We start from the raw sequence: 72,089 nt of genomic DNA, 5'->3' as shown, positions 1-72,089 counted from the left end.
TGTTTCCCCGGAACCCTGTCATTTATTCACAACATGCAACAATTATGTAATCGGGCAGATATTGTCACTGAATGCTGGCCCTTAGATTTTCACCTGAGAGCGAAATAAAATAATTAGGCTGAGTTCTTATAAGGTTTGTAGTTTTCTCGGAAATCGTTATGTGGTAGAGATTAAAGACACCATTAACAGAACAGCCCACACTTCTAATTTGAAGTCTGCAATTACTTCACTCAATTTTAAGTATAAAATACTGGTCAAATATCTACTAAAGCCTTTAGATATTCAGTCCCATGTGCACTAAATAAAAAAATCATCCTGTATGCGTCTCAGTGATTCTGTTCGGCAATTTCACCTCTGTTCTGACCACGTCTTATTTATCTAAGGGTTTATGGCTGCATATGAATTTTGTATTAAGGCATTAAAAACAGAGAAGCGTTTGATATGTTTTTTTAGGTTTTGCTCAAGAGGAGGTCAGCCTCCGTATCGAAGTGATGTAACTGGAGCACCTTGCTTCCAGTAAAGGCAGCGGCTGTCTATAAAATATTTACACTCATATTATTCAAATGTGGTTTTTGTGTGTGAGGAACCAGAGGATGAGAGAACAGAGTTCGTGATTCTGACTGAGCAATGGAAAAACAGCTTTTGTTCTTTGTATTATAATCTCACAGCAGAGCAAGCAGAAAACATTTACATACAGCAATGCAATATGGAGAGTAGGTTAAAAGCGTGTTATTTAGAAATGCCTTCTTCAGTATCAGCCACAGAAGCACACGTGGAAGAGGTGGTCCGAAACTGGATACAATTCATTTGTGACCCATGCTGCGATCATGCGGAGCAGTTTATTATATTAATAATTTCATGTGGCACGTTCTGCATGGTGCATGGTAGAAATAAGGACACCAGCAGTTGTGCAATGTTTTGAATGGGACCATCAACATACTGAATAATGTATCGCTTATTCAGTGAACACCTTGAAAATGCATTTAGCATTTTCACATAATATAAAATGCTTTAGCACATAATGTAATAACGTCCATCTTGTTACACAAAAAAGGTTATATAGCACAACATAACAAGCACATATAGATATTGCTCCACCATTTGCTCTGAAAGGACAAAATGTGTATTAGCTTTCTTGATGGTGCAGGGTTCAGGTTTTTTTGTAATGGACTTTGTTAAGCAAGAAAGTTGGCAAAGGTATTGATCTAGTTCGAGAGATCTATCCCAGCGATTGGGTTTCATTGTCACACCCCACCCACACAAAATACATTTCCATTGTATCACGATGGCAGACCAGTAATTCAGCAGATAGCTTTGTTGACCGAATGTAGAAATAATACAGAACATCTGCCCTGTCACTACACCTTTAAACACTACTTCCCTTTGATGAAGTTGACTTTCCATGTCTCTTAAGAGCAGAAAACTAAAACATTCACTGATATTAGTAGGGCGTGGCAGTTTTGAACAGTGAGCTCCTACAGTATACCTGTGTCAATACAGTAGAAATGTACCCATTATCATCACTCAGTGAAATTCTGCTTGAACATTTGCACACCAGGACTTCAGCTGCCGGTCATGTCACACTCCAGAATGTCACAGGTAAACACTGCGCTTATCAGGAGACTACAAGCTCTTAATCTCCTGGTTAATAAATCACAGCCATCCCTGAACCAGCTCTCACTAGCAAGGCAAAGCTCACTGGGAACGCTCTGCGTGACTTTCCATTTCCAACAGTAACAACGAAACGAATACGATTTTTTTGTGATTTTTCAAGTGATATATGTACACAATCTAAAACAAATAGCTGCAGTGTTATACGTCAGAAGTGATTCTGGGTACTTCCAGGGAGGTACTTTCGGGGAGGTGCTGGGATAGAAGGCGCTTTCTTGAAGGGTGGACATGACCACAGAAACTTTTACACTTTCTAATCATGGTCAGATCACACAGGTGCAGAAAGGCCTGATAACAGGAGCAAGTGACTCGAGTTTAAATGTTATTTCAACGTTCCCGTGCTAATTCCTGACGAACACTAGCCTGAGTTCAGTGGCCCTGCGGATCCTGGGGTGCACTTACACAGATCCCCCCTGCCACCGGCCCCTGTGTGTGTCTTGAGCCAGAGCGTTTGCTCAGTGCCTGACACAGCAAGCGGCCTGCCGGGAGTTCGCCCACAGAGGGGGCAGCTAGTTCAGGGCAGGGCGCAGCCTCAGGGAACAGGCAGGCCGCGGGGACTCACTCCAGCCTGCAGCCACCGACCGCCTCTCTCCCCAGCCGAGACTGGCACAGTAGCTGCACCAACTTTTACACTCAGCCAACTACAATTCTTCCTTAAGGAGCACCGTCAGAGATCAAGAAAGTGCTCCGGCTCGGCTTTGATTTTACCGCTAACCAAAGATATAAGTTGTACTGAATTCAGACTCTCTCGTTTTCTTAGGCTTTTAAACTAAGGAGCTAAGCTGACAGAAAGTAAGTGCGATGAGCTCTAAGAGAAGTGCCGTGCAAGCACAGAGCAGGGGCAGTCTTGACAATGACCCCAGACAGGCCCCTCCGTCCCTCGTGCAGCCGGGTGCTCCGAGACAGAGCCGGAGCTGCGCCGATGAGCCGCGCGGACACTTCCCATCCGCAGCTCCCAGGACCGCAGCACAGGCAGGGCCGAGCTCCGGCTGACTCTGCAGAAAGGTTGGAAAGGAAATTCGAAAAAAAAAGGAGCAGAGATTTGATGCCTGCAGAGTCAGCACTCTTGCGAACACGTGGGAGAGAGCTGTTTCGCGAGGGCACTCGGCACCTCTGGGGAAGAGCCATCACCATCACACGCTCCCAACTCCTAAAGTGCGGCGCAGGATTAAGACAGCAGATTCGAGCCGGGGAGAGTACGTTCGGCACATCTTGTTCCTTTCCCCTGTGAGCCCTTCATTCGCTAACGCGTGTTAATCCCCGATGCATCTTTGTTTCATTGAAAGGGAAAGAGAGGCTATATTAAAAAAAAGCTTTGAGTGTTGCATGACAGCCTTGTTAGTTCAGGGTGTATCCTTTCAGTGAAGAATAATTCCTGTAGTAAATCAGCCCAGAGCACAAGGTACGTGATTAATATGCACTGTTCACATGGGGCTGAAATGCGTGAATCACTTGGCCAAGTGTACAGCATATCAATGCTAGCTGAATAAGGAGCTCATATTTGGAAAAACTGTTTTCTTCCAGCTCAAACCATTACACAGCAGAGCACACAGTGACAACGAGCCCGTTCTTCACCTTTCTGGTGAGCGTGGTACAAATGCTAGAGCAGGACAGTAGAGGAGGGTAGTTGTCCCATTCTGTGATCTGAAAAAAAAGTCACATCAAGTCAAGTAAGACTTTGCCAGATTTCGAAAAGAGAACATGTGTTTTCCAAACCGAACTCTGCCTCTTCCTCCCGGCCGTTAGCTTAGTTTACGAAAGCCAAGGAGGATTGTGAAACCTATCCTGGAGGTTGCGTCAGCTCACATTTTACATGGCTGGAAACACCAGATAACACACAGATGAAGACTGCATTACAGCGCTGTCCCTGCTTCCCCTCTTTCTGTGAATGTTTATCCTAAGTATAATCATTTTCTGTGATTACCGAGAATTGTAATGATGCCACGGGTACACACAGCTACACACAGGCCGGAGACAACACTTCGACGTTGAGCATTGTTTAGTAAGGAGAGAAACCACATGCCTCCCACGAGAGACCAGGGCCCCCTGGAAAATGAGAAAGAAGCAGCCAGTTGCACCTAGTGTCCTGTACAGAGGACGCAGGACGAGAGCTGTGTCAGAATGCCCCAGAACAGCCTGCTAGGATGTCACACAGCATAGCTGCCTCCAAGTTCTTGTTAACATTGTGTACACAGCTATCTAATTACAACAGCACTGGATGACAGGGCATCTAGTATCACACAATGATTATCTCACAGGCATGGTAAACAAACTCTGTTGACAATGTTTATTCAGAGTCAACATGCGATGAATTGATCGGCACCCGATAGTAAAAGTGATACTGAGGAACAGCTTGCCTGTGCTAGAGAAGATTATTGCATGCCCTGCTCAGAAACAGTATAATGTTCTGAATATCTATAACAAATACTGCACATAGTGAGGGTTGCGGAGAGAGAGGGTCTAGGAGTCAAAAAATACAAGATTTTCCTTTTTCAAAGAGGAACATAATCAGGAAAAAACTAGCAGGCCAGAGCAGTTAACTGGTAACTGGCTTAAACAGTCCAAGCTTGTTATTATTTATGAGTGAATTCTGACAGAGAGATACATACTGTAAGCCTAAAATTATTTTGGTTTTGTTGCTTTTCTGCTTCTTCTGTTCAATATGTACCTACTGTATCTGTGCAGCTCTTCAAACCTGAAATGCGATGGGAGTTATATTTTTTGTTTTGTTTTTTTCATGTGCATTCTATTAAGATTCTATTGTCCATAAATACAAGCTGGGGTTCTCAGTGAGCCCCATTTCTACAAGCCTTCATCCTCCTGCGCACAATTTGTATGTCTGAACAGCAAGCGTTTTTAGAGTCTACACCACAAGATGAATAAGCAGGGCACCCGCACCTCAACCGTCAATATTGGAAACCCATCCATGCACAAGAATGAAGACATTGCTGTGCTGAGTGAGATGACACGTCCCTCCTGTATTCTCAGAATGGTTTATGGAAATCCACAGACTTTCGGGAACACCAGCCCTCAGGATTCCAGATTTGCGGAGTATCAGAAGTGACTCCAGTTTGGATTGGGCTGGGCTGCCTCAGCTTGTGTGTGGCTGTGGTGTTGAGCTGAGTCCACTGTGGGAACCACTGGGAGCCACAGATGGCAAAGGTCCTGCATTAAAGTGTAATTTGTTTCCATGAAATAAAAGAATAAAATTCTTTTACATATTGCATCTGAAAAACACTTTTCACAAAGTTATTGAAGCAGTACCATACTAGATTTGCCAAAATCCAACAGTAAACTACAGGCTTTTTTCTGTCATTAAAAAAGTGTGGAGCTAATCAAACTTTAAGCAAACGTCTTTAATGAATGTGTTCAGAAGATTAGGTTTTCTTAAAGAACTTGACATGCAAGAACAACAGAGTGAACACACTCAAAGATATTAATTTCACAGTCATTTACTGGTAGTTAAAGAATCTAAACAGCATGCAGAATGGAGCCTCTGAAATTCAGGTACAATTACGGAAAACCTAAAAAAAATATATTGCACAAATCTAAAAAATGGTATTGCACAAAAATATATAAACTTCATACTTCATAGTTGCTAATACACCTATGGATATAACTATCTGTCTTAATTTTCTTTTCATTTCATTCGCTTGTGTTCTGTGTTTCTATAAGGCTTAATAGTCTAATCAGCAGGCTGAGAGCTCCATACCTGGGTTATCATAATGTGCATCAGGATGATCAGGGATCACTTTTCAATTCTCTCCCTGTTTTCCCTTCAGGGGTTAGTTAATCCCCTGTCACTAGGGATGGAATCCAGAACTGAAAGCTGCATGATCCTGTTCAGGGTCACAGCATCTCAGAGCCAATGCCCATCCTGAAAGGACAGGGCACAAGGAAGGAAGAAGGAAGGACTCCACCCGGCACAGAGCACCTTTCTGTTGCAGGACACACGCCACCTGGCCTCGCCAGGCCAGGAATGGAGGAGAAAGTCAGGGAGCGCTGGATGGAACATGCAAGCTCCACACAGACAGCTGCCCAGTCCAGAATCTATCCCAGGACCCAAGAGCTAGAGGGGGCAACGCCAGAATTCCAGCTTCCACAGGGATTCTACTACAGATAAGGATCATGTTCCTATACCGACGTCGAAAAAAACTGAAATGCAAACTCGACAAAGCGTTTCAAAAGGCAGTGTAAGGAGAATGTCTGCTTATGTTTTTACAGCAGTACCTGCAGCCCTGGACAAGCAAAAGCAAAACGCTTCTGATCTCAGGCAGCGGCACAGTTTTGCTCTGTGTTTAGTTCAATTTAAACTACAGCGGGGTTTTTTTGGCAAATGCGTTTAATAGAAAATAGAGCTAAAGAAACAAAGCTATAGCAGTGGCAGGGCTGCACAACAGCCGCTCTGACAGGGTGACAGAAAGCTCTTCCCACAGAGCAGCGCGCTGCGATTTCAGCCGGAGCTCCACTGCGCTCCACACCTCCACCACTGAACGTGGGTGTAAAGGTAACACAAGCCACAAAGCCAGCAATCTCCAAAAAATGTCAAAAGCTTATAAACAAAAAAAACTCCACTCATAAGGCAATACGAGCTGAATCAGCCTTATGCTGACCTAAAGACAAATGCTAAAGGCAGATGATGGCAGCAGTTATCAGCACAAGCGATATCAGGGCCCGTTTACTCAGATGGGCTTCTGCGGTTTTCCCGACTTCTTATCTTTCAAGTCGCAGTACAGTCTGGGTAGAAAACACTCCCGTAATTATGACGTGTAGGGCTCACCGAAGAAAAGTCACGTGTGTAATTAACTTGGGGGCAATGCGATAAACAACAAGAACAGCAGTTTTATTTATTTGATGGAAGTGCAATGAGAAACGGAGGGTGGAGAAATATTGTTCATTGAACCTCATTTTTTACATCGGCTCACGAGAAATGCACACAAATAATCTGGCTACCCCGGCTGCGTTTCCTGCCTGAGCTCTTCCTCATCGCCAGAAACAGAAAACCTGTTTAACAATGATGAAAACTACAACCATCATCATCATCATCCATAAACCTGAATCACCAACTCTGTTACCCAGGAAGTTAACTTTTACAAATGGCTTGAGTAACCGTGAATTAATAAACTATCATTTCCAAAAATGGATCTCGTACACTTATTGAAACAAACACAAGTCCAATTACAATCCTGTTACACTGTAGATTATAGGATTTAAAGGCTGAACACATGTCCTTACCTATTTACAGTGTAGTTTATTTATCTCGCTAATTAGATACATTCTGGTAATGGGAAAACTAATTGAAATGATTGAAGTAACACAGTGGCATGATTGTTAAATGATTATTAATTACTTTTCTTGATGCAAAACTATATAAATGTCTTGGTTGCGGGTGGACTGAATTATTAGTTAAGAAAACAGGTGGTGAGAAACACATAAACCTATTGTTAGCTCACTGTTTAATTTTTTAATATCTGCACAACCGCACACTGTTTCGTCCTTATCGACCAGCAGCTCGATATCAGCTCATTAGCTCAGACCTGAAAACAGGGCAATAGCAGTTTCCTAAGGCGGAGGGGAAAAGAGACAAACTGAGCATCCAGAGAAGCTAGGAATTATTCCATAATTACAAATGTTATACTTAGGATGACTGAAAGAGTTTATATTAAAAACTTTTAAATTATCCTTATTAGAATATTAAAATGAAAACTAATTATAAAAAATGAATTATAATAAATATTTAGAATGAAGTTTTTTTGGAATTACTCAGATTCATTTTTAAGTCAGCTTAAAGTGTAAAAAAGTAAACAATATCACACGACATAGGTAATCAGAAAGTCAGGAGAATAAAAATGTTAAAAAATAGACAAAGCATATAACCACATATACGAGTGCATAAAAACATTTTGCAATGACCACACAAGTATTAGCAGCAGTGCTCATATTCAATATTAGACAGGGTAAGTTATGACTTTGCTCACTTAATTATTTTATATTGCTGCTGTTTAATGCTTTTACTCATTGAGGATAATGAGTAGTCTCTAAATCCCGGTGGACTGCAGCCCTCCGGGATCAGGAGTGTGGATCACTGATGTCGTAGGTGCTGTATTTGTCTGGCTAGGGGTCAAGGGTGGGCAATTCTGGTCCGGGAGGGTTTTCCTGCTAACTGAGCTCTTAACAAGCTACACCAACCCATTACCTGTTTAAGGGGACCAAGTAAACCAGTTGTCCCAGCTCTTCAGGTGCCAGTGCTTGAGAGAGTCTGAGACGACCGGCAGACACGCGGGCCATCCTGTGCAGTAGAACAACTGTGCTCTCAGAATTCACTTCAGTGTGCGCAAAGCACAGAAACACTGACCAACTGAAAGGACATACTGGTAACATGAAAGTGTCTTACACAGAGAAGGCTGCCTTTACCCAATTGATTGAGCCTGTAGTCTTGGATCACACTCTCATGTCACAGAAATCATGAGTGCAGTCACAAAGTGCTTCCATGTCTCCACTAGCCCCAGTAAATAACCATTCCTGCAAGCACGTTTTATTGAAGCAGGTGCTGCTACTATCATCAGATCAGAACACACAGGCAATTCCTACCTTCCTAATGAGACCCTCAGGTCAATCAGCTACTACCAAACCAAACAACTACTGCAGAGGGGCAAAATGGGTTCCTCTCATTGGCCACTGTTCTCATGCCTTGGAAAGGTCAAAAGTAAACTCATTAAACTCATCCATTAGGAGGGGCAATTATGTGATTATGCTAAAAATCCCACAGTGCCAAGCATAACACCGGGTTTGAGGGAAACAAGAATAAACACAGAATGTCTTTTGTTGCAGCTGTGATTCAGAGAGTGTTTGGTCTTTCACCTTCCCGGCCTGAGAAATAAACATACCGTACACTCTCCCCACCGACGCAGGAGGAGCTACACCAGCTGACCGCAAAAACAACACGTGGAAGAGAGAGAGACGAGGCACAGGAAGCTGACCGGGTCCTGCTGCGGCTCCAGAAAGCATGAATCACCAGAGTGAGTGGCCTGCGTTAATCACTCTGCCTTTGGCTACATGGTCAGAGCTGGATCATAATATCAGAGCGGTGACTTCTTTACACATGCACAGCTCAGCGCCCGTTAGAGCGCGCTGCGCTTTTTATATATCACTGAGGTCGCGGGCGAAAGCACAAGCTGTTCAGGGGGAGGGGAGACAGAAGGGTAGTGTTTGGGATGGACTTCCTTTACTTCCTCACTTAGAGTCTTCCAGGAAGTCTTCATAGTTACTATAGGTAACTACAGTAAACTTATTCATGTTTCACTGAACCTGCGTCTGTGAAATATATTGGTTGAAAGTGTACAGACTTCACTGTAATTTTAATTTCCCCCATTTAGAAAAATACTGATACATGAAATATTGTTTAACAGTATCTGTACCCTGCCATGAAAGCCTCCAAACTAGTGCCGACACACTGCAGTCACAGCACAGGCTGTCACGTTGAACTGGGTTCACAAACCCAGTGTGTCCGGCGATGATCAGATTTCTCCTTACTCCTTTCCCATTCCTCAATCACAGCTTCAAAGTGGGCCAGATCTATTTCTTACTAACTGAACTTCGTATCCTCAGATGTATGCGGCCGAGATGTGCATCGTGACCATACAGCTCCACTTCTACACCACTTGTTACTCCATCGTCTTGAAAAAAAAATAAAGACGAGAACAAAACTGCATGCTGAAACCTTTCTTAATTTGCTTGTCGAAATATTCGTTCTAGAAACTCATTTGGGGTTCTATTGTGTGACACAAAATTACACTCAGTAAATAAAACACTTCCTGTTTTTCTCCTGTGGGAAGCTTTCCACTCCATGGATAATTAATGAGGTGTTCTGCTCACCCACAGCTGGAAAACTGGGCCATGAAATCTCCTTAGGAACATGCTTTCCATTGTACAGGATCCCACCTGAGACGGCGACACAGGGAAGAGGTGTAGCCGAGTTCTGCTACAGTATGTGCGCTGTGGCGATCGGGCAGGACTCATCCATCAGCTCATCCAGGCTGAGCACAGCTGAGGGGCTCCCACAGTCCCACAGGAGACACCCACTGTAAACAGCAGCGCCTCCGGAAGGCCACTGTGACACTCACTGGGCCGGAGGGATGTCCCTTATCCTGTGTGTCCTGTCTGCTAGCGTGGGCCGAGGAGCTGGCCGCTGGACAACACAGCGTGGCTCTCATCAGCACCGTTCAGGAAAATGTAATGAGGGATGTGCAGACTTAAAGTGGAATTAAAAGCATTGTCAAACAAAGAATTTGAGTCTGACTTTCCACTGGGTAAGCTCTAGTCTTAGGTTTGTATGTGATGCTGCATATTTAATTTCTGCCATTATTTCTAATTAATATAGCATTTCCTTCACATGCATTGCCATTCATCTCTTTTCTTGCAAAGACAAGATACGTTCTCGAGCAAAGGTAAGGAATTACAAGTTAAGCACAATCTAAGCATATATTTAATAAAGGCATTACATGTAATTACACAGGCATTTGTTTCTTAATTAAATTTGAACCTGCGCAATAATTGGATGCACAAAGAAAAGCGCTAATGAGTGGGATTTTCTAAACAAACAACAAAGGAGAAAAAGGAGTCCCACTTTAAGTAATCACAGATGCTATTAAAACTGCAAATCAAATGTCTAGCCTTATGTCATTTCTGCTTCAGTGCCAAATACATTACTTATTAAATACAGATTTCTCTGAGAGAATATTTGTCAATTTGCTATTCCGTGTGTCTAAATAGCAGCATTGCCTCATGCACAATTGTTCGTGCTTGGCTAAATCCCACAGTAAGGAAGAAATGTAATACTCCAATTAAGGCTGATAAGAGACTAAAATGGCCAATTACCCACCTGTTTATCTATGTCTCTTCTTTTCTCTGAGCATACACGCAGACTGAGCTCTCACACTTTTCAGAATGTGGACGATCTGCTGCAGCACTGAAGAAGACATCACGTATCTCTCTATCTCTCCTTCACAGTGGCTGCCGCTTTTTGGGAAACAGCATGACCAAAGTTCTTAGGCCAGAGACTGTCAGGTGTTCAAGAAGCATTTTATTTATGTGTTTGCCTGATTCTGCTAAGCAGAGCTCTACTCACAGACCTCAGGTTTTTACACTGCCTACCCCTCCAACCTCAGGGGCCTCACACCCACTTCCTGGAGAGCCTGCTCTCTTCTGGTTGTCTTTTCAATCTGTGTAGCCAATTAAACAATTAATCTAATTAATTTCTTATTCAAAAATATATGATTTTTCATTAGGTTAAAATTGATTACACAAGACATTCACTCCATTAACAGAACAGATACGTACAAAGCACTTTAGATCCTGGTTACAGTCATTACAATTAGACAGTTAATTGAGTAATTAGACTGGCTGTGTACCTGAGAACACAGGTGGAATAAATACCAGAAGGCACTACGTCTTCCTGGAAGTGAGTTTGAGACCCCTGTCCAACATCACCATCAGGTAGATTTAACATTCCAAAAGCCAATAAACATCTTGAAACATCATATATCTTTTCAAGCGTCCTCTGGAAAATGACTGACAGAAACAAGTTGCGAGACTTTAGCTGAGACTTCAGTTTCTGATAATACTGCTGTGCAGGTCCCAGCTTATGGACCATCTTGAGTTGCACCTCCATCTATTACCAATAGAGGGCGTCGTTATCTGCAATCCCTTTGCCCATCACACAACTCTTGACAGCACTGTAACAAGGTTGACTAAGGCAGACAAGAAGTGATTGCATTCGTACATGCACCCTTCAGAACACGAATGTTTTTATTCAAAATTAGAATCATTTATTTGTTTGTCTGACCTGACTCATCTATCCCAAGTGATTTGTCAGGGTTACAATCACCTTTGTTTTTATACAGTTACATTTGTTGAAGCAATCTGGGTCTGGTGCTTTCTCAAGATTACCACAGTGATGTCCCCATGTGGGATGTGAGACTATAGCACCCCTCTGTCAAGAGTCAAGAGCCCAGAGCCCTAAGCACCACCGGTCCACAAATGCACAGAGACCTGTCACATTAAAATCACGCCTCCCCATAAAACAATGAACAAACGATGAACACTCTTATCTGACCAGCATTCCACACCTGCAGTTTATAAGCCAGCCGTCTGTGTGACAGTCTGCGTCAGGCCAGGCTCCCGGACATGGACGAACCCCTTTCCTTTCTGCTGCTGGCCTTATTTGTGATACATTACCTCTGTGTCAAGGCTGCTCATTTTGAGTGGTTTTGAGTCCCCATCACCCCCACATTCTCACAGAGCAGAGTTCAGAAGACAGCGCAAGACCCTGGCCTATGGATTAGTGTACAAGCAAGACAGGGTCCTGCAGGCCAAACAAATGCAATCCATACTGCCCACTATCTCCTGAGCTAGGCATTGTAGCACTGTACATCAATCCACACCTGCTTCTCATCACCCTCCCCCGTGCGCTGCATCACAGCCAGCTGTTTGTAATGAGCAACCCCCTGTTATCACTCCTATCTGGGTCTGAAACATCCAGACAAGATCTGTTTCTTCAGCGTCCTTTCATATCACTGGCTTGTCAGGGGGAGATAACACTCAGGCAGTGTAATCATTGAGGTGTCTGATGGCATTCAAAAAATAAAAAGGTCACTCAAGCCGGGTCAACTCAGGTCCCCAGGGGAGGTAATCAGCTTGAAAGTTATGACTTTAAACCATTAATAGCTTTTAATTCTTTCTGAAACAGCTAGATAATGGCTGCTAGGATATGAAGCGCCTGTGTCGGCTCTCATGAAGCAGGATCTGTATTGCTGGCAATGGTCAAGCTGTGCCCCTGTCCGCTGAGCGGCAGAGCCCTCAGTTCCAGCTGTAAGTGTTGGCTGGTAACCTGCAGGAAAAAGCACAAGCTGCCCGAAAGGAAGGGCTCATCCTGCAGCACCAAAAGTCTCCCCAGGTGGCACGATGAAAACTAAAACCTTCGAAGCGCCGCACACAGGGCGTCCGGCGCGGGCAGTGGGCACGGGCTCCAGCTGCTTCCTCCGATTCCTTAAATCATCGCGGCATCATTTCTGAACGAGCAGGGGCTGTTCCCCGTGACCCAGAGGCTCCTTCATCGACAGCTCAAGCACCCTAAAAGTCCTCTGAGCAGTGAGGCTGAGTGGGTTTCTTATTGCTATCTCGGATCAGCTCGGTTTCACAGCCTGGCATCACATTTCAGCCTCATTCAATAAACAGGACGGCATCAACAAAATCACTGGCTTTGCAGAGGAAACCTGGGGAGACGGTAAGTATCCCAGTGAGACAGCAGAGCGTTTGCAAAGGAAACCCAGCTCTTTGCAGATCTCTGATACATTTACTATCCAGACTTAATAACTCATTGGGACCGGCCCATCCAGAGAGTTATCCCATCTAGGCCCTTGTGCTATCTGATGGGATCCTGGTGGACAGCTCTCACCAGCTATCACCAGCAGTGCTCTGATAATGAATGGATGGGTGGGTAGAGCTCTTTTAGTTGTGCAATAACCTCACACACAATGCAGATAAGAGGGAATGAAATTTTTATAATATGCCTTCAGATTCCGAGGCACATTTGCACTCCTTGCTCATTCAGCACGGATAAAGCTCACCAGCAGAGCCGTAAAGTGAAGTCTTGTGGATAATTTAACCATGGCCAATAAACTTGCTGTCCTCTTAAAAATTAAAATAAATATGTGCGTGCATTAATCATTCACTAATTGCTTAGGCAAAATCACTTCCATCGGACGGGGAGACGAGCTGTGTGAATAACTGCCACCGCAGCCACATACTGCACAACAGGGCTTCAGTGTTTTTGTCTCTGAAGCTGGACGGAGCACAAAAAGATGGAGGAGCTTCCGCGGACGAACAGGTAACGAATCGGTATCATCGTCAGGGCTGGAACTGCGATCCTGGAGGCAACAAGCCCTGTGTTTTATGTGCCTGATCGCCTACTGTAGCCATACAGTACAAAGGAATATGGGTGAATTTTGAAATTAAATCAGAACAGTTAACACAAAGTTCACTACATGCTGAAAACAAGGTGCAGAGACCATTCAATTCTAGCTCAAAGATAACTAGAGAAATATTGTGTCTTGACACGACAAATAACCGAGGAACCTCTATCTCTTTCATCTAACACCAGAGCGACCCCCTCACTGGAAAGTCAACTTTTTTCTGGTCCTAAGTGTAATTCAGTAATTCAACACACTGTGTTGCAGGATACCGCTGTTTAATGAAGAGCTTGCTTCAAAGCCAGGGCTGTGATTGCTTGAAGTCACAACAGCAAAGGCTGCTGGGGTGTCACGTCATGGGCGAAGATTCAGCCTTCACTTGATTTTGCAAAACCTGAAGACTCAGCCCTAACAAACACTGACAGACGAATGGCAGACAAACACGCCGGAGCTCTTCATTATGGCACTGAACCAAACACAAATTCAATCACATATGTGTGAAAAGCACAGATTACAAAGCGACTTCCAGGTCAATCGCAGGATGAGAAATCACCTTGTTAGTGCAGCTTCCTTCCACACTAGCAGCTTGGATACACAGCTTTTATGCACAGCAAGAAGCCAGAACCGTTAATAAAGAGAGTGGGGTGGAATTAGTGGTGCAAGCGTCAGATTTTATTTACCACTTTGCACCTACAAATGCTGAAAAACAATTTAATTTAACGGCTCTATAAACCTATTTTTCTTAATCATAGGCTTACCTGCGATGTCTGTCATCCTTGGAAAAGAGAATATTGTATATTTTTTTATTTCAGTAAACTTTTACTAAAGAAAGAAAGTTATTTTTTTAAACCAAATGATTTTTGCATGTCAGAACAGTCATGCAGTTTTTGCCCAGTGTGAGACCCTTGGCAGACCCTACTGTTCAACCACCATGCAGAATATGTGCATTATCCTTGGGCTTCAGTCATGTACAGTGAAATCCTGACTCAGCGGCAATTATTTCAGTCATTTTCCATTACGAAAGCTTGCTTTTAATGAATCGTTTACTCCCGTTTGAAACTGTAATTGCAATTAACCACGATCTTTGTAACCAGAAAAATTGGGAAAGCAGCAGGGGCACAGTACATATTACTGGGCCAGTTACCCAAACCGCGTCCAGCAAGAATAAAAACACACTGGGCAGCATTTTAGCTACCAGCTAAATCTTCACCTCTTACTGGCTGTGAAGCAAATAGAAGTGCAGAGAAAAATATAAGAGCACCACTGATATCCGTCAGGAAAGCATGTTTCTATTATTATTGTTTCTTTAATATAACAGACATGTAGTGAGCAGATTACAATACAAACAATGCTGACAATATAATGTTCTGCAGTCCACAGCAGGTGTACATGCCCACTTTATCCCACAGTGCTCTCTCAAATACATGATAAAATATTAAAAAATGTATAAACTGTATACTTTTTTGCTGTCAACTATTCCCAAAAAAGGGCAGCCAAAACACACCACACATTGATCTTCAAGGAAGTATCTCCATTACAAACAATGAAAGCGCTGGCTGAACCCTGGTCAAAGTCCGTGGTGCCTCAGTGTTAGTTACACACTCACTGAGGAAAATACTCGGAGGTCCAGTGAAACGAGCGGCCTGTCTGAGTGCCTGGAAGAACAGGAGACAGACTTCTGTCATCCTCCCAGGCCAGAACAGCCCCAGATCCCTGGCGAGACTGCTGGCCGAGCAGAGCGGTTCTGTGGGCACCGTTCTCACTCCCCTGCCGGGCTGACAGACTGCGCCAGATCCACCTGGACACCCGTACCTGGCGTTTCAAGGCTCATCAAGCCTCCTGTTTCAAACCATCATTAGCCTTTAATATCCTAAGCTCTGCAATTATCTTTAAAATAGTTCATCATAATACAAATTTCAAAGCTTCTGAATGATGAGCATAACACCCCCGACTGAAGAGTAAAGAAAGTTCATTTGACAGAAGCTTGCTGTGCCAAAGCTTGCAAAGTAATTGCTTTTGAACTGCTACAATAAAATGAGGAAAAACTGTTAATTTCTTTCTTGGAAAAAAAACCCTACAGCACCGAGTATCGAAACAATTGCAAATATGATTTCATTCCGTAGCACAACAGTCTTCTAAATTTAAAAAAAAAGATTTCAGAGAGTAAACATTAATGTGAAGAAATCTCAGATTTGCTTTAAGTATTGGGCTCTGCAGAATTGCAGGATATAGTATTTACTGCAGGTATAAGGCATTCTTGAAGAGTCCTTTTAGGTTACTAATTAGTACACTCTCCTCATATTTATCTATAGGTTCTATCTTTAAGCAAACGTCTCGGCCAAACCGCCCTGCTCCTGAGATCTGAAGGTGCTGTACCTTCACAGTGGCATGCAAGAGCATCAGGACCACGGCCAGCTGTCGTGCTATCAGCCCAGGACAATGCAGAAGAAGTCCTTTATGATAACTACATTCCTTTCCACTGTCACTGATTAAAATTCACAATACGGACAAAGCCCTGCGAACACGCAGTGCGAAAAAGGAAAAGAGCCTGAATAACAGCATTCAATAAAGCACCGGTACAATATGTCACAGCAGGACAGAGTAACATTGTGCAATACACAGTGTGACATTCTGTCAGTGTGAAGAGTGCAAATGTAGTTTAATTCCCAGCTATTTAAGCATTCCTGAAGTGTAAGGCAGGGAGCGATACAGCCCAAGACATGTATCTGCCTTTCAGCTGCCCAGAAATGTGCAGTCCAGATTTCTGCTGTGGTCACATTCTCTGACAAGACCAGCCAGACTCAGGATTGTACCTCTCTGTGCTAATGAGAGGATTTACTGCAAACGAGCCTGTTCCCTTCCTCCGCTCCTCTCCGTTTTCCTGGGCCTCTGGTCATGGAGGCCCCGCGCCACTCCCGGACTTTGCGCACGAAGAGGGAAGCTTTTTCCTCCCTGCTCGAGCTCAGCTGCTTGTTGCACTTATTAGGGACGCGTTTAGAGTAAGCCCCCTCTCACCACGAGAGCCTTTCATTTCCAGGGAAATCTGTCTCTTTTCTTTTCTAAAATAAGCACCATTTTAGGACATGCCTATCAGAGCTTTCATATGGAGCACATGAGGACACAGCCTTTCCAAATTAAAGCAGGAAAATAGATTATGCAGCCATATGGAACCCTTTGCCACAGCCACAGTGATCTGGTTCCAAGACATTGTTAAAATCCGTGAGGCAATGCCTCCTCTGTGAAGCTCTAACTTGTACTGTATTTTTAGGGCCAAACTCACACCTTTTAATAGGTGTTTACTAACAGATTATTCTTTGCTTAAGCTCTGTTGATTTGCAGAAATAAATATAAGAACCAGATACAACAATGTTCGCAAACATGGAATTCAGCGCCGAATGTGCATCTGATACGTTAGCCTCAGACGTGACTTTTCTGGGTTTGAATTCCACACGTTCTTCAGGATGGGGCTCTTTCACATATCCTCCAGCTGGCGGACACTGCCAGATACTGGCTTCAGGCTGTGTGCTGTTATAGTTAGTGCTTCTTTAGGGAGACAGCCATCCTCCCACAGGCTTCTCTATATAGAATATAGTGTCTAGACTAGGTGAGTGCTGGCTAGGGATAGTAGCACACACCTACCCTACCTAACATGAGCCATTTGCCACCTCCGTAACTGCTCTTTTAAAGCCGAGACTCCTCACTCTGCTCATCAGAGACTTGTACTGAACAAAATGCCAGGATACAGGATGGATGGCTGCCTGGTGAGGTCACAGTCCAAAACAGCAGGAAGTTCATAGAGGCGATGATGCAAGCACTTCATCACAGAGGAATATTCACGCACGCACACAGATTTAACACCAAAAAAGAATACACTACATTTACATTTAAGGCCTGTGTGGCCCTGTGCTGTTTCAGGTTTCCCGGCTTCCCAGTCCAGCTCCTTCCTAGTTTTCCCCGGACAATGGGTCATCCCACCCTCCCGAAAGGGGCTGGAGAAAGTCATTCCTGGAGCAAAGTCGACCTTGAACCCCGAGAGGAAACGAGGCTGGGCTCCACATCCCCTCGCTTTCCACGGCAGCGCCTGGCGACGCGCATCATCACGGTCCCCAAGCCCCGAGGGGGGACTCTCTCTCAGAGTGGAGTCCCTGCCACTCCTGCACGGCGCAGCGAGGAGATACTGCTCCTGTGGGCTGACTTTTTTTAATCAGGGCTGATCATCTGTAGAACAGGCCTGTGCGCATTCTGTATGTGAATTCATTTCAGGTCTAATGAAAATGCTTAAAGAGAACATGGCGTGAGTCCCAGAACAGGACGAAAAAGACGCATGTAGAGCTGTGTTAAAACATGTTCTGTGCCTCAGTTATGGCAAGCTCCTTTTCCACACTGGCCCTTCCCTTACACGGGTCGATAGACCTTCTGTGAAGGATTGTTTTTTCATTGAGAAGGTTTCCCCATTTTGAAATCCCAAACTCTGCTGGGGCTGTTTACTGCACCTCAGAAACACTGATGGCTTTATTTAGTTTGCACATCATTCTCTGCACGTCATTTGTACTGTAACAAGCAGGGCAGCAGTACAGTAACCCACCAGCCTAATGCAGTAAAAACTGGGACAGGCTCACATCTGGAGCTGGACTGTTAGGCTCCGCTCTTCGTGAGACCCTCCAGCTACCATATACAGGTTGACCTATTCTGCTTTGTTAAAACATCTCTGTTGAGCTAAAAAATGAAACAAACAGCACGAGCCCAGCGGTGAGCACGACTGCTGCAAAGTCCCTAAATTGGCGCGCTCTGCTGTGAACGTGGTGGTTATAATGAGCTGCAAGTCTCAAATCTGCTGGTAAACAGCTCAATAACAGACATTATCAGATGAGGAAAATGACTAGTTTCCCATATTTGCTTTGAAAATCCTTCATTTATCCCTCAATTTAATATCGTTGTAGAGGGAGGAAAGAAAAAGAAAGTGTTTCATCATTCAGGTTTAATGTCAGAGGACGCTCCCTAAACACAGTCATCCAGAATTAAAAAGAATAGTTTTCAGATAACAGCTACACACCATAAATCATAATGGCAGTGCATCCAGACCCACAGTTTTGGGAAGTGTGCGAGTACTCAGTGCTCCTGGCAGGCGGGCATGGGCCCCAGAGGGCTCTGGCCAGCTCCGACCGCGCAGCCAGACTGTCCCGAGGAGCCAGGAACCCCCTGGGCTCCCCTGCGTGGCCCCGCGGGACTCCCGCTCACAGCTCACACCCCGTCCAATCGCAGCAGACCTCTCCAAGCGGCGCTTTGGAGCAGCACCTGGACTGCAGGTCGACCCACCTCAGGCCTCTCCCGTTTAAAGACCACCAGGACTCCAGACTCGTTCAAGCACTGTCGATGGAGGATTCAGCACACAACACGTGTGTGACGATCAAAACGACATGAAACACAGAGATACATCTACTGTGGGCCTGTAATAAGAACAAGAAAAATTACAAACCAGAGACCAGGCAAGATGGGTTTATCTCGCATATTGGTTTGGTAGTACGTGATATTATTATTATTATTATTATTATTATGATGATGATGATGATGATGATTATTAAATGAACCCCCATTATTAGTACATTTAAAATGAAACATTCCCACAACTTTTTTTCCCATTTTTCTTGAAAAACATCATTAACGTGACGGAAGAACTTGACGCCATCGATAAGAGCGCCAGCAAACGGGAGCTTCGCTTCTCCGCCTGTGTCCGAGCGCAGCGCCGAGAAGGAGACAGGCGCCCTCTCCGCGCACGGACGGGAGCTGCAGCAGGAATCATTTCAGCAGGCGGAAAAAAAAATCTGTCTCGGATTATTGCTGCCTTTTCATGTTACTATCGCTCCCTGTGCTTGGTTTCAGCCAATCTCTCCCCTATGACGCTCTGCGAGGCTGGATTCAGAGGGACCCGATCATAATATTTAACACACCCACACAGCCTTAAACAGCAAGAGCACGGGTTTGAGCAGCCTGCCACTGAGCTGAAGCGCCGTGAGTGAGGTCTCCAGCCGCACCTGCCCGGACCCCGTCCTCTCCCCTCGCCTCCTGGAGCATGCCCATTCCGTCCGGCACGAAATGCGGAACTCGTCTGGCTGGGAAGAAGAAGGACGGACCTCCTGGTTTTCACTTAAACTGCGTGTTTTGATTTTTTAACGTTTCGGTATCGTTTTTTCTCTCTCTCTCTCTCACCCCCTCCCCTCCGCGGCGGATACCGGCGCTCAGACGGGGAGAATAAGCAGGACCGTACCGACGCCGCAACCGAAGAACCGGAAATAAAATGAAAGAAAACTGAAAAAAAGAAAGACGTTAAGACGTCAAACTGAACACCGAAGGGACGATTGTTTTCCTTGCTCTGAAGAAGGGACGTGTGGACCAATGTCTGCTGCTTATCCCGGTGATGACAAGCAGCCTCCGTACCGCAGTCGGCACGTCCCGGGGATGGAGCGTCGCTGCCTAGACTTCACATCCCCACACCGCGGATGAGCTGGTTTCGCCTTTTATACCTGGGCACAGATTTCCAGACCGCCGATTTCCAAGACATTGACAATGTGCAAGACCGAGGCGTATCGCCGACTTGATTCGCGGTAGGATTTATGCGGGAAGGCTGAGAACACAATCTCTGTGTTTTTATTCGCTTGTGTACAGTATGTGTGCGTGTTAGTGGACAGCGGACGCGCTACTCGACTCTCTGTTCAATTTATTTTTTTTGCCTCTTGTTGAAAATGAAGCACACGTCGGTGCTGAGGGATTTTTAAACTCGGCGAAGGAAATTTCTGTGCTAAACCCGATCCGAGTCTTCAAATGTTGGTAACGTTCAGCTTTGTCAGAATAAAGAACTGACATCCAGATTTTTAAAAAAAAATCACGACTGTTGTACTTTAATTTATTATTTAATACACATATTACGTTCTATAGCAATTACCAGGATAAAACAATCTGCAGAAGATGATTCTGTTTCGGAAATTCAGAGTCCTGATCCTCATGGTGTTTCTCGTTGCGTGCACCATGCACATCATGATAGACTTGCTGCCGAAACTGGAAAAGCGAGCGACGGGACCGGGCGCCGGCAACAGCGGCTGCTCCTGCTCCCACAGACCGAGCGAGGAGCCCGAGAGCTGGGGCAAGCAGCGGGCAAGGGCCGGGGCAGAGTCGGGCTGGCCTAATAAGCACACCCTGCGGATCCTGCAGGACTTCAGCAACGAGCCCAGCTCCAACCTCACCTCGCACTCCCTGGAGAAAGTCACCGGCGCGGCGGACAGGGCGGCGGGGCCGCAGCGGCCGGCGCAGGCGGGCGACGGCCAGAAACACTTCGTGCAGGAGCCGGGCGCCGGCAGGGGAGCTCCCGCCCCGGTCTCCTCCAGGCTCTCGGCGCTCTTTCAGCACCCGCTGTACAAAACGGAGCTGCCGGCGCTCACGGAAGACGACACCTTGTTTAACGTCAACACGGACATCAGGTTCAACCCCAAAGCGGCCGAGAACCAGGAATGGTAAGCGAAACGCGCAGGAGGAGGGGCGGGCAGGTGGGCGAGAGGCGAGGGAGCACCTGAGCGCGTCGGGGGGCTTGTGCGCCTGAAGGCGCCGTGAGCGGCGGTGACATGTGTTGCCGTGCGAAGCGAGAGCGGTCATCTGAGCTGGCCAGTGGATTTACTGCAGTGACAGAACTAGTGTTCTACCTCAACTCATCGGGACGTGCTGACCCACTCTTCACGCATTCGGAGAACTATAGGCTCTGGCTGTTTTGTTGTTTGTTTTTTTTCAGCGATCGTTTTGTTTGTAGGCACAGTGGGAAGTTTTCTTCTCTGTAGCAAGGCCGATGACAATTACTCAAACACCATGTTTACACCATGACAATCGCGAACCAGCAGACACAAGTATCGTGACAGTCGTCCACACACACGCCGTTTGCTAGACACGCTGTGCTGTTTCTGACCCCTGTACAGTCTTGAACTTGCAGGTCGACCACACGAAACGCAGGTGATGATAACACTCAAGATTTGAGGGTGGGTGCTGTTGTGTGCACATGAGCACAAACTTCATCTGTTCCGTCTGTTTCAAATTAAATTGCAGGGTGCTGGCACGCATTGTACAGTTAAAAGGAATTTTCAAAACAGCGATTTAAATTCACCGTCCTTTGTAAATAACTCGCGAACCAGCAGACACAAAGTATCGTGGTAACACTACTCCAGGAGTTCAAGGCAAATGCGTTTCTAGGTATCGATTGCTGAATATTTACGAAACATCTCTCAGTGTTTTCCGAGCGTGGCGCAGTATGTAATACTGAAAAATAAACCGAAAATGTTTTAGTGAAGCCCTGGGATAATGCAGTGTTTCTTTTTCAAAACTCGTTATTAAAATGATCTAGAGACCATGCAGTTTCATGCCATCTGTCTATCGCGCTAATACGAAATGGATAGTTTCGGCTGGGAAAGTCATTTGACGATTTCAAGATGCAAGCTGCCGAGAACCTCGTGATCATGTGAAATTCCCCCTGGGGCCTCGCACCCCACTGTACTGGTCAACCACTAAGGCACACCTGGAGTGCCGTTACCAGACTGTACAGTGAAATACACTGAATTGTTTACCCTCATCTTTCATTTCTACTGCCACCACAAGACAGGTCTTTACAGTACTGCAGCGTGTAGACATTTCTATTATTGCAAGAAAAATGTTTTAATTAAACTAAATCCAGTTAAAACAAGATTAATGTTATACTGATTGAACACTGTCAGTGGCCTGCTGATTCTTAATCTGGTTTACAGCTGTTATATTTGAAAAGGGGTTAACAGCGAAACTTTAAATAGATGTACCCCAGAATATCAATGTAGGCTGAGCTGCAATTAGCAGCAACTGATTCATTTCAGGTTTCCAGTCCATCCTTGTAAACTCAAATAGGAGTTCCTGAATATCTTAAATTCCACCAATCTAGGCAGGGTGACTGTGATTTAGGGTTATAAGTACAGTATGATTTCCGTTACGGTTAAGGTTAGGGGAAAACTTGGAGCTAGAGATGCATGTTGAGTTTTTTCAAAAGCTTGTTGCTAAACACACTCAAAAGTCCTAAACTGCTAACTGACACAAAACGATCAGTGAAATCGATCCTCTCCTCTCTCAGTTCCAGGCCTCTCTCTTCTCCCAGCCTGTAATCTGTTTACACAGTCCAAAGCTCACTTGGTGTTTAGAATGACTATTGCATGGCTTTTTAAAAAAATCTTAAATTAGACTAACTGCACACATACTGTATATGTAAAGAAAACAACAGAAAAATGTCAATACCAGAGCAGAAGCATGTGCCATTAGAAAGTTATGCAATGTTGCAGAACCATTTATAACACGGGGCTTGAATTTGGACATGTACTGTTCAATATTTTTATGCACAGCCATCATTCAGCCTTGACAAACACAGTTGTTGCTGGTAAGACGGTCCTGTGGTTTTGGAAGTACATATTACTAAAAGCAAGCCTTCAATTTTCTTTAGCTCACAGCATTTAAAGTGTATAAGCAATCCAGTGTCCTCCCAGGTGAATAACTTTGTGACTGCAATACTGCAACCTTGCACATTTTAGTCAGCATTGCATATTCACTGGAGGGAAATCGCTTAACCATATCCGAAAGTATAGGGCTACCGTACAGTAGGTAGTGCGGGTATTCAGTCACAGAAACAGAACTACAGAAAACAGAATTGGTAGTCCTTTTGCTCTGCAGGGCAGTGTGATTGATAACTTCAGATTAAGCTGTGATAAAAAAAGTGGTGCACAATAGCTGGAACTGGTAAGGGGTGAAGAATGGTAACACACAATTTCAGACAGACTGCATTGTGTGCTTGCGTTAGAACCTGGTAAAGTCACATCTGAGTGCCGTGATACCTGAGCGCTTGCCTGCTGTGCGCTATCCGGCCGTCACGCCCCGTGTGCTGCTTCAGTACATCGTTTCTCTATTTCCAATTCCTTCAGGCACAGCGAAGGGAATGAAGAGGAGTACACCCCAACTGGGGAGCCCTCTGCGGACGCGTACCCCAACTGGCTCAAGTTCCACATTGGGATTAATCGATACGAACTGTACTCCAGACATAACCCCGTCATCGATTCCTTGCTGAAGGACCTCGTCTCTCAGAGGATCACCAGTGTGGGTAAGTCCACCTGCTGCGGGGAGCTGCGTTTGTGAGCCATTCGTCCGATAGCGTGAGCAGTAGTACTGTGTACTGCTGTGGCCAAGGGACTGCTGGGTCTTTCCACCTTCTGAACAAGCAAGGCACAAAGAAATAATTGCATTAGGGCTAAAAAATGTGGCCTTGAGAAATCATAGCCCTTCTGCTGAGGTTACCGATGAACAGAAGCTCCTGTTGATTATAAAGAAGGACTTGATGGTATTAAATTATACCGACTGAAAGCCACTTGAGTAAGGAAAGGCCAAGCTGAGGCCTGCTGGCCCATTCTGTCCACCCCAGTGGAAAAGTATTCCACTTTCATACTGTCTGCACATACAGCATCCCGGTGCTTGCTGTAAAGATCAAAAAGAGGTCCCGAGAAGATTTTACCTTCTAATAATTATCTCACTCTCCTTGGAAAAAAATCATTTCAGTCACAAAGCAAAAATCACAAATCATTCTCAATCAGAGACGTGCAGCAATCTAACATTTTACGAGACTTACAGGACTGAGCGGTCAGTTCAGAAACTGGGTATACCACCTGTATGTCCAGTGTCCATGAGTAAATGAAGAGTCCTCCTACAAATGGGAAGACTGAAACTCAGCCACGTAGAGGGGAGATTGTTGCGCAACTCATTCAGTGTTTTAGTCTCTATGTTATTTGCACGTGTCAGGCTGAATTTTTGAGAGTGCACAGCCTCCTCGTTAAAACCAAATGAAATAGGGTGTTGGTTTATTTTCTTCTGGACACTTCCTAGACCCGCGTTTCTTAGGAAAATCCCACCTTCTTTTGTTCTCACCCTTTCTCTGAGCTCAAAGCTTCTCCTGCGGTCGACTTGGCAGAGGGCGTGTGGGAGATCCCGTCTCGCAGGACAGTGCCTCTAAAGACAGTTTTAGTGAACTCATTAGGCCCCTGCCCAGAGGGTGAGTCCCCCCCCCCCCTGCTTTTCAGTCACAAAAAGAAACGAGGGAGAGGAGTCGTGACATTTGTGTGAAACAAGGCTTTAAACTGGAGCTGCTGTAGGCATTTAGATGTAGTATGAAATCCATTCAGCACTTCTGGATGAATGAAGAAGGAAGGAGGGGTGTCCATGTCCCCTGTAGGCATGTGAATTCAGGAATTAATCCAGTCATTTGTGAAGATTTTTTACACGGGACTGCATGACGTACTGAACATGGAGATCAAACTTAATCTGCCACATCCCTGTCCCTGCACAATTTAAAACATCTCTAAAACAGCAGATGGATGAAATATTTCATCATCCAAAAATTAAATTGTTTTTGCAGGTGGGAGTAGAAACTGACCAAAATGGGTCAGGAGATGGCGATGTGCTCTTTAAGCCTTGGCAGGAGATCCACAAATAGCACTTCAGATTATATGTTTTTGTTCCTATTTTGAAGGTATTTGTGGAAAATAAATTGCACCCTATTCTCCTTAACAAAAACACCCTGGAACAAAACGTGCTATTATAACACAACTAATAGCAGACAGATTTTGAGTCATGCGTTATAAGGTGCTGAAAACGGTCACAGAACAGAGTATTTGCATAATAATGGCTGTGTAGACTAAAGCTATTGTCTGAGAAGTACGTGGTGCCTTTATCAAGACCCTAATTTAGATCTGACATCAGACCAAATCTGGTAAGGTGCAAGCTGATAAGGGATTTGAAAGTGAGAATAGTGGAGCAGTGGTTACGGTCTGGACTTGTGACAGGAAGGCTGTGGGTTCAATTCCCAGATGGGATGCTGCTGTTGAGTAAAGTGCTTTACTCACAAGGTGGCTTCCAGTGGAAGGGTCAGTAAAATTAATTAATACTCTGAGGGTAAAAGGGTGCAGGTGACACCCACCCTCTAAACACACACTTACAAATTTGAAGCATCTTCCGATATTCACAATTGGATACAATATGTGGACACATGTTTTTATCACCCAGTTTTACCTCCCTGGCTCACGTTGCTCAATAAATATGGGATTATACTCTGAAACGCAATCACATCCTCTTTCGGACCTGCCTGAAATATTTGAAGAGCCCTCGCACCAACATTAAACAGGTGTCCTGTGTCACACATGACAAACGTGCTCGTTTTATTCTGTCAGGACGGCACACGTGTGTTTTGCAGCTCCTCCACGAATCCTGATTTTCACGTGGAATAATCTGCTTTGTTCCACCTCAGGTGCACTGTCACCGACTGGAGAGGCCCAGTTCTGGACACTCCTCTTTCAGAAGCCTTTCCCAGGAGGCTACAGTGCTTCCATAAGCACTAAAGCTGCTGTAGGTCATGACTGCTCTTGCAAAATTAAAGAGCTTTCAACAGTATCAGCCTTGCTTGTCAGGTTTTTCTTTTCTGACACGGAAAGGGGTGGGTTTTTCCTCCATGATCACGAATGCTGGTATCGTAAAAAAATTAATTGGAATGCACCTGTCAGGCAAGCACAGACGCAGAGATGAGCCGGAGAAGCGACTCCTTCTGAATTACGGTTTTACTAAACGATGCACGATGAAAAAGAAAGACATGGTTTCTGGTACTAAGGTACAGTACAAAGAAAGGGGGATTTAAACAAGGAAAGTGCCTCTTACTAGTTTGTTTGAATAGCTGCATAAATAAACACTCACTGATATAAATGGTCTGGATAACAGAGTCAACTAAAATGCTATTTCTTCCCACAAAGCCTTTTTATTTTCTTCTGTTTTAAAGACAATTTTTCAAGTATATAATGTGTTTCTGTCTTGTTTTCTACCCTAGCTACATGGTGTGTAAATATTTTTCTCTGTTAAAAATGTTTGACAAAGTAAGACTTTGTTTAAGTGAATGAAGTTAGTGGAAAAATTGCTAGAATTGTAAAGGGAAAAAAAACCTTTCTGGAGCCTTTCCAAGGAAATCTTATCCGATTCATTTCTGGAAATGTCCCCAACCATGCAGACAGAAAAAGGAAGGGATAAACATTTAAATGTGGTAACATGGAAATCATTTTGTTTGCACTGAACACAAACAGCCCAGAAATTACTGTAAACGTCCTTGAATTCTGCTTGAATCATTCCTGAAATAATGGGCAAAATAAAAGTTAAGACTGTGTGCTAGTCCGTCTTTTGTAATGCTTACTATACTCATGAGATCATTTTATTTTTCATGGATGTGTTCATTTTCAGTTTTTCTAGTGAAAATTAAGATAGTGTGATATAATTTTTAATTACACTGTCAACATTTGCAGTGCCCTATAGAGAACGTTTTACACAGTGTCTACATAGCTCAGAACAGACTGATGGGCTCCATCCTCCCCTCCATTTCCTGAACAGCTTCATCCAGTATAGGATCATGGGAGAGCCTGAGCCTACCCCAGCAAGCCCTGTGCGCAAAGCAGGATACACCCTGGACAGGACGCTAGTTCATCGCAAGGCACACACAGACACCCACACTCAAACCAGGGCCAGTTTTCCCAGAAACTAGTTCAACTCCCAGTACCTGGAGGAAACCCACACAAACACAAGGAGGACACAAACCCTGATGGGCTCATCCACCCGATTCAAGATGGTCTTTTCCCACTCGTTTCTACTGTTCTCTGCATGTACTTGGCTTGACTGTACCAGTTTCTTCTCTGCTGCATTTTGGTAATCCTTTGCTAAAATCCTCTTGATTTTAAAATATCAGAGGAGGGGTGCTCTGCATGGTGCACCAAAAGATAATCCCATCGTCACTGTGAACAAGCAGATGTGTAGGAAATAAATCTGCAGTCATCAAGAGCTTGAGGAGTTTTAAATAGAGTTCTGTGGGCTTCCACAAGCACCACAGAACCAACATCAAAATAAGGCCAAGGTTCCTTTTAATAACTCCCCTTACATTTACTGTGCCAAGATATGTACTTCATTCTGTTCACTATGTGGTAGTTTTCACTTTAATCTATTTTTAATCTCAAATCAAGTTTTAAACTGTGATTATCAAAACCTTTTTTTGCAGGGGACAAGGAAGTGTGTAGTGGACCAGCTGTGCCTGCCAGCTAGAGGCGATACTATTTGTCAAAAAGCGCTGCTTTTATTAATGTCTTTGTGAAAAGGAGAGGCTTGTCAGTAGTAACCCTATGCCAAAAGCCAGACATAAGTCACTGCTCCATTTCAAGGTTTCGCCACTCTCTTTTTAGTCCTTCTACACTGTAGCTTACACTTAATTGATTATAGAGCTACCATATTGTGATTTAATTCGCCCAGACTTCAGCTAGACATTGTCAGAACGCAGCTCCAGATAACACAGGAATAGAGGCACTAGCTGTCATAAAAACATAAGGCCATTTACAAACGATAGGAGGCTATTTGGCCCATCTAGGCTGTTGGTTGTCAGAAATTAATTGATCCAAGTGTCTCATCCAGCCGGTTCTTGAATGAAGCCAAGCTCATCTCTTTGGGTAAAGAAGCCCCCCATGTTTGTTGGTTTTACATGCTAGTTTGCGCTTGTGCCCTCTGGTTTGTGTTTCGCTGTTCATTCTGAAAAGTGTTACTGTCGCTGGAGCTCTTGAATTCCTGGTTTATAAAGGTTTGTTTTGGCTGAGCTCATCGGCGTCTGATGACTGTAAGGGTCCAGGAACATGTATAGACCTGAGTGTCATGGCTTTATCTCCACAAATGCAAGGCCCATGTAGAAAGGTATTCATGTTGTGTAAGTGCATGTTGCATTCGGGGTAAGCGCAAATATTCTGGTGTGTGTACATTTGTGAGTCCTACACTGAGTGCTGCACTGGGAAATGATTCCGAATTCTCCCTTTTTTATTCCTGACAGCTATGAAATCAGGTGGTACACAGTTGAAACTCATCATGACATTCCAGAACTACGGACAAGCGCTCTTCAAACCCATGAAGTAAGTGAAAACCCATTAAGTCCGGTGTGAATTATTGATGTTCCTGCTCAGTGGTGATGCGGGTCTGGGAGGCCTACGGAATTAGGCACTCCGATGATGACATTCCCCTGTGGCTGTGATTAGGACATGACCTTTTCAGAGCACCCCAATGTCACAGAGAGTCAGGCCAAAACAGTGTCTGAGATACTTCACTGAAATCTCAGCACAGAATTCACAAATTAAATAATACCGGGTCTTCGGCAATAAGATCAGTATCTTGATCATTTTTCAAAATGATTTGGGACTTTCAATAATAACAGTAAGATATATTTGAACACATAATCCCATAAATAACATATAGAAAAAGCTTTCTCTCTTCTTATACAAACTTCTGCTCTTTTTATTGTGTGGTAGACCTAATAAAATTCACAAACGTTTAGCAAAAACAATACTCTTTTTCGTTTGATCTTATAAGTTCGGCAATACCCACAGCGCAGTTTTTAATTAACATTTCCAAACGTACATTTTAATTAAAGATGTGGAATCCTGTCCTGGGGATATCTGTGAACCATAATGCCTACAACTTTAAGCAGCTGGTTTTTAATTGAAGAGTTTTCCCAAATCAAAAAAAAATCCCTGATATCTCAATAATAGTCAAATAATTATTTAGAACTTGTTTCTTTTCCTTTATTATGTTTCTCTAAGGAAGGAAAAACATTTGCAAGCCATTTTCATCCGTTAACCTCCTGAGCCTTCTAATCCCAATGTAATTCCGAAATAAGCAGTTTTTATATTCAGTTTTAAAAGCTAATTTTTAATATATTCTAGGATTTATTCCTAACTTTAAGTCTTTACGTCTGACACAGTTATAAGTTAAAATATAGAGGGTGGTTTCACTGTAACACATGCACACGCAAATCTAGCTCCAAGGGAAGATGGATGTTTAGTTTTTCTTGAAATAGCGTAAAGGCTGAAAATAGAAACTTAGTTTCCTCTTCATTCTTTCACTAAACACTAGGCGCTCTGTGTTCCAGATCCTAGGAGAAAAGTAAATCGCGGATCCTAGTGTGATTCCGATCGCGGAAGCAGCTGAAGTGTTTGAAAATGCTGCTGTAGCCGAGGCAGCACGGCCTGGTGGGGTTCGGATCAGGGTTCTGCAGAAGCTGAGTTCTGACCCGTGAAAGGGACAGGGCGTCGATCCCTGCGCGGTCCCGCTCCAGAGACCGGCTGGGTCAGAACAGCCCAGTCGGGGAGCACGGGTCGCGGGTCACGGCGCTGCATGGAAATCACGGGGCGGCCAGTGTCCCCACATTCCCCCTCCGGCTCGGAGCGCATGCTGGCGTTGTTAAGGCAAAGCCCAGAGCCCGGGGCAAGATCGATTAGGCGAACTGAAAAGGGTAGAGTTGGAATGGTTTCATTTAATAAAAAATAATGGCTAAAACAAGGGCTGATGCAGCAGACCTGCAGAGCTGTAACGCTGAACAGATAAAGTGGAAATAAACATTGAGTTTATTATGAGCCTCTGCTGGAGCAATTACACCTGGAGCTGCCCTGGCCGCTAGCAGTTTCCCCCACTGTCATTGTGTGGCCAGAAGCAGAAGCTGCACCCGCTGGAGAGACAAGGGAGGGTGAAGTAATCATCTTTCCGTTTATCATAAAGGCTTTAGCCCTTCAGAGTGGGAGTGTGTCAGCTTCGTGCTGCACTGGTGGAGCAAACAGATTAGCACTGCTAAACAACACAGAGGAGCACCAAGATGTTTTCCTACCAGTATGTTTCGACTTAGATGACAGCATATTCTACCTACGATCCTGTCCAAGCGGTGCACACTAGGGTCACTGTACAGATGCACACTGCTGGCTGTTTCCCTTGTAATCCGGTAGAGAACGGAAACAATAGAAGTTACGGTTTTGACTAGGGCATTCATCATGTTGCTCAAGTTATCTGATTTTAATGGTAATGAAATTTCTGTGCAATTCTCGAAGCACGGGGACACGGTCTAGTTAACAGTAAATACTTCACAAAATAAGCTTAAGGTTCCCTTTGGTATTTCTTGGCTGGATGAGATATCTGTGAAATGAGAATTGAAGTGCAGCTCATTTGTTACTTAATTACAAGTGCAAAAGAGTCTCACTGACTGACAATAACAAGGCAGGGCTTTGAGCTAATTGATTGAAAAATTTTGTGAAGTTTGGGAAAACCTACGGAGACCAAACGCCGTTTTCCGGGAAATTCAGTAACATCTCGCACCTCAGCTATCGTCTCTCTCAGGAGTAAAAGGAGCATTTTAGGACTCTTTAAAAGCACAAGCACACAGATGGCAAATACCTTCGGTGACCACTAGGTCTGAACTAACTACTTATTTATTTGTCTAATGTTTTTATTCAAAGAGGCTTATATTGGCACCCATTTATACAGCTGGAGTTTCTACTGGGACACTGCAGGTTTAGCTGAAAGGTACAACAGCAGTGTCTCACCTGGGATTAGAACCCGCAGCCTTCCTGCTGCACCTCTAGACCCCTGACCTCTGCCACACTGCTGACCCTTTCCGTACAGATGCAGACATGATCACTGAAACTGTATTTGATTCCCTAAGCGACAGAAATCCGTGGACTCTGGAAGGGATGTAATAAGATATTGAACCTACCGCGGCCCAGCTACATATTTTGCATCTGACGAACAGTGTAACATTTCTTTCCACTTGATGCAAATTACTGTATCTCTGAGTCACACAGGCCAATGGGATAGTGAGTGTAACACCTGCCAGCTCAGTGGTATCCCTGTGAGGAAAGCAGATCCAGAATTCCCAGGAACTGTGCTACATTGACCGCAGCTCGCTTTCTCTCTGGGATAAAGATGGCGATGCAGTTCGGAATTGTACTGTGCTTTCCCATGGGCACCGCCGGAAGCCTTATTCTTTATGGAGGGGGCGGCAGAGATAGAGGGAAGGGATGTGGAGCTACCCTTTAGGGTCCTGTAGAGCACACAGGACACAGGCAGGAAAAAGAGGAGTGATCACTCTGTCGGGTGGGATGCGATGGGGTGGAATCATGCCCAGGCAGGTGCATACAGCAGCATTTAGCTTTGGCCAGCTGAGAGTGTGAAGGAAGTGGCCGCGCCCGCTGTTTGCCACAGGAGTGGTGGGCCGTGCGGCCAGGTCGGCCGAGCGGAGCGTTTCGCCCGAGCTGCTCACCTGGCGGCCGGTCGTATTGAACGAGTCGGCCGGATGTGGCTGGACAGACGCTGCTCACACCCCTCGCTCCTCCAGCACGAATGAAAACGAGGAATGTTGCCAGCAGGAATCGCACACACAGACTCTCACCCCCCTTTGTAATTATGAGTGCTTACCTTAGAGCTCGGCACCAGTTCTCAGGTTCAGATCCCTTGCCTGAAAATGTTCTCTCCTGCCAGTACTGGAGTGCTTTCCTGCAAATCGATGAGAACAGGTTGACTGTCAACAAATCAATGAATAATAAAATCAATGAACGTGTAATCAGTTCTTTCAGAATATTCCATTACTAGTAAATGACAGCATGAAAAACCACACACTAGATATTGAATCTTTCCCCCAAACCCTTTAATTGTACAGATAAAGATTCCCGGTGAGTGTCCTACAGTATGTCACTGATGAATCCCACAAGTTTCCAAAGTATTGCTTTCTGCAGAAGTCCAGAGTGTGAGCTATTATTAAACTCCCTGGAATGGAAAAGGTTGTCAATTTGTTGTGTTCAGTTTCTTTTGTTTTATGTTGGACCAGAGCCCAGTATAGTCCATCAAGCCTTTTAAATATATACAGCAGAACACTGACACGATCCAACACCTCTGTCAAAATGTGTTGTCAAGGCTGGATGATTTCAGCATTGCGTATTTTATTTATCTTTTTTATTTTTGGCATTGTACACAGCTGGTATCGGTATCTGTTTTGCCTTTTGTTTTTCACAGCCCATAGCTGTGCTGTATCTTATTATATTAGGCACTAGGTAGATGGAACACTGGCTGCAACCCAGAAAGTAGCCTTAATTACTTCTCACACTGCGAGGCAGAGAGCTGGAAACAAACACCTAGAAGCTGGATTCTTCACTGCAAGTTGGCATTGGCATCTTGCAGAAGCTTGCAACACTAGTGAAGGACATTTGTTTTGATATTTAAATAGAGCTCACATGATGTAGGTGGAACCTGTAATTAAAAGAATGATTTGCATTACGAGACTTTGAATTATAATGCTGGCGCTGGCTTGGGGGTACATAGTGATAAGGGGAGCCTCATCTTCTTTGTTTAACAAATAGTAACCGTTTTCTTTCAAAACATTGAAAAGCAGGGCCTAAAATATTTCTAACCTTTTTTCATGACAACTTAACATGCTGGTGCGGATGCAATCTGTGTGCAGTACAGTGAAAGGGGATGAGTCTTTCTGCATCGAGTATTTCAGTTGAGCCTCTTGGGAACAGAAGGCCTGTCCTCCATTTCGCTTCCTGGAGGAGACAGAAAGAGTAAAGAGGCACTTGACTTTCTCAGGGGCTGTGACTGATAGTAAAATTATTTTGCCGAGATATTGAATAGCAGTATATTCTTCCACGTTGAGAGGGAGTTCAATAATTGTACTGCTGTACTTTTCTCCAGTTCCTGCATTAAAAATGGGACTGAAATCATGTGTCGATAATAAGGAAGTGTTGTTTTACAAAGACTTACTGTAGTTCAGCATAACCCCGTGTTTCCCGAGTTGAAGGTTAGACTGGCTCGTGAACGGTAGTGTTTGAATTTGATAACACCGAAGTCAGGTCGTCAACCTCACTGCTTCCCACGTGTGCAGAAGCTGAAAACAGATTCTTAACTGCAGCCGGATTTCACTGGAGTTTGACAAGTCCGTGTTTACAGGCTGGGAAACCTGTAGCTGGGTAAGCCAAGTCACTGCCACAGAATTCCCCTTTAATCTGCTCCCTCCCAAAAAAAGCTGTGTAAACACGCCTGTGGAAAACCGCACAAGCAGACCTTGCAGCCTCACTCCTACCATGAACATCATCAACACAACTGTCCACAGGCGCTGAGAGAGAGAGCACGTTATTCAGCCAAAGCAATGAAACTGAAGGTGAATTCTAGCCTGTTTAGCCAGAGCCTGCCTGTAGGACGGAGGCGGTACACTAAAATAATGCCCAACATTTGTGATGCCATACTTGTAGACCCATAGCACAACTATCTGGAGTGAGGAGCCAGAGGATCAAAGAGCACACCCTGCATTACTGTTGCAAGTGCAAGGTCAAGGAGCAGGCAGTGCAGGCGTTTCTACCCTGAAGGCAACAGCCAAATCCAAATTCAACACCTCCACTGCCCCAAGAGCCTTTGCAGGTCACGTGCAAGAGGCCTTATCACAGAGGCGTTTAAACAGATTAGAAATGCTACGTGTGGTGTAGACATAAGAGCTTGCTGTGGACCCCCAAAAACATGTTCCATTATTCCTGAACAACAACAGAGTACAGGGGCAATAAAATCGAATAGTTCTTTTGTTCTGTACGTATTTCATTTTTTATGTAACCCCACTGGAACATGTCAGAGGAATGCCAGATTAACATTGCCGTACCATTTTTTGGTTTATTATGTGATATCCACAAGGGAGCAAAGCCCTCATTATTTTGCATAATTTAGGACTAACTAATCACATTATGGTTATGTTTACAGACGCATGCATCTGTTTATTACTTTATATTACCTTTGAGAATACTTACATAAAGTATGTTTTACAGCAGTTTTACAGCAGCTTGTTATACAATATCAAAGAAATTTACAGGACTGTTTTGGATACTTGCTGTGATATTTCTAAACCAATCTACAATATGTGCTTGCTCATATATATTCAATGAGTGGACCTCACACATAAATGATCTACCACATGGACACTATTAGCAAGTGTTCAGAACCTGTGGTGTTTGCCAGAGGAGGCTCTGAAAGGGGTCAGGAAAGCAGGGCCTTCCTAGAATAATGTCACCACCATCATACTGGGAGTCTGTCCTGGCACAGCAACAGGAGACACGGAGACGTTAAACCAGGCAGTTGAGTACTTGACCATTAGCACTGTCCTCAACAGGAGAGGAGTCGCCCCAGTTTCCTGGCTTCATTCCGTTCTGGGCTCCCTGAATTCCCTCCCCAGTGCAATCAGTGAGGCGGCTGCACACGTCCCAGCCTGGTCTGCTGGGCAGTGGGGCTGCTGCCTCATGACGGCTGTGATGAGGCGCCCAGGTGGGGCGGCACTTTGTGGTGGGTGAAGCGAGTCTTTGAGATGAAAAGCGCTACAGTATATAAATGCAAGGAATTCTCATTAACTACTGCTGTTATTATGGGGGCACATATCTGGACTCATGCCTGAGGGGTTGTGGGTTAAGCTCCCTGCTGCGGACACTGATGTTGTAGCTTCGTAGCGGGGATGACCCCTTAACAAAACTGAGCCCCACTTATACAGCTTGGTGGACCAGAGCTGCTGGCGTACAGAGCCTGACTCAAGGTACAACAGTAGTGTCTGCATTATCTGCAGTCCTGGCGGAGGCGCATGTTGTAATCTGTCTACTGAAGATCCCTTTGCTAGGATAGAGGAGATGGAAAATATATGCACCAAGGTAACTAGTGAGAAATGAAAATCTTCCCAAGGAAAATGTAAAGGTTAATTCCGTGCTGAAGCAGATGGAGAAATAACTCCTTCGACCTCCCTGCTGGGAATCAACCTTTACCTGTTCCTTCCCAACCAACGCACACTGACATAGCTCCCCACGGAACTTAAGAAAACAAGTTGTAATTCAATCTAATAAAACATACGATCATGCAGATGTGGCCAAAATGCAATTTTTTTCTGATTTGTACCTTAAAGATACATGGCAAGCAGAAAAACTAATTACTTGACATGTTTAAAATTATTAAATTATTACTTTGGTATCATATTTTTAAATTTTAAAGACATCAATAAAGACAACCGGGCTGAAAATAGACATTAATAGAAAACCTGGCTTAACAGATAGGATCAGTGTCCCCACATACATCCAACAGACAGATTTTGTGGAGTTATGACTATACAACGCTAGGCTGCTCTGCTCTTAAAAAACCCTCTTCTTAGCTCTAGATTGAAAAGACAGATTTCAATTTTTTTTCCAATTCAGCTGCTTTCTCCCAGTCCCAATCGACTGTAATTGTGCCCCCACTGACTCGGAAGTCAGCAGCCAGTACTGGTATTTACATCCTGTGTAGCAAGAAATTCCACCCCATGTGCTGTTTAGACATTAAGATGTAGCCAGGGGCTTGAAATGCGACCTCTTGGATCTCAGCTCTTTAGTAACTAAATACTAATGACTGTCAAAAATGGCTCAGCGCAGCAAGTCTGCCAGAATGTTTTACAGATCCTCTGACAGCAGAGTCTCTGGCAGCTTTTTGCCTTTCAAGTCCTTGTACAATGTGGACCCACTCTAGGTCATTTTTTGATTCAAGCCAAACCTATGAAAATAAAAACAGCTGTTGATAGGCTCTTAAAACTGGCGTGTTTATTACTTATTTATTTGCTTTCATCTAAAGCAATTTACATTTGTACCTGTTTGTACAGCTGGGTATTTTTCTGAATCTGAGCACAGCACCTTGCTCAAGGGTACATCTGCAGTGTCTCACCCACCCTTCCCACAGCCTTCCAGTTATGAGTGCAGAGGCCTGACCAGTAAGCTGAAGTCCGTGAATGGTGGTGGTGACACAATGACAACCGCTAGAGTTTGTTCTCTTGCATCGACTGCAGACCCAAGGCCTGTCTGGATATGATCAGGACTGGCAAGAGACAAAGGGTCTCCAGGCTGGGTGGCTTTGGAAGATGAGTAGGCCCACTGCAGCCCGTGTCAGCACCTGTGTTTGTTAGGTGGTTCACTTCCTAGTTCTTGAAGGTGGCTGTAAGGAAATCTGTGCTTGGCTTTCACACTCAGGAGACCCGAGAACTGCCACTGAAGCCCTATTTTTAACAGCTGGCCTGAGAAGAGATGACTACAGCCACTGTCCCCGATGCAGTTAAAATACTGAACCAAGACCAGCTCCGCAGAACGGCAGCAACCTTCCAGAAGGGGGAGGTTACGCTGCAGAAACAGATCATGTCTGGATTCAGTTGCTATTAAATTGTGATCTTAAAGCAAACAAATGGTTGCACAGTGTCCAGAGGCAGGGTCAAAGGTAATATTAGTAAAGGTGATTCAGCGGAATGTGAGCAAGCTATGCTTGGCCTGTTGGAATCAATTTTGGTTCTTGTATCCAATTTAAGACATGAAAGAGACCAACAGTTTGTGCTACTACTTTTGCAGCACTCTCAGGGTTCTCAACAACATAAAAACGGTCTCTCTGTCTGCAGCCCACCCCTTATTCTGCTTTGCAGTTTTCTCAAACAGTTTCTCCTCTTATCAGGGCCCCCAGGGAATGACTGTATACAATCATATTAATCCTATACTGCCCTAAAACTGAGTCAACAGAATTAACATCTCATTTCATTTCAATGAGACAATCTCCCTTTGAATTGGGCTCCCTGTCAAACTAAAGACATTTCATTAACTCTAGGAAGCCCATCCATTTTTTAGAAGTGTTGAAAGATTTGTTGCACGTAAGAAACCAGCACAGAATTTACATTCCATTGCTAGCTGTAGCTGTTGTGTCTAAAGGCGGCTGTCATCAACTTCCATGTCAAATATCTCCTGAATGTTTACAGACTGTTAATGCAGTGCCATGCTAAATGAGGAGCACCAGACTTGATGAACAGTGCCGAACACTGAAGCTCAGCAACCATATGCCTCAAATACAATAGCAGTATCACTGATTGCTGCTCCATCACTGTCCAGCTCAGGCAAGCAGCAGGAGTCTTCAGCACAATTATTAAAAATCATACACACAATCCAAGTTATAATGTGGCAGGTGCAATTAAATTAAATCGCAATTCCATATACTGTGCTAAGAGTCTTGGCAACACGTTTCCAATATCAATTATCAGATGCCATGAAAATGTAACGCTCTCTAAACCTTTTTTGTGGTGATTGATTTAAATATATAAAATATTTGAATCTCTGCAGGAGTGTCTCAAAGGGGGTTACAGTACTCATTACTTCATTTATGAATTAAGATCTGGAATTACACTGTCTGCCTTTAACGAAGTTACTATCCCTTCGTGAAAAATGCACAAAGACTCAACCAGTAAACTCAATTTTCAGTCACTATCTTGCTGACCATTTTCAGCAAAGGTTCTTGAGGCTGTTGCTGTTCAGTTCCAAGATTATTAATCTGCAGATAAAATGTACAAACCATATTAAACCTGGACTCAGCTTGATGCACAGTACTGAAACAGCTCTAGTTAGAGTTACAAAGACTAACGATTTTAGCCGACTGATTTTTTAATCTATTTTTGTCCTGATGTACTTCAGGCTGCCTTTTACACAGCTGATCATAGCATCTTGCTCAACAGGTTAGAAAGGGCTGTTGCTGTTACTGGAACTGCAGTGCCAAGGTGCAAATCTTATTTAAATGATGGAAAACAGTTTAGTTTCAAATTGGTCATTGTTCCTTTTTGACAAACTCGGTCACATCTGGCTTGCTCCAGGCCTCTGCTTTTGGCCCCATTCATTTAAGTATCTCTATGTTAACGTTAGGGTTAGACTCATCACAGGTACAAAATCAGTCTTCATCTTTAGGCTAATAACACCCAAACTAATGTTCATATAAAACCTAACATCATTCAACAAGTCCTTTGTCACACCGCTTTTAAAAAAACTTCAGAAAGTTTTTAAAAACATTTTCAATTAAAAAAGCTTTTATGGCTAAACTTTAAGAAGATCAGCTATGCAGGTCATGCGGACAGGTTCTCCTTATCAACTTCACAAATGCGTCATCTTTAGTTTTACCACCCTCTGACTCAGGTCGGAAAACTTGGTGTCATCTTTGATGCAAGTCTTACGCTTTCATCTGCTCTTTGAGTTCCCAATCTGAAGTGGAGACGCTAATGCGTGCATTTGTTTGTTCTTGGCTCAGTTATTGAAATCATTGCTTGCTGGTGTGTTTTTCACAGGTTGCAAAGGTTGGAACTTAGCTTCTCGGATCCTAATTAAAGCTAAAATGTAAGAGGACATTTCTCCTGTTTTAGTTGCCTTGCACTGGCTCCTGGTGAGTCTCGGAATGAAATGCCGATACTTCACTTTAAAGATCTGAGTTTTCTCCTTGCTACATCAGTAAACTGTTACCTCCGCATACAGCCTCATGGCATTTGTACTTGTAGGCCTTCTTTCACTTCCCAAAGCTGTCACAGCCCATCATAGATGCTGCAGGTCAGCCAGCACTTTAAAATCCTGCTTTAACACCTAATGTTATACACCAGCCTTTAAACCTGCGACTTATTCTTTTGACTTTTATTACTATTGCGTGATTACTATCTAAATATTTTAAATGGACCTTTACTGAAAAGCCCCTTGAAAAGATGTACTGTATCACTGCATGAAAGGCACTATATACAATTAAGACGATGGTTATTACAGCACAGGACATGCAGATTCCTCGGCCGGCTGCAGGAGGCAGAAGGCTGGGAGTCTGATGCTGCAGCAGTATCTGCTTCCTGCTGCAAGACGTTGCTGCAGCGCCTTGCGGCAATTTATAAATAATACGAAAACTGACCTCGAAAAGCAAAAAAATACACATAGGATGTTAAACCTGCTGAGGCAGCAGTTATGTTAGTAATATTTTAAAGTCCCCCAGTAAGGCACCACCCTTAGAACAGCCCTTGAAGTCATGCGCTGAGAAAGGCGCTGGGGTTCTGTGATGCAGTTTTGGGGCTGTGGGCACTGCTCCCCTGAAGGAGACGAGCAGGCCTGTCCTTCCACGCTGCACTTCAGAAACACAGCTCTGCTTGCACATTCGCTGCCAGACTGGGAGGCTGCCTGAAAAGGCACTGTCTCTGTGCATTACACACAGCCACCTCTCTGCCTCCAAAACCTCGCCAAGGGCTTGACGTTTTATTCACTTGAACACGAACCAGAGGGCACAAGCTGAAACCACGCCAATGTGGAAGTGCTTTTAAACCTGAGCACAGGAGGCACTTCTTTACCCAAAGGGTGGTGGGAGTATGGAGCAAGTTACCCAGCCATGTGTTTGAAGCTGAAACCCTGGCTTATTTCAAGAAACAGTTGGCTAAGATTCGTGGCTCAATTAACTACTAACAACCAAACTCCCAAGTGGCCTCCTCTCGTTTGTAGCTATTCTTATGTTCTTATCTCCTTGTCCCGTAGAGGACAGGAAAACGAATGAAACACGTTCAGGGTGAAGATAAGGATTATTTGAAAGCTTCCGGTGGACAGAGCAGGAAAACTAAACTATATCAGTTAGTTTAACCATACCAAATTGCCAGATTTGATTTTTGCAGATCTATTTAATGCATTTAGAATGTGACATGCAGCCAATCAGGGTGTGCAAAACAGCTTAAAATCTTTACATCCGTTGCACGCATTGATAACCCTGCTATTGACAGTTTTCAAAATCCCTTACCCCAGGTTTACCAGTTCTCTTCATAGCAGCTGTAGTGAAACTATCAAGAATTCAGCCGTTTAAAATATTCCATCCTGAAATGGTAAATGCTTCAGCGGAGGAAGAGAGAGCGAAGTGTTTTGCTTCTTAACAAGTGTCTGGTTTATATTAGCTCAGGCTGTTCCCTTTTTAAAGCCAAACTCTTTAGTTTCTCCCTGAGGTCAAGGTTTTCAAAAACCTTTTCTGCAGAAAAGGAAACACAAGGGACTTTATGCTCATTAACAAAACAAGTACAGGGAGTCTCTGCAACCTCATTTCTTTTTGTCCTGTCTTGTTTCGGAATACCAGTACAGTCAGATCACATCTCAGCAGATCAGTCCTGGTTTCTTGGACATGGTGTCTAATTGGCCTTTCTAAAGTGCCAAGCAGATTTCTCATTGCCATACCGGAACAAACATTACCATAACAAAAAAATCCAACAATCAAACGCAGAGTGTCAACAGTGAGAACAGCTCAGACTCCAGCACTCGGCTCTGGAGTCATCTGTTCCACAGTTCTGCTTTAAATTATCACAGCCCTGCTCTGGAAGAGAACTAGGTTTTTTTTTTCAGTTTTTCTCTCGGACTCATGTGTGTTGCTCATCCTCTGGAACGGCTTACTGATCTTTCCTCCCCCCCATGTTTCTGTCTGATAGATGTGGAGTAGTCAAAACAAATGCTGTTATCCGCCTTGGATGAGAGTGCCAGAGTATCCGATGTGCCTCAACATGATACTCTGCTTGTACTAGCAGTTCTTGCCTTGTTCTGAGGAACATCTACCCTACACTGTGTCTCCCCGATGCTTGTATTCCATCCTGGATAAGCAATAGAAAGCATGTGAAGTGTCACACAGCAAACTCTACTTTTCAGGTTTTCATTTTGGTCATCTTGCTATGTTCTTTAACGCATGCGTTTTAAAATGGTAAAAACTGGTTTCAGTTTTAGATTGCATGCATCAGTGGTTAATAATCTCTCTTAAGGAAGTTTAGTAAACGGAAAGCTCGGTGGGGGGAAAAACTAAATATTTCGGGACAAAAAATGAGGGGAGATAAAAATTGGTGAAAACAGATCAAGGGTCACTGGTATTAAGACTGTTATATTTCTGTCAAGGACTTGAAGGCTTTGGTTGAAGGTCTTCTGTTTTTTTTCATATGATAAAGAATAATATGCACAGAATAATACATGATCTCAATAAACACCCGTTTGCCTTCTCCACACCGCAAGCACTAAATAACAACCGACTTACAGAGATGGAGGTTATTTGTGCAGTTTAATGTATCATGAAAGCCAGTTCTCCAGTATTTTTGTCACACGTCAGAGGCCAGCCTTTTTCCACCAGCACTCAATGTTCAGCAGAGTAACATTTGTATTTTTCCCTTCGATCAACAGCAAGTGCTCAGAGGCGACAGTGAGGCTCTCGCCTGGCTGCTTGAGAGCGTTTTAACGTGTGCAGCCTTGTAAACCCCGTCGGTCTGCCACAACAGCGGCAGTTTAACAATCAGTGGCTGATGTCAGGCCAGGCAGCGTCTGAGTCTTAATTATCCCGGATGCCTCGAGCAGCATCATCTCACTTTCCCAATCCTGAAATGGCAATCTCTGAAGATGAGGAGGCGTCTGTGATTATTCAGATCCTGCCTTACCCAATTCTGAACTTGTTTTTTTTTTTGCTTTGGGGGCTCCTTGATTTAGCAGAGCCCTAAATGTCTCCGTCTGGCAGCAAACAAGGACACGTGCCACCTTCATCTGCATACTAGCATAGCAGACATGCAGCTTCTGAAGCTAAGGAGCTTTATCGCAGATACAGTTTGGGAAATAATGCCGAAAAAAAAGGAATGTTTTAAACCCGGAACAAGCAACGTTAGTCGTATGAGGAAGGTTGAGTCTAATCCACTTTTATCTACTGTATTTGGTAATTAGATGAGATTATGAGTTGCAAATAGCATTTATTAAATGCTTTGCAAATTAAATATTTATAAAGTATTAATCGAGTGAAGTGATGATAACTTATCTCTAAGGTAGATTAATTGGATGTTATATCCAACCCTGATCTGTAAGTCTAGCTCTAGGTGTAACAATGTTGTATAACTGTTCATAACACACTAAATAATCTGTTAATAGACTACCTGCAGCACAGGTATTTACAGACAACTAGACATAAACATTACCTTGTACCAGCCTTTTTACCAACAGTGTTTTCTGGATATGACATAATAATGTCACAGATGGACTTGTGCAGAAGGATGCTTATTAATGTTTGACCAAGTTGGCCTGAGTGTTAATTTCCATGCACTGTACTTCTCGTAGTATCCTGTTGATTTCTTTAACGGAGCTTTGCCGTCTTCAAGGCACTGACACTGTACTTCCACACAGACTCCGGCATCTACTCTCAATTCACATTTGTGTGAGGGGTGTCTTTCGAACGGGTGCTGTCTCTGAAACAGACTGGATAATGTCCGGGATGTTTGATATTTGACCTGCACTGGACACCACAAACCACGAAGCCCAGGGGTTATTTGTTTTAAAAGGAAACAAAGCAGCATTTCACTGCAGGGATCTGCGGATGGCTTACCCTGTCATCCCGGGACAGTCGTCAAGCTCGCCAGCTCACTGTATCATTTCAGTTCCTGCACTCACGCTGCCGGGACCTGGAGGCGGAAGACGAGAGGGCTCGAGGTCATCAGTTGGCATTAGCTCTGAAACTGCTGCTGCAAAACGGGTCATGTGCCTGCTTGGATTTCTCCATCCCTTATTTATAGAGCAAGAGCCCCAGTCTGTGTCAGTGATGGTTAATAAGATGACACATTTTGTTTCTGATCCATTCCCAGTTGCTCCAAGCCACTGTGTGGGAACCTCTGTGCTCGGTTCTAGGATGGGCTACTCTTCACTGTTCTCTGCCAACAGGGGAAAGACACAGGGTTCCAGCACAGTTTGAGGTTCATAAAGACAGAAAAACTACATCTTCTCTACAATGCTTGGAGGCATGGATAATCGGAGAGGCCAAACTAGGCTTTGTTTTGTAACAGCAGAAAGGTAAAGGGCTCATTAAATTAGAGAGTAATTTATAAAGGGGTTTGTAGTTCTGTTAATATTCAGGGCTGTGATTTGTAACAAGGCAGCTAAGTCTCATTAAAGCTATAATGCTGGATGACGTCATTGGGCTACCGATACCCTTGTACTGTCTAGCCAATGACTAGGATGGATTCTTTTGGCAATTACCCAGAGGAATAAATCCGAATGCTGAGGGAATTGCTGGGAGAGGTCTCCAATCAGGCAAAGGGACAGAGACACTAGAACTCTGGACCTCAGGATGCTACACAGTTTGACAGTGGCTTCGTTCCAAAGTTGTAAAGCGGAGGAATGTTACTCTCCGAACTGTTTTCAGCAGAGTATGTGTCAGATGCAGATAGCTGCATTGTAAATGTTTTTCCTGTTATAGGAGATTATACGCCTCCCTCTTCATTATGTGGAAAAGAAAAGTAGTTCAAACTGATGAGGTTCCAGAACGTGGCGTTTGTGTTAGTACTGAGTCCCTATCCCCTTTGTCTTTATATACATAGATCTTGCCGTTAAAACAAACAGAGAAGCCTATATATTTTAGAAGTCATATGTTTTTCATCCTGTAATTTATTGTGAGTTTTCAAACAATGTTGGGAATGAGATGCAGACTTGTTTTTGACTTGGTTTTTGTTTGATGACATCACTTAATTGGGGAAACTGGAAATAAAGATGTTGTGGCAGGGAGAGCTGTTTAAAGAATACTATAGTGGTTCACCTTACTCAAGACTTGCAAGTTAAATCTTGCCCACCACCTACTGTTAAGAGAAATGCAAGACTGGAGGATTGTAATTACTCTAATTGTTGCAGCAATAAATTTAAATCCAGACTTAAAAGAATTCAGTGAAAATCCTTAATTATAAAGTTACCAGAGACCAGACAAGAGGCTTTACAGCAGGATTCAGGGCTTGTAAAACAGCTGCTAACAGCTGTATATCGCAGGAAGCCACAGAGGGCTACGGCCTTTAAAAGCAGAAAGGTAAAGATGTTGGCTCCCCCTCTTCCCTGCCAAGGCAGTGCAGTGAGAGGCGGCTCGTCCCATCCAAGAGAAAGCTCTGTTACAACATTCTAACAATCTTTAACCTTTTCCAATTAAACGAGAGCAGTGCAGCACACCGGGGACTTCATGCATGTTCAAGGCTTTCAGGAGTAGTGCGCCATTATCGAGCCGAGCAGGGGGGGAGCGCAGACGTGGCGCAGGAACAAAGTGAATAAATGCACTTGGTTAAATTAGTCATGAGCACATGCTGTTACTGTGCCTTTAAAGCTACTCCAAAGGCTCCCGATTCCTGGTTGAGATGATAGTGATGCCTCCATCTCCGCATCTCCGCCAGGCAGAGCTGCACTGAGTGCTTCTGGCGTCGCCCCTGCGCAGGGCAATGAAAGCGTGCTCCCGAAGACGTGGTCAGGTGTGCCTTTTGTGCTGACGGGGCTTGAAAGGCCTTAGTTTCCATTTATCATCAAAGAGCTTTTCCCTCCTTTTCGTTTTGCTTCAGCGCTGAGATTGTATTCCCCCCTCCCCTCCCCTGGCTGTCGTCTGGGGGAGAAGAAATGGTTAGCTACTTGCCTGCATTAAAATAGAAAACTTTGACTAAATGTTCTGATAAGGAAAGTGGAGAATACTGGCAATTTATCACACAGAGGCAAAAAAAACCCAGTGGGTACAGGCTGAAAAAATAGAGAAGAAAAATTATATCTTAAATTGTGCTAGTGTCCAGTGGTGTACAGATACAAATAAGATACGGATGTCGAAGGAAATGAAAGGCTGCACATCTGTAGAGGATGTGGACTGTCCTGTTATTTGGACCCCATCACTGTGACCCACTGTCAGGGTGACCCCTTTAATCCTTAGGGCAAAGCAGCCCAAGAATGAGAGCAGCGTCCCCTAAAGACACTGTCGAGAAGCTGCAATGGTATGATAAAGAGCTCGGACGTCTCTGAGGTGCTGCCTGGTCAAACTCTTTCACTCAGTCAGCGCCTCATCCCCCTGCAGAACCATTAAATAAGTAACTGCTTGAGAAAGACTCCGGCACGCAGGGCTGGGGGAAAAGCAAGCTGGCGAAGGGGGGCGTCGGCGCTTGCGAAACGGCTGCTGTTCTCGCAGAGTGGGCGCTCTTCAGCGGGGCACCGGGGGGCAGGTGAGTCCTGCGAGGGGGTGGAAACAGGCGAGCCGATTGTGCTGCTGTAAGAAACGCAGGCCTCCGCCCCCAGCCCCCACACCAAAGCTTTGTTCAGCGGGGAGCTAGGTGGCAACTCCCAGAACAGGTCAGGTATTATTTCATCAGGGTGAAAGAAATCTGAGCGCCGGCCGTCTTCCTGGATCCTGTAGACGTGAACAGAGGAGTCACTGTGCTGGGCTGCCCACTGCTCCCAGCTATTGTCTGGTGTGTGACGAGCGGGAGCTCCTGTGGAGGGGTCGGGGGGGCGCGGGCGGGGGCCCCCAGCTTTGTGGGAAAGTCCCTGCAAAGACGAGCCCTTGCCTAACCTGACGGCGCGGCGCGGAGGAACAAAGGTTTTCACGAGAGCAGAGCGCTGTGGTCGCTGCACATTCCTTCAGGATCTGCTCAGCGCTCTTGCAGCCAGCCAGAGCTCTGCCGGCGCACTGCATTCCTTTGTGCTGAACGGCCACATCGTCGGCTGCTGGCGCAGCCCGCGCCCAATCAGCGCCGTGTGTTTCAGGCCCAGGAGAAGCGCAAAGCAAGTGCGTTACACGTTCTGTTTTTTTGTCCTATATCTCTTCAAAAACAAAAAGCCATTGCCAGTGGGACAATCCCGTCATGATACTCGGAAAGTGTCACGGTCAGATGACAAAGTAAACTCATGCTGCCCATGTGCCTAGATGCCCGATGTCGTGTAGTTAACTAGTTACTTCAGACTTCACTCTTATGTTTTCATTGTTGTAGTGTATTTCTGTTTCTGACCTTTTTCATAAAAACTGCTTTGCAACCTCCATGCACCTAGAACCACAAAGTTAGTGATTTTGAAATCTGCTATAACTTATGTTACCCCACACAGATACTGGATCCATGTTGCAAGCAACAATCTATGCAAATGTGTTTTCATTAGGACGGAAAGCTGAAGGGACAGCTGTCAGTTGCAGATGAACAGAGCTATACTGAAAACAAAGAATTCTGTGTCTGAAATAACATCATTGCCTAAATATGAAATATTTCACGAAAGACCCATAACCCTGATGTGGAGCCCAGGGCTTCACAAACAAGCGTCTTCACAATGACTTGTTTGAACTGATAACCTGAGATTTTCAAAGCTTTTGTAGCAAACCATGGGCAGAAGGCAGAAAGGTAAACCCTTCTAGAGATCAGCTGTGAGAATCAGTGTGTCATTCATTTACTGCCGGTTTTTAACTCAGGGAAAGTGGACTGACAAGGAGTCTGGGGCTGTCCGAGTCAGAGCAGACAGCTGTCTTCATTCACTAGTCTAGCTTACAGAACTCCAGGCATGTTGAGCACCAGAGGTAGGGAACAGTGTTTCCCCTCCCATGAGCCAGCTGGCAAAGTAGGTTTGTGCTCTTTAGAGACAAGACTTTCTGGACACGTGAGGCACCGTGAACGATTCCCTCAGTCCGTTCAGCTCCCAGAACTCAAGCAATATGAAAGTGTGTAGAATCTGTAATACGTGATTCATCGTTACATGGATCACACACTGGACATCTGAGCACGCAGCCCTGAATTGGAGTGGGATTCGTCCCGAAATCCACAGTCCCCGTGCAGTCTCTGCCTGGGCTGACTCACAGCACACCCAGGAGACTTTGAACCTCCACAGCTAGGGTACTTCTTTAACGAATGAGAAAAAGATTAAATAACTAAGCACTGTGAACACAATAAATTAATTTCCTTAATTGTGCTATGGCTCATGTTGCGTAATAGATTTCCATTTCTAGCTAACTTGCAGTGCATTAATTAGAAAAGCGGTAAAATTACTTAGGAACAACAGACATGTTTGCTTATTTGCTTTCAAAAGTAAGTCTAAAATTAGCACGTGAGGATTTACTCAGTACGTGTGGAACAAAATGGCCGGGTTTTCACGGCGTTCTCTAACCGGAGACAGATGCAGGGAAGTGTGCGACTCTTGTTTTGAAAGAGGGGTTGTGTAAAAGTCTTCCAGGCTGGGGATGCGGGCTGGCCTGACAGGAGCCGCTCGGGGTGTTGTGCCGGCGTTAATAAGTGCCAGGGCCCGGCAGAGAGCGCTCGGCAGATGTTTCTTCCATATTGACTGGCCGTGTCCTGAGGGGCTCCCTTGGAAAAACTGAGTCGGTTCAAGTTTACAGCGGAAGCACTGAAGACTTGCTTTTTTCCTTAAGGAGACGGGGGGGGGGGGGGACACTTTATATGTTAAAAGAAGCACAAAGCTCTTTTAGTGCGCTGGCCGGGAGATGGGCCCCTGGCCCCGGACCCCGCCGAGCTCGCGCTGGGGGGCGAGAGCACGCCGCCCTGCGGAAGAGAGGATCTTCCCAGCTCAGCACGGTCCGTTCTGCGGCTCGCTTGTACGCGTTATCATTCCTTCCCAAGCATCCAGTCCGTCTGCTTCAGCGCAGAGGGAATCATCCCGAAAGAGGAGATGTTGTGTGCAGGAAGCAAATTAATAAGAAATAATAAAAAAGAGCTGCCTCTTTAGCCTTATCTCCCCACAGGGATGGCGGTAGAAAAACTTACAGGCGTGGTAATTGCCGTCAAAGCTTTCTATAGAACAGTAAAGCCCAAGCTCAGCTACATTATAACAAGCAATAGAAACTTCAGAATTTCCATGCATGTCAATATATCTTGATTAGGCTTTATGTGGGCAGGCAGGGTGGAATTCAGAAAGCACTTGCGTGGCAGAAAAACCAGCTGAACTCCTCGCATGACGCCAGATTGCTATTATAACATCAGCCACCTTCGGCGCGTGTGAGCTTCACGCCCAGTGGTGCCAACCATTCTTCATTCAAAAACAGCTGAATGTTACCAAAACGAAAAAGGTTAAAAGCAAATGAAATCTTTTGCTAAGTCCTGGTCGGGAGCTCCGTTGGTCTGCGGGCTACGACCAATAAAGGAATAAAGGAACTGCCAGCGAGGATGTGAGCTGCTGTCTGGGATGGAAACTCTTCCTCCACCCAGCAAACCTTCACTTCTCTGTGTTGAGCTGCCGAACTGCTGATCTTGAATAGAAAATACCTCTCTCCGCCAAGCTGCAATCATCGCGTTGGACACTTCTCAGTGGGAAAATCGGTCCGATTCGAGGTTCCTTGCTGAGCAGAGGCTGCTTGGAGTCGGTATCCAGTTGGTAACTGCAGCGAGAAAGGCAGAATGAACTGTGAGGGAGGAGAGGAGGGTGCTGTCTCAGTGGCAGGTTGTCTTCTCTTGCTCTGGGGGTCTCAGGGGCGTCCTGGGATCAGGTGAGCCCCCAGTCTTAGCCAATGGGTAGGTGACCCCTGTTTGTGCTTTTTCTCAGGGAGGCAGATCCATTTCTGCCAATGAAGGTGTTAACCTTTACCTGCAGTTCTTACGCAAATACTTGTGTGGGCGGTTAAATAGGCTGCTGTTTAGTTAGGTTCCTAGCAATCACCTTAGTGCATTATTAATAAGATGCTGTTTTTGGCCCTGTTGAACATTCACATGAGGATTAATATTAAACAAGCATGCGCACGAACAGTAAGAGAAAATTTCCCAGAAAACGAAACAATTCTGCAAACAGAGCTAACTGTTAACTTGCCTCACAGATCTAACAATGGCAGCACAAACGTCTACCTGCAGTTTCCTTTCCAAAAGCTTTCCGCTAAATGTAACCTGCTCTATAGCACCTTGATGTCTGTTGCCTCAGTATTGTTTGGGACTTCAGCTACAGGTATGCAATCATCTCTCCAGCATTTTGCTATTATGATCATGCCCTCCTGTTGTCTAAGAATGACCTTTCTAAAATATGTGAAAAGACCCATGATGTCAGCAAACCAGAACTGGAATGACTACCCTGACCTCGTTTAGAATCAATGCGTCTGCAAGCTTACCTAAATCAGTCCCACAATCTGCAAACCAATGGGAAATTTACTATCGAGACAGACCTGCCACAGGTGAGGCAAACTCTCCAGAATGTTTGCAAAGTTAGCACAACAAAATACAACTTAAAAATAATGAATAGTGTAGTACAGGCTCCTAATTCCGTTTCCTTGCTTTGCACCCTCTATCCAAAATTAACCTCATTCAGCTCTTTTGGCCGAGTCAGGGCTGAGGAGGGAGTGCACGGATGACTGGATCACTGGCTGGCTGTCTTTTTACAAGAAACATCCATTCTGCCCGTGCCCCCTACTTACAGCCCTGCCTAAAACGTGCTTCTCGTGAGAAGAGGAGAGACAGTCGGCTCTGCCTTGAGAGGCAGGGGAGGAGGGGCAGGGTGGCCTTGAAAGAACTCGGCTGTTTTTTTTTCTCAGCACAGAAAATGAAAAGTGCAGGAGGCTTATCTCAGTAAATGTGGTACAATTAAATCTCTGTTTATGAAATAAAAATGACACTTTTTCCAATTCCTCACTTTACTATCCATGAGTAAAACAGGCTTGTGTGGTGAGATCTGTTTACTGTTAACATGGTGTTTAAGAGCACAAGTGTGATGTTAATCCATCTGGCACAAGACAACAGCAAGCCTTTCACTGGAGAGGTAGTTCTCAAAGATACACTTTTATACATTAACGTGTTCAACAAAAGAGAGCAGCATATTTCTATGACTGTCTGTAATACAGCCTGTGCCCAGCAGAATCCTAATGAGCACAGTGGACTGTTAAAGCAGTTAGTACCTTCTAGAAAATCCATTTCTGCTAAAAAAAAAAACATTTTAGGATGGGGGTGTAAATAATGCAGCTCCCTGGGCTCAAACTATGTTTTTTCGCTGTCCTGAGTCTCAGCACTGGTGGCAGAATTCCCTCCCTCCATCATTACACCCAGAACAGGTGCTGCGCGTGACAAGAGTGAGCCGGACTGTCAGGCTCCTGTGCTGCGCTGGGTTTCAGAGGGGAAGCTTTGATTTATGTGGTTTTGTTTGTGTGTAATGATGCGCTGTGCGCGCTCCTGCTCTGTTGACTGACTGGTCATGTGCGAGTGTAGGTGCAGGGTGACATTACCAGCCCCTGCGGTGATACAAAGCGACGTACTGTAAAGCCAATGGGTTTGGTCAGACTAATCTGGGAGTAAAACTAAGGGGAGTGCAGAGCCCATCACTTAGTGCACATCAGAATTCCTTCAAAATCAGGGAGATCTTAGCATCACCGTGGTTTAGCACGTATCTGAGGTGAATCGGGAGCCTGAGCAGGGTGAACGTTCGTGCTGATCTGATGCTTCCTTGCTTGGTCATACACCCTGCTTTTACACTATTGCTCTCAGGGCAGAGCTGCAAGACACTGGGATACTCCAGATGTAAAAACACACATTTGCACCAGCAAATTCTAATCAAGAGCAAACTAGCAGCAGACTGGCGACATGCTTGAGAGGGATTAACCCTCATCCTGAAAAATGTAATCTCCTGCCTGATCTGCACGCCCGCAGTGCTGCAGGGAGGCTCTCGGGGACTCAGGCAGTGGAGTATGAAGCAGTGCCCAGGGATCTTGAGATCGTACTCTGTCACGCTGTCCTCCGCGCGCCTGGAGCCCGTCAGTCTGCTGAAATGACCCCCGACAAGCCTATAACCCCGAGCACCTCGAACACCGCGTGATCACCGTGACGCCCTGCTGCCTCTGGGACGGGGATGAAACAGGCCAGGACTGAAAGTCACACTTAGGAGGAAAACGAAAACCTGAAATATACTCGTGTTCACAAGTGTAGTGTGTGTGGGGGGGAACAGCAAAAAAAATACAAAACTACATCTTCCACATCTTGTGTTCTACTAGTTTTCCCTACTATTCCTTCTGATTCGGCACAGAACAGCCACTACAGTGTTTCCAGGTCTTCATGCCTGTGAAGTTATTTTACAGTGGTAATAACCACGCGCCTTTGAAGCCATGTAAGGCCTGGGGCATCGACACTAGTAAGGCCAGAGGGCGTGCAAGGCATGCCGTAAGAGCTGCGTGGCATATTCATTTGATGTTTGGGTCAAACTGGATTTTCTGAATTGACGTTTTCTGGAAAGGAGGATCGGAAAAACACAGACTGAAAGAGATAAGTACAGAAAATGTTCCCCTGTTTTCCTGCAGTCGGGGAGGGGGTGGGCTGGCTGAGAGCTTGCAGGTGTCTTTGATAGGAGGAGAAAGCGCGCATGATCCCAGTTTCTCTCAAGCTTGTGTCAAGGGCTGTAGCAGTGACTTGAGCTCATTAACAATTTACAGTTGCAAACAGAAGGAGTATAAAAAAGAAATGTAATTGCAATTAAAAAAATACTAGCGTGACTACAAAGCAATCCTTCATGCACACATGTTTTTACTTCAGTTTTGGTTCTAATCAAATACAAACTTTAATTAGAACTGTAAATTGAACTTGACTGCATAACTAATATACAGGAATATTATATGTACAAATTTAACTACACAGCGTAGTCTGTACATCTGAATTACTCTCATCTGGCAATGTTACCAAAACTGACTACAAAGAGAAAATACACTACCACTGTATACTACATTGAAAAGAAAAATGCACAAAACTACTCAGATTTACTCACAACTGCTTTGCATCCTGTATTCCTACCAGAGGAAGAAATAACTGTGAATGTTGACAGTGATACTCGCTCTCAGGGAATCTAGCCCAGCCGGAGGAGTGGATTACTGAGATCAGAGCTGCGACTGCAGCTCCTCTCTGTTCTTCGTCAGCTGCAGATGCCACTGCAACCTCCACAGAGCTCAGGAAGACTTCCAGACCAAAAGTTAATATTCCGGCACTACAAGGGCTTAATGTTGTGTTGTTTAGGAATAAGACCCCAAAGATAAAAAGCTTTTTGCACAGAGCAGATGTCTGGAAATCTGTATTTTGTATCAAAAAAGCTCAGGCATTTTCCTTAGCTGTCTGACTTTCTTTTGCATCCCTCTTACTGTACGTTTGCATGCACAGTTTATCTTTCTCTGCACTTTACAGTTTAATCCCATGCAATGGAACAGATAAAGATTTACGTCTAAAGAGCTGTAAATCTATCACTTTTTATGCCTGTAGGATTTTTTTATGGCCGTCTTGCAGAGCTCTGTCTGTTTATCTGTCTGGAGTATTTACAATATGTAGTTTAGGGTCAGTCCATCTGCACGTGAATCTGCAGGAAAATGCAGCACAGTTCTCACTGCCTGCCTGACAGCTTATCTGCTGTAAATGTCTGAGATTTTCATTTGCATTTTAACAGGTTGCAACATCGCTGTCCATGTCTATTGAATCAGATTCCTCTGCCTTTATTTCTATTGCTGCTGAAAAATGAAGCATCTCACTGATGAACATTACATTTGAAGGTCTATCACTACAATTCTGTGCAGTACAGATAGGGAGAATCATCACCTCGGTAGGCATTTGTGTGTTGAAACACCTACTAATCTTTCCCATTATACCAGTGAGATGTGCAACTGTTTTTGATCTGTTACTAGGAGCGGCCAGTCTGGGATTTGTTTAGGTGCTTAAGTGACTGTAGAGAAAATAAATGCACCTTGTCCCCAGTTGAAGGAATCTGACACCTGAGCCTCTCTAGCACATTCTGTCCCCTGTCACAATACAGTGCACACATCCACAGGCTCATTTCACCATCACCGAGTCTCCGCACATGGCACTGTTTCAAGAAACAGGTCTGAGGCTGAAGCACAATAGCCTTTGTCAAACTAACAAGATCTATCTGGATTTCCAGTGGAGTTTTGTTTCCAAATGCCTCCTCTGCTGTACAGTGTCATCTTTGGGAAGAAGAAACAACTGCGCGATGCCTAGAGTACTGTCTGGGGCCCCTCTCCCGTCGCCAGTGCTGCAGGACCACCTGAGCAGCCAACGAGCTGGACGGGTCGAGTGGCCCTCCTGGAGTCTGTGACCTGTCTCAATGGCTCGTTTCAAACGCCAGCGCCGGACTGGGGGGTTAAAAACCAGCTGGCGGTAGGGAGCCAGCGGTCGCTGTGGGAGCAGAAGAATAAGTGCATCGCCGGTCTCCGCTAGCATCTTGTATGCATTACACCGCTCCCTCCATCGCGCGCGGCGCACACCTGGGAAGCCAGCGTGAGCCCATGCGCTGCAGAGCTATAAAAGAGCAGGCAGGGAAACCGAGCCTCCAGTGGAATTTTTACTGCATCGCTGACCCCCTGTCCACACGCGCACACAGAGCCCCCCCCCCACGCACACACTCCGGCTGGGCAGCGCTTGCCTTACAGATCACACCTCCGCCAACCCTGTCCGTCTCCCAGAGCCCGTCACCGAGCTGGCCGCCCCTGCTGCCGCTCCCCCTCTGCGCGGAGTGAAGCGGCCGTGCGAAAACAGCAGGCCCCTCTCTGCCACGCTAGCCGTCCCTGAAATGGATACCATGGGCCCGGAGCCATGGAAGGAGAGGCAAAGCACTGTCTGATCTGCTTGTGCTTTGTCAAACTTTTGTCCCTGTTGTTAGCGCACGCAAGATTCCCAGGGTGTTCTGACACTTTGAACAGTTAAACAATGATCAGTTTGCTAATCTCAGATCTGTCAGTGCTCTGCTGTTCTGGCAGAATCTCAAGGTTTGATCTGTGTGGCTCCGCGAGACCGCCGAGCAGCTCAACAGCTCTCCCCTGTGGCGGAAAGCAATCCTTCAGGCCTGTCCTCTTTTTTTTTCTGACTCCGGACTGGAGAGAAAACAAAGGCGAACCGCCGTCCCGCATCTCTGACTTTGACAAAATTAACTCTGACAGCGTTTCAGTCTCGGTTTTATGCTAACCTTCACACTCCTAACCAGCCTGTGGTAGTGCTCTATTAATTGAAGCTGCAGCCGCCATCGTTGTGCCGAGAGTCCCCTGCAGTGTCAGCCTTCCTGTTTGCTCGGGTTTTATTTGTGCATTAACCCCGCTACACGTGCTGACGTGTTTGTTTGTCTTGTTTATCTAACCGGCAAAACCAAGTTGGCAGGCAGGCTTGCTCATGATGTTGTCAAGGATTTTAGTTAGTTTAGGAGTTTAACAGTGCCAAAACACTCCCCTACCATGATCACAGCTATTGGTTCCCATTTCCAATGCTAGACAGGGGTACCTTCTGTATGGATTTTGCACGTTCAAGCTAGGTTATGCCGATTTGCTCCAGAAGTTCTACTTTCCTTGCACCTTTCAGCCTATAAGCCATAGCAGGGCCACAGAAGAGGATGGCTCCATCCGTGACATTTTTTACTCGCAGTGTGCGTTCTGCTCACCATTCCCCTGATTCCATACTCCCACTTCACTGTCACTAGAGCACTAGAGGTTTACAGAGCTCTCCATCCCAGTTCCTGGAAGGACTCATGTCTTTTGTTCCCACTGCATAGTCACACAGTCATCTGAATTATTTTCTAACTTAGATAAACGTATAGGATTTTTACACTTGATTACCCAAGACACTCATTTCATTAAAGGTACAGGTGCCTTTATATCACCTCCAAGAAGAAGTGCTACAATTATGCAGCTCATTAAATAATTAGACCAACTACATAACCAAGGATAAGGGTGGAACACAAACCAGAGGACACAAGACACCCTGGCTTTAGTCAAATGTACTAAATAAGCAAGTGGAAACTATGTGGAAGTCCATTTAAAACTGAGAACAGGAGGCACCTCTTTACACAAAGGGCTGTGGGAGTGTGGAACAAGCGGTTCTCAAGAAACAGCTGGGTGAGATGCCCAAATCAATCACTCTCCCAAACGAGAGGGGCCACACGGCTTCCCCTCCGTTTGTAGCTGTTCTTACAAACAGGTATCCATGTGGCTCAACCAGCAGCACCTCGACAGTCAGCTGCGGCAGCTCGTTTGCGTTCCTTCCCCCGCAGCCAGGAGAGGCCAGATAATAATGTGTTTGTGTGCCTCTATTGGCATTTATATCAGATGTATATCACGGTAATTACCCCTTCCATCCGATCAGCCAGTCACATTGACAGGAGCAAATTAGCACCACATCCTCAGAGCGCCGGGGCCCGGTTCAGTGTCACACGGGCTGTCTGCGAGCCCCTTCCTCAGGGACTCCTCACACACAGCAAGCCAGGGGCAGCCAAGGTCACCCCGTGGGCACAGCGGACAGAGGCTGGGGTTCCAGGCCCTACAAGACAGTGTGGCAAACTGCAGGTCTCAGACCCATCAGGCCGGGATGCTGGCAGCAGGGGCAGGGTGGAGGGATTCAGAAACCCCAAAAAGTTTAAAAAAACCAGAGCCCTTAATGAAAGAGTCACTCTTGGCTCATCATATATACGCTTGTCTGCACAGCTAATAAGGTTTTACTTTTCCACTACCTGAGCTTTTTTTTCTCCCAAATGCATCGTCAAAACGGTGGAAAACAAACTGTTTTTACAACCAGATCTCAGCTCCTGCAAAGAATACAAAGACCTTTGCAGACTTTCTCAGTGCTGAAGAAGATATCACAAACCTGTCAAAAACACGGCAAGCGCACACGTTTCACCGCGGCAAGCGCGCAGTCAGAAGCCATGTTTGAGCTGGTAAAAGTCTGCAAACCTGATGAAAATAAATATAAAAACATCTTGTTTGTATGCAAGCTGGTACAGTTCAGCAGGGCGGATTTGACAACTGCTGACACCTAATATGGGCTGTAGGAAGTGAGCTTCATGTGCGGCCCCTCAGAATGGCATGCACTTCTGGGCCCCTCTCAAGATCTCTGCTGTTCACAGGCTTGGGGAGCCCCTGTGACCATCAGGGGTCACACTTTTTTGAGGGTCCCGCAATATTCATCATAAGAGGTGAATTCAAGTACTAAGGATCCTTCCCAGTTTGTGCTGGTACAGAAACTTGCAGAGAATAGAGAGGCTTTGATTTACAGATCCAGAGTCCTACAAGCTGGCAGTCCTGTTGATAAGATGGCATCTGCTTCTGCTCTGTGTTGTAAAACAAGGTTATGATTAGGATGAAGTGTTAATACCTCTTAAAATCCATTGATTTTATTAAATGAAGTTTTATTGAACCAAAAGGTCAAATGAGGACATTAATCTATGCATAGTGTGCAACTTAATTCCACATACGTCATTTATTACTGTACAAGAAAACGCACTAAATAGAAAATTAAATGAGTTTTTTCCCTTTAATGAGGTAGAAAGGCCTTATTACTCATTTTAATTTTCTTCTAAGCTTGATTTTTTTTTTGCAAATAAAAACTCATTAGTTTCTTTGATCCAGGAAAAAAGACGTGGATCTTAGCAATTAAGGAAGGATTTATTGTGAAAATCCCAGACAGAAACCGACATCGGTTCTAATTATTGCCACAGTTTAAGGAACTCGCAGGAACGAGTCTGGTTGGCTGGAGCACGTTGAGGGGGGTCTGAAGAGAGTGATGGCCCAGGCTCATGAGCGTGGGACATGCTGTATCAACACCGCAGCAGAGCGGGACCGAACTGCACACACTGCTCGGCCAGGATGAGGCTCCATTTCTATTCCAGTGCCGGGCTTTCACCCTAACCACGTATCTTCAGACTCTGATAGCTGCGGCGATAACTCCAAACAAATTCCTTAAAAAAGGCGAGCTGAATAAATTGCTGTCTCGCCTCAAGATATGTCCTTAGAGCACTTTTAAATTTACTGACTCCTCGAAACTAGACGCACATTAAAAAAAACATTAAGGCAAGTTGAAGCTTGAGCTAATTAAGACTTTGCAACGTCTGTTCACAAATTGTACCAGAAGCTGGCTTTTTATAACGCATGTAGATAAAAAAAGAAAATATTATTTCAGGTCAACTCTTTGCGGTTTCCCGGAATCAGAACACTAAAGTTCGGGAGCGAGTAGAACAGGCAGTTTAAAACATTTCTATTTCCTCTGTTATCTCCATCTGCATATAGCTGATCTTCAGGCGAGCTGTAATTGTAGGTTATGCAAATGAAGCTTTCACTCCTTGTATAGAGGGTGCTGTGTCTTATCTCTTAATATTCAAGAAGAACTGCAATTAGGAAAGCAGCCGTGCTGTTTCTGATTGAAGTGTTTTTACAGGTAATTTCACGTTACTTTAATCACACCTATAGGTCTGCAGGAAAGTTTCTCACTCTGTACTTTGCAGAATGTGTTGCTGACTCACTGCTACAGTTCCTGGTGCAGTAGCCCTAAACCATCCCCTCTGTGCCGTCTGTCTGTCTGTAGGGTGAAAGGACAGCTCCAGTTCTCCTTTACAATCAGTCAACTTTTCTCTAGTAAGCAGCTAGCTCAGCTGACCACCCACTGAACGATTAACAGGTATATCCCTTCAGTCTGAGGTCTCAAGAAGAAATGTCAGTGCTAACCTAGTACCATACCAAAGGAAAGAAGGATCAGAAAAGCTCCCACGTAAGCATTCTTTTCCATATCCCCCAAAGTAAAGTCTGTACAGGACTGCTTCAGACTGCTCGAAGCAATTACTGAATCATGGGCTCAGAATGAGCAAGAGCGAGGTGTACAGCATTTTAAAAAAAAGGAAGTGGAAGGCGATGTTAGTAAACCAGTGCATCACTGACATTTTTCTATAAATATTAGTCATTTTGCTTAAATTTTAATTTTAATCCCACGTAGACATTCAAAGATTTACTCCATACACCTGCTATGCTGGGGTTTCTTTAGACAAAACATAGTCTTTCAGGAAGACATACAGGTACTGGAACGTTAAGACTCTTCATTAGATCTGCAGTTTTTCAGATTTCTGAACTGAGGCAAGATTCTGGAGGTCTTTGCCCAGCCTTGGGATAAACACCATCACTCAGCATGGGGCAGGGGCTGATGTCCTATCTCATCTCTGTCTTGCAATGTCAAGACAAAGCAATTAAAAAGGCAACCAAAGTGCTAGACTATATAGATAAAAGCATATAATTTAAATCAAGGGATGTTATATTAAAATTAGTATCATGCACTAGTCAGGCCTCTTTTAGAATATGGGGTGCAAATGTGGTCACTACATAATAGAGGATTTAGTTCTGGCTCTGGAGTCAGTCCGGGGAAGAGCAACCAGATGCATTCTGAGCCCTCAGGGAATGTCCTACACTGACAGGCTGAAGGAACCGATCCTTTTTAGTCTTGCATATAAAACCTCAAAGGCACGGACAAAGTCAACCCAGCACACGTGTTAGGAATGAATGAAACTTTAACCACAGGACACCAAGCAAGTGGAAACTGTGTGGACGTCCACTTAAAACTGACAGCAGGAGGCACTGCTTTACCCAAAGGGCTGTGGGAGGGTGGAACAAGCTGCCCAGACATGCTGTTGAAGCCGAGACCCTAACATCTTTCAAGAAACAGCTGGATGAGCTCTTTGGATTCCTCAGCTACTAACTACCAACGGCCTGCTCTCATCTGTAACATTTCCTATGTTCTTACAGGCAAACAAGGGAACAGGAGACGCCCCCAGACTTCTTCTACTTCTCCGATTTTGAGAGGCACAATGCGGAGATCGCAGCTTTTCATCTGGATAGGTAAATGCCACAAGTGAACCTTTAAATGTCAGTCGAAATGCTAGACACCACACCGGTGTGGGGAATGTGGGTGTGTGTGCTGTATGTAAAAACAGAGTACGCTCATCTGGGAAAGGTCTGCCTATGCTAATGATAAGGAAACAATGGACATGTTTCAGTTTCTCTGAAACCCGCCCTGCCTTGATTACAGTTAGATCTCTCTTGACTCCGGGAGGGCTGGAGGTGATGTTTCTCCCGCTGCATGCTCATCTTCTTGTACTCATGTAAGGAAGATACAGAAAACTCAGGACTTTAGGATTCATTAGCTTTCATTATCGTCTGTCTCGAACTTTGTGCGCCCTTCTCCTGTCACTCGTTGTGCAAGAACGTCGATTATAAATTGCTTGTTTTAGCGGATTTCATTGTGCAATGGCATTATTCATCATGACTGGGCCTATATCCACAGCTCTGAATGTTGCAATTCAGAGAGTTAACGTGGCTCAACTGCAACACAGGATGGTTGAAGTTGGAAGAATTGCACCATCGTTCATGTGTTTGCAGGAATCTCAGTGGCGGTGCAGACAAGAGCTTTGAATAGAGTAATAAAGATATACCAACATATATATGTTACCTTTACCTATATATGTGCCTGTAATTTAGAGAATGCAAAATGTAAAACCATTTTTGTCACAAATGACATGAAACTTGCATTTGCAACCTGTATATAATCATCTTTTTTAAAGTAGCGGTATTATTCTAACCATCTTTTGAAGCAGCACTAGAATCACATCTCTCATTATTCTGGACATTTTCACTCCTTCAGAGAGCAGGACAGAAAATGAGTTTTTCTCTGAAGCTCATTGCATTTACAGCTTGCTGCACATCTGTCCCGGATGAGGATAGTAAATAATTTATTCCTTTCTGGAGCATATCTGTGGGTAGTAAGAGGAAACCAATTGCACGCAAAGCTACTAATGTTTCTAAATATAAGGCAGTGCGGGTAACCCTTGGTTTCTGAGCTGTTTTAGCTCTGCTGTAAATTAAAGCCCTATCGCTTTAGCATGATGCCCTTTGGCTCCAGTGGAAAGCGGAATACACTCAGCATTAATTAGCCAATTGCCTTTATTTAAAGAAGGAAGTCCAAAAGCAGTGACCATATCTTGCCAGAGGGAGGAAAGCAGTGATGTAAGACAAGATTGTAGAAGAAATCTAACCCAGGACTTTCCCAAGCCTGTCAGCCATGGACTCAATAACCCCCCACACACACACTGGATCCTAAAGCCCAGGGATTCACTGGGGGGGCAAAGCAGCTCAATACAGCACCTCTTTGTCACCTGCGTCAACATGACTCAGCATCTCTGTAGCCCCAGCTGCTGTAGTTCCAGCAGGGGATAAAAAAAATCCATTTAAGGGTTTTCCAGGATTAATCTTTACAGACAGCATTCCACGGAGCAGTGAAGCACACTGATAGCATGGAAGCACATGAATAAAATTAGCGTGGAGTGCTGTAGTAACAGCAGGTGGAGCACAGGTCTGAAAAAAGCACTCTGCACAACACTGTGCAGAGCAGCACAAAAGAGCTCCTTGGCTCCTAAAACCTGCTTTACCGGCTGCCCACAGTATATACCCATCCCTGCTAACACCTTCCTTTACGAAGACCCTGTGGATCCTTTGTGTTTTCTGAAGTGTACACACTCTCTACCACGGCCAAGTGAGGCACAGAACTGATCACAGAACTGGCCAGGATGTGCCAGCCTGTGCCAGTGTCCTGGTCATCCCGGCTGATGAGTGAACTGCAGTCACCCAGCCAGTATGACTTCATCATGTAACAGGCACTGTTGAAGGATGCTGGCAACTCTGAAGTGTCTGACGGCTATAACGGGGCTAGTGGCTCCTCTGTGCCGCCACAGGTGTGGCCGGGCAGGCGTGATCTGCCAGACGGGCACTCCTAGGTCACTTCTCGCACTTGGCTGGGTCTGGGCCAGTCGCTGCTCCTTGCTGGCAGCCGGCGGCCCTGGTGGAGCTGGCCCAGTGGAACAGGACAGATGGCCCCGAACAGCCTGGCAACTTCACACCGTAAGAACTCCTGCCAGCAGCTTTCACAGATCGTTCAGTGAGCCCTGGCGCCACTGCAGAGCAGTGAAGACTAGCGGACACGCACACAAGCATTCCCTGTTCACAAGCATACATTCCTCACAACACATGTCACACTAATTTAGATTTCTCACTTAGGAACCCTTGACATCTTCTACAGGCATTTCACAATCTGTCATAATGTCATCATTAATAATTAGGCGTGCAAATAGAGGCCACAATGTTTTCGGTGTTTCAGTAAATGATTAAAGAGACCTGTACCGGCAAGCCTTAGGTTAGTTACATCACACAGAATGTCAGTCTGGGCTTTCATGATGGTCCCTACAGAAAATTGAATCATTCCCACTCGACAACGTTATCTTTTTATGGTATGGAAGTGAAAAGGACTTGGAGAGGTCCTTTCATTCTCAGACACAAAGGGTGATGGGAATCCATACGCCAGCCGCATCGCAAAGATGGAAAAGGTGTCGTTTCCGAGACAGGAGCTCCCTCTGCTGGTCAAGACTGTTGTTGCTGTGTTCACAAATGTGTGACCGCCTGAGGATCTTTAATCATTTTTAAACTGTACTTCTTACACTCCTATCCAATTGAAAGACATCCTATTATTAAAATTCATATGGAACAGCCCTCTTTGTAATTTAGAAGCAACCTAATGACCTCAGATCATTTCCCAAGTGCACTGTGCCCAGGGGCCATCTGCACGGTCGCTCTGTATTCCTGTGCTTATGCCCATTTTGGAGGCTGTTTGTTCTGTCCTCGTGTGATCTCCCACCTCCTAAAATATCCCAAAGCAATGACGCATGCCGTACTCTTGTCTCCCAGTTTCGTAAACCGCCTTATGGCTCATTCCCATTAAAATTACAGCTATGAGTTAGACCGGAGCTCCCAGGTCCTGATCCTGGGACGCAGGTGTGTCTGCAGGCTCCCCAGATCTTTTTAAAGCACCAGTATCTAAACAGCTGAGAGAAGCTTTTAAAACCGGTGCGATCCACAGACCAGCCTGCTGGGAGCCGTACTGGGGATCTCTGGGCTAGTGAAGGACTTTAATCCTTCCACCCCTGGTGGAAAGAGGGAGGCTATCCCCAGAAGCATGTGCACGTTGGTCTTTGATGTACAGTGTTAATATTTGTATGTTTGTTTCATCTCAAAGATTCTAGCACTAGTTTAAAGCCTAATGTGAGCAGAACACTCTGGGCGTGGTCCTTCTTTCCTGCTGCAGTGAGAGCGCTGTGGTTAAGAGACATGTTGCACATCATGAGTTTTGGTAATCTGCAGCTTCGGAAGGGAGCAAATTCCACACGCACAGTCCCTGTAATTAGTGGTTCAATATTTTTTGCATTTGTGTTTTTTTTTTAAGCAACCACTTTGATTTAAATGCATTAATATAGAGTGGCTGAAATGGGACTTAGAAGGATAGGAACTGACTTTTTTCCCCAGATTACAATAATAAACGTATCTTTATAGCTGCCGTTGAAATGCTGTGGTTAGCTGTGTGTCTCTGCTACTGAAAGAAGCTGAAAAGCTCCGCGGGTCTGCAGTGTAGGACATGAAAGCGATCTAGGGGAATTTTAAGCCAGTGTGTTAGGGCCCTCTTCAATAGTGATCCAAGGATTTGCAGTCTATCTCCACGCATTAACACGCTGCATTAGAAATGTGCTCGAGTTTCTCACCTCTGGGATCTCGGGCTTCAGTCTAGAAACGCACCTCCATGAGCAGAGCCGAGAGGCTGCTCTGACTGCAGCAGATTTTACAGAGCGACGCAGGGGTGGCAGCAGTGCACTGCTCAAGCGCGGACCTGCAGAGGACCCTGCAGCTCGACTCCATTACCGCCAGTCACGACACCCTTCCTGCTCGGGGCTTCAAAGCGGCGCCCTCTCCCTTTACTCCCACCAGGATCCTGGATTTCCGGAGAGTGCCGCCAGTAGCGGGGAGGCTGGTCAACATGACGAAGGAAATCCGGGACGTGACGCGCGACAAGAAGCTGTGGAGAACGTTCTTCATCTCCCCAGGTATTGCGGCTCGGCAGGCCCGACTGCTCGGGCGCAGGGGTGCGCCTGCTCTGCGGCGGGTGGGAGGTGTTTTCAAACAGAAAGAAAGGAAAAGGAGAAGGAAGGGAAAGGAGAGGAAAGCTGGTTTGGTGGAGGGGAGGACAAACGAGCCACTTCCTGACATTTTTTTTCCTGCTTCCCCCTCTCTTCAGCCAACAACATCTGCTTCTACGGCGAGTGCTCATACTACTGCTCCACTGAGCACGCTCTGTGCGGCAAGCCTGACCAGATCGAGGGCTCTCTGGCCGCCTTCCTCCCGGATCTGGCCCTGGCCAAGCGCAAGACCTGGAGGAACCCCTGGCGCCGCTCCTACCACAAGCGCAAGAAGGCAGAGTGAGTGCCCATGGTGCCCGCCACCTGCCCGGCCCCCCAGCTACAGAGACAGCTGCTGCACTTTTCTTCACTGTCCAGAGCCTCACCGCCATGAGGTCCCCACCAGGACGCACTCAGCGTTCAAGGCGCTCGCTGTCATAAACAGCACAACGCTCAGCGGCTGCGGCCTGCACCAGCCAAATCTCACATCCACGAAGATGATGACTGCATACTCACACACACTGCGGGCATGCCTGCTGGCGACACAAGCACATCCACAATGCAGGCACACGGTGCATGTTACAGAATACCGGCCCTCTTCTGAATTTATAGCCGAAAAATATCACGGAGGCAGACCTTGAGTCACCTTATAGCCAACTTCAATGTCTTATTAATGATAAGACTAAAGGCATTAAAAGAAAATGCCATCAGCAGAAAACACATATGAACTCCATCTAATTCTTTTCAAAAGTTAAATACATTTAATTTCTAACAGGACAAGAAGGAACTAGACCACAAAGAGTTAGCAAGAACCCAGACTCACATTTGCTTAACCATTCGTCTTTAGTCAATTACTGACATATCACGCATATCGCACACAGCTGGGGTTAGAGATGTTACATAGGAGAGAAGGACGGTTTTAGCAAGCAGTGATACTCTGCAGACTGAAGGCGCACAATGGCCAGAGTTCCTCTCTCGAGGACCCAGGTGTGAATAGTGTCTGCGATACAGGAGCACAAAAAACCCAAACTCAGGTCATGAAGGGCTGGTGAATCCACAGTAAGATCACACCCATTTAAACGACACCACGTCTGCCATGTCACCTTTCCACGCTGCCCGAGTTGCTTTTCCTGCTCAGGTTCTTGCATTTGGAGAACCGCATGCAAGCATCAACAGCATGCATTCCTGAAGCATGGGCTAGCATCACCCACAGCACTGTCTCCTGGGTACCAAGATACTGGCCACACCCACCTGGAACCCAGCACAGCGATTCACGGGCTTCGGCTCCAGGTTATCCCAATTTTAATGCCACTCACAGATCATACAAGACTATATTCCCGTTGATTATGAGCAGTACTTTTCCTAATTCGTTCACGCAAATATCCCTCTTTATTATTTTTATATTGCATTCTTAAAGAGAATCTAGTTACAAATAAACACTTATTCCCTAACGTGTAACAGAATATCTACCAGAAGGATACTTTTCCATCCCAAAACTTGATTTTTGCGTTTCTTAAAAACAGGGTAGTGGGAAGAATCTCGGTTTATCCCAGAGACTGACTCAGTTCAGAGCAGCCCTGCAAATACCTGCATCTCCCCCTAATCTTTTTAGCATGCATAGATAACCTCAGGACCTCAGAGTCAAAAAAGAGAGAAGGGAGAAACAAAAACTTTGTGAGTAACATAGCTGACAGCTGAATCCTAGATTCCCGTCCAGTAAATGCCTCCTACTCCCAGGTGGCCACTAGATATTAAAACTGCCATGTTTGATCTCTCTAAGATGATGCTTGAGCCTGTGCAGACAGGGAATCCCAAGTAATCCCTGCTGCAGCCTGAGCACAATAACAGAGCTGCAAGCCTGTAAAAGCAACTGAGATACAGAGATAACGCTGGATTGAGGCCAACCTGAAACAGTTCGATACTAAGCACTGCTACAGTCGTGAATACAGCATTGAATTATTTGCCTGAAACTGAGCCACCTTCCAGTTGGCTAAATGGGACCTTTGGCCACCGGGTGGCGCTGTGCACTGCCTCTGATATGAGTTTAGCAGACTGCCGTGACACATACCACGGCCACACATTTCCCATTGTGGAGATGAATCAACAAAGGTGGTTTCTACATACAGTACAATATCGAGTTGCCAGATTTTGACCTGTGCTGCAGCCTCTTTGTTTAACAAAGAAAAGACATGAGGAGTGTTATATTCACATGGCCTGCTCTGTATAAAGCTCTGCAGGAGCCCAGGGTCCTCACTCTGTACCATGCTCTCGGTGCGGTGCTGCCAGTGGTGGCCCAGTGCAGTGTTTTCTCACGGTACAGCGTGTCCAGACACAGGACCCTGAAAGGCAGTGTTTCTGTTGCCAGGTGGGAGGTTGACCCCGATTACTGCGAGGAAGTCAAACAGACGCCCCCCTATGACAGCGGCACGCGGCTTCTGGACATCATGGACATGACCATCTTCGACTTCCTGATGGGTGGGTTTCCTTTCAGCCATACTGTCTCCCCCGGCACACAGTGGCAAAACCCACAGGTGACCTGTAGCTGCTCCTTCAAACCTTTACGACTAATTCAGACTGCCACTCTCCTTACAGTCCCCTCTCATGCAATATTCTTGTGCATTTTTCAAAAGAGTTAGTTTCAAATGCCCAGGCCAGCCCAAACAATCGTAAATTTTATGACTATTTAATCCTGTAGTTAAGCAGATAAGCCAAATTAAAAACAGATCTCCAGTTCCAACAAGTGCCAGCAATCTGATTTTCCAAACAAGTCTGGGATGCTGCCTCACAGTACCTTGATCCAGTTCTGCTTTTTTAGGTGTAAAGTTGGACTCAATGCTTCAGTGGTCAGTGAGAAAAAAAAAAGTATTTCTGCAGCATAAAAATTGTGAACACAGAGCAAAAATGCCTCTTAAGAGATTAATTTGTGCAAATTATTAAAATCAGGAAATAACTGGAAGAAATCTTAGCCCCAGACTGAAAATGGGTGTTGTCTTGCCAATCCAGATGCAATTATTATTTAGCAGATGCCTTTGTCCAAAGTGACTTACATATTCACAATTTGTACAATGATGTAGCATGTTTTCCTGGGTAACTCTGAGTTACACTGTGCCTTTAGTTATTTAATGTACAAAAGGAGACATAACCTACTAGAGTTAGAAATACAGTCCAATCAGTACATTGTACAGGATGAGAACTGTAGCAGATGAGGAGCAAGATATGATGAAACAATAACAAATAATTAGCCGTGATAATGAGGAGCCTCTGTTGCAGATGTCACGCTGCTCAGAGCTGATGATGAGTTGTGAATTTCAAGGCAGACAGGGCATAAGAACCGCAGGTGCAGTCTGAAACTAGGAGTGTGAGAAGACACTACAGTCTCAATACTGTCGTATAATATTGATACCAATAATAGGTGAAAATATTGGTGTCATTAGAGAACCTAATGAGCCCTGCAGATGCTCAGCATTCATTAAAACACTGCCCAAGCTCCCCCGGGTTACTAATTACGGCAGGGCGAGGAGGCGGACTTTAACGGAACCTACACCTTTTTCTAACATTGTTCCTGCAGGAAACATGGATCGCCATCACTACGAAACCTTCGAGAAGTTTGGAAACGAGACCTTTATTATCCACCTGGATAACGGACGAGGGTGAGCACGCTGCCCCCCCCCCCCCCGTGTGGTTTCCCATCAGTTTGCTTCTCAAATCCAAGGATTTTTATTTCCCTTTCAAAGGAACGAGGGGCAGACCTACCCCTTCACAGCCTGCTTGCAGCTGGGAACAGATGTATCGTTTCATCTATATTTATGAAGCTTTGAAACCTTCGGCAGATGTTAAATTAATTCAGAACGGGGGCAAGTCAAGCGGCCTGAAGGATATTAAAGCAAGACTCCAGCCCTTAAAGATGCAGACGTTACATTGCTTATTGTTCTGTTTTTCATACTGTCTTCAAACAACATTGCTCCGAATTCATAAAAAGCCAACTGCAGTGCATGTATAATTAATGTCTTTAATTAATTCTGCCCATAGAGTACTATGCTAAAAAAAGGAAGTTATTTTTCTCAAAACGTTTTTGTCTTTTAATTTGTGCACCGATGGTTTGCCTTTAGCCATGAGTCACTCCAGTGGTCTTCACTACTATGTGTGTGATCCTCACAGGGCGGACTCCTATCGCTTGCGTTTTTTTGCTGATCTCCCTTTGCTCTTTATTTCCCAGGTTTGGAAAACATTCCCACGATGAGATCTCCATTCTGGTGCCTTTAAACCAATGCTGCAGGTGAGTCAGATCCCTGCCGTGCCACGCCAAACTTCTCGAAGCTGAAACATTCGAAAAAATCAGCGCAAAGCATCATGTCTCATTACAAATCGAGACCCGCTTTTGTTTCGCGGAACTAGGAACACTTGGATGTTTTGTCAGTTTAAAAAAACCTAAATCCAGTTGTTCACCTAATGTGACCAAGCATCAATGGGCAGCCATGTGGAGCGTGCAACTGTCAACTGCAGGTGTGTGTTGATGCTCGCATACCTTCAAAAGGTACTTTTATTCCAAACTGCAAAAATAAAAATAATAATTCCACTTATATAACACTTTTTTGGAAATACTATCAAAGAGCTTCACAGGTAATGGGGATCACCTCCACCACCAGTGTGCAGCACCAGTACTCTCCTCACACACCAGGTCTCAGTGGGGAGGAGAGCAGAGTGATGAAACCAGTTCAGACATGGGGATTATTAGGAGGCCATGATGGGTAAAGGCCAGAAATGTGGCCAGGACACCGGGGCAACACCCCTACTCTTTTGCAGAAGCGCCTGTGAGTTGCAGGGTTTATAGCTGCTGGCTTTTGCTGGCAACAGACTTTTAGCTTCAAAGCTAAAGCGTATTTTGGGATAAATATATATTTTTTTAATCCTGGAACGTCAATTCTCAAGTTGCACAACCCGTCCCCACCCCTCTGCTCTTCCCAGGGTGAAGAAATCGACTCACTTGCGCCTCCAGCTGCTGGCCAAGGAGGAGCACAAGCTGAGCGCCCTGATGGAGGAGTCCCTGCTGGGGGACCGGCTGTCCCCCGTGCTCATCCAGCCCCACCTGGAGGCCCTGGACCGCCGGCTGCGGCTAGTGCTGCAGGTGCTGAGCGACTGCATCGAGAGGGAGGGCTACGACAGCGTGGTGGAGGATGACCTCGCGCCCGGCGCTGCGCACACCACCCGCAGCCGGAGGTAGTAGCGCTGGTGGGACGCCCCCCTCCCCGTGCGCTGGCACGAGGAGCGCACCAGGAAAGTCTTGCAAAAGACGGTCTTATTTCAGCCACTTTTTGAATTCAGTGAATTCCAAAACCTGTCTAGTTCCCCAATCCGTGCAAAATGTGCGTTTATATATACAAAGGCCCACGTACATGTATATAAACATGCATAAAGCACGCAGTAGACTGTCTTAATAACTGAACACATAAAAGTTTATTGCTTCTATTTGACGGTACATAGGAAGAAGAGGAACTTTTCATCCTGAGGCTTTGTTTGGAGTGCCGGTTTGCTCCAGATCATGATTTGTTTTTATCCTTTCAAACTCAGTCACCCATTGAAATTTATTTATTAAGAATGTATTTATTTTTAAAAAAATATCCACCACCACGTTCCTCTCTCCAAGCTGGCCGAAGCAGGAAAACGAGAGCGGTGCCGGGCTAACTTGTCTAATAATCGAATTTCCGTGCGGTTTTCGTCCACAAAAGAAGGAAGAGGGGAGGCAAAACTGTCTCTTTTTCACAGAGAAACAAAAACAGCAACTTTTCTATGCTCTGGGAAGCCTGGATGGCAGCTGAGCTTCAAGACTGTGCCGTTAAACACAGCTGTATGGCCTTCAGTCCACCGTCACAGCCCTGTGGTATTAAACCAGCTGCAGAAGCCTGTGGTGATTCCATCGTTTCTCCAGTCTACAGCACACCTGGCGCAGCCCCTAGCCCATGCAGTAATATGACAGGTGAACAGTCTAGCTGCTGCTGTGTTTTAGTCTCGGGTTTATTAGTATCGATACACCTTCCTTAGGGGAGCAAGGATACAGGAGACAACATGAAAAATATTTTTTTTTCCATCGAACTTCACTTTGCTAGCATTGCTGGTCCAGGTGTTAACGCATCCTCACAGGGAAATGGCTCTGTGCTCGAGTCAGAGACAGAGATCGGCCTCGCTGGCACGAGTCACGCAGAAAAGGAGGGTTTAAACAAAGTGCACTGCAGAGGAGCAGCGCGGGAAACGTTTACAATTCTTTCCACACACTTCACCTCCTGTGAAAGAGGAATGTTTTCCTGCGTCTTCTGAAGCCCATGATTTTATTGACCTGTGGCAGGCACATCACTACGGAAATCGTACAGTGTTAATTTTAAGACTTTTTTGTATTCCTGAAGGACCAATCAGGGCCTGCTCTGGGTAGATGATTCCTTGTACTGGCAGTAATACAAGAGTGTGAATGGTACAGTATGTAAAACTACCCAGGACTGCTCCACTCATCCTAGCACTGTTAGTCCCAATTCATGAGACAAAACGTCCCTTCATATGCTTCATTCTATAGTCTCTGCAGAGTTTTTTAATGTTTTATCTCAACGAATCCTATTTTAGTGCTGTGCAGCATCACGGTCAGACTTCTCTCTTGCACAGACGCCTTTTCAGTTGCCCAGGTGCTGTGCTTTTTCCTCGAGGTGGAAAGGTGGGAATGGTGCCTGAACAAAGCCTTAGAATGGAATAGGGTTTGTTCCTTGTGTGAGGGGCCCTGGCACACGGAGGGCCCAGATTCCACACCTCAGATCCTCCGAGATGTTGGATACGCCATGCCTGTGATAAGCAGTATTCTCCTGCGCTGGTTTCTGGGGTCTCTGCTGCACAGGTCCAAATGGGAGCTGGGAGCACTGGGATTTCCGCATCAATCCGGGCTTCCCTCTTGATGCAGAGTATAGTTAGTAGAGTTAGTGTAGCGTGTCCTGCTGCCCCAAAGAGCAGATCAACTTCATAAGCATTAAGGCAAACATTCAGATTCAGATCAGCTGTACCAACTTCAATACAGCTTGGAAAGAAAGCTGTTCAGTTGTTTTTCACCTTTCAATGGACTCTTTTGCATTGCAAAATAAAATACGGACTTCATTTCTTTAAACCATTAGTGAACTTCTCAGGAAAAACTGGAAAACACCAGTGTCACCTGTGATTTCAAGCAGTTTGTCGCCCATTTTCTCTCACTTTGACCACATGTAGGCGACACTCCAGGGCAGGGCAGTGCTGTAACTGGGGATAAGCTCTCCGTGACACTGTCCACCTGAACATCTGTCAGTCTGGGCTATTCCCATAACAGTGTGCCCACCTTCAAAACGAACTTTTAAACCTCTAACATGCTGAAATAAAACACATTCTTATTCTGAGGTTGGTCTTCTTCGGTGAAGAAAACTAAATTCACTGTATTGAGTATCACTGAGTATTTTTTCATGTAACTGATCCAGCTGCAAGCAGCTCCCTCAACAGTAAGTGTGTCATGGATATGATTACCATAACTGAATATGTTAATTTGTCGTTATCTGCTTTGCTCCTTTTGGTGTGAAGATGTTTCCACCCATTAAAAACCATCAATCCTAAATTCTACTACGTGTTACCAAAACGTGACTATGTGAGCTCCAGTCCAATTGTAAAAGCTAATGAATGTGAGCTTTAGGAAAAATCTGCTGGCTACAATGACTTCCCAGTTCAAAGGCTGTTGATACTATTATACTGTATGTACTCTGAGTGCCATCAGGTCCAGCTCAGTAGTAGTGTACAGGTTAAGGTGAAGGTACAGGAAAAAAAAGCTTATTCCAAAATACTGATTTCACCCCACCCCTTCCCCATCCCAGAATGCAATTAAATCTGAATAGACACAAATGTCACGGTGCATGCTCCTGACAGCTGGGGCTGTGCACCGTTCTCTCACCAAGAACCATATTGGGAAGCCAATGCAAGAGGAGCTGGCTAGCTGGCAGTACCCGACGGCAGAGTGCTGGGAGGTTATAAGGAAAATTGGAAACTCCCTGAGTATCCCAACCCGCCACATAAAAGCAGCTCATATAGCAAGGTGTGCCATCTTCTCACAGACACTTGCATCGGCTGCTGTTGCTGCACTGTTGGTGTAACACCAGCAGTGGCGCTGGCGCAATGCCAGTTTGTCCACCAGACCAAGGGGATCCTGCACAAGCTCAGGCAGGCAGGGTGGTGTTTGGATGTTGGCCCATGGGCCGATGGCTGACCAACACCTCATCGACCTCAGCATGCTGTCTGACTGATCTAATCAAAGCATACACATGACTGCCCTGGACGTTAAATCTAGAAGACACTTGCCCTGGTTATACTTTTATGTTGTGTTTTTTAAAATCTTTTTTTTTAACAATGTAATGTTATTTATTGAACTCTAAGGGAGAATTTATCTGAAAAGGGGGAGATGTATTTTTTTTTCTTTGTTACCGTTTAATTCTTAGGATGATGTCAATCACTTATTGACCGGAGAGGTTAAAGATAGATGGGTGTACATTTCTTTATTGTTGAACAGTAGAGTGCAATGCTAAAAGCAATTATTTAAAAGAAGAAACTGAACATTAATAAATGAAAACATAAAAGTTAACCCAGTGCCTGTGCAATGACAGAAATACTTGAATGTTTGGGTTCACTAAAAGAAGTGAAAAAAGAAATTCTTTATACCTGGATTAAAAAGGAGGTTGAGGGGGGAGTGGAGTACTGGAACTTCTGATCTCCCTTCTAAGCTGTGGTAGCAGAGTTGCTACTAGATGTTTTTTTCTGTTGGATTTTCATAGTTCACTGTAAATAACTATAAATACTTTGACAATATAAAGAGCTGTTTTCTGCAGCTGTAGGCTTCCGTTTCTTTTTGCATTGTTTCTGTGGAATTTGTTTGCAACATGGTACAAGTGCAATAAACAAAAATATGGCAGATGTCTCTGTTTTTTCTGTAGAAGGGGAGGTGGGAGGTCATATTAATTATTGCAACTAACAGCAGCTTCACTAATAATAATTACACTGCACCAAGAAACTCTGCAGTGACACGGTGATTAGTAACTTTCAATTAACAAAAATAATGATGGATGACAAATGTACTTTACACAACCCCGCTATTCACAGCAGCTCTTTAATGCCATGAAAACGTCTTCTGTTTCTATCTAAAAAGATTCCTAAGAATGGGATCCCCCCGTTTTCA

At 45.0% G+C, this 72,089-nt stretch overlaps 1 protein-coding gene across 1 annotated transcript; it reads left to right on the top strand.

The window, feature by feature from the left end:
• The first annotated feature begins 19,274 nt into the window (after window positions 1–19,274).
• LOC148818264 (extracellular serine/threonine protein kinase FAM20C-like) lies at window positions 19,275–71,824 on the top strand. The gene is made up of 10 exons (XM_088936757.1): window positions 19,275–21,145; window positions 23,609–23,784; window positions 28,570–28,648; window positions 58,626–58,718; window positions 62,685–62,800; window positions 62,992–63,172; window positions 65,238–65,347; window positions 66,441–66,522; window positions 67,089–67,148; window positions 67,838–71,824. Exons 1-10 carry the CDS (start codon window positions 20,604–20,606, stop codon window positions 68,091–68,093), a joined length of 1,695 nt encoding a protein of 564 aa, XP_088792883.1. The 5' UTR covers window positions 19,275–20,603; the 3' UTR covers window positions 68,094–71,824.
• Window positions 71,825–72,089: the final 265 nt, after the last annotated feature.

The sequence above is a fragment of the Atractosteus spatula genome, chromosome 18, assembly GCF_055471065.1.
Source record: "Atractosteus spatula isolate fAtrSpa1 chromosome 18, fAtrSpa1.hap1, whole genome shotgun sequence".
Taxonomy (NCBI): Eukaryota; Metazoa; Chordata; class Actinopteri; order Semionotiformes; family Lepisosteidae; genus Atractosteus; species Atractosteus spatula.
This window is presented reverse-complemented; position numbering and strand designations above follow the sequence as displayed.

Bases quoted from the DNA above. Each gene is read 5' to 3' on its own strand.
- LOC148818264 (XM_088936757.1), top strand. From the start codon at position 20,604: ATGATTCTGTTTCGGAAATTCAGAGTCCTGATCCTCATGGTGTTTCTC. The intron at 58,719-62,684 runs GTAAATGCCACA...TACTCCCACCAG, and splicing joins GCAGCTTTTCATCTGGATAG to GATCCTGGATTTCCGGAGAG. The intron at 63,173-65,237 runs GTGAGTGCCCAT...TTCTGTTGCCAG, and splicing joins CACAAGCGCAAGAAGGCAGA to GTGGGAGGTTGACCCCGATT.